General features: G+C 41.9%; 1 long non-coding RNA gene across 1 annotated transcript; it reads right to left on the bottom strand.

The window, feature by feature from the left end:
• Positions 1–39107: 39107 nt before the first annotated feature.
• LOC137045843 (uncharacterized) lies at positions 39108–65316 on the bottom strand. The gene is made up of 3 exons (XR_010898861.1): positions 65002–65316; positions 40020–40323; positions 39108–39849 (listed from the first exon to the last, which is right to left on the bottom strand). It is a non-coding gene; the product is annotated as an uncharacterized lncRNA (long non-coding RNA).
• Between the last annotated feature and the right edge of the window lie 6773 nt (positions 65317–72089).

The following is a 72089-nucleotide window of genomic DNA, read 5'->3' as shown; positions in this document are numbered from 1 at the left end:
ACTATAGCCCTAGTCATCAAATAGACGGCTAATGAATGACTAATATATACATTTAATAGACAATAAAATGGCTAAAGGATTCTTTTCACTCAAATATAACAGTAAAATAACAATCAATCAAAACACATTAAATATAAAAGTTTTATTTAGAAAGAATATTAACAACAGAGACAACTTAAGATAATACAAAAAGATTAAAACATAAAAATGACCAAATAAAATGTTAAAAATAAAATTAAAAATAAAATTAGGATAAGAAATATGGAATATTAACAACGTAATATAATAAAATAAAATATAACAAACTCTGTTGCTGCTGGGAAGTCAGTCATCCTGGCATCTGCCAAATAAGAAACAAAACATTGCACAAGAAAAGCTATGTTGACATCATAATTGTTTACTTTATTTACAGTAATTGTGATGAAGTCATTCTCTTTAGCTTGGATGCGCTCTAGAGCTGGGCTATAAAAGGTTAAGATACATGTGTGACATGTTTAAAGAGAGAGTCATCATTTACTCACCCTCAAGTTGTTCCATACCTGTATGGGATTCTTTCTTCTGTTGAACACACACAAAAATATATATTTTGAAGAATGTTGGTAACCAGACATTTGATGGTAGCCACTGACTTTCATTGTAGGAAAATGAATACAATGGAAGTCAATGGGGCCCATAAAGCTTTTGATTACCCAGGTTCTTCAAAATATCTTCATTTGTGTTCAACAGACAAAAAGAAACAACTTGAAGGCGAGTAAATGACAGAATTTAAATTTTTGGGTTTAAAAGATGTTTTAGCCATTATGTTGCATTAGAACAATGAGGCACATGATTGGAAAAGCATTGAATGGTTTAAGGCCAAAGTGAATTTCTGATCTTCTGCTGCATTATGAAACATCCTCTCAGGTCATCTGGGTCAGGTCTGCTTTCTGTCCCCCGAGTCAAAACTAAACATGGAGAAGCAGAATTCAGTTTTTATACATAACATATCTTGAACAAACTCAAAGAAAACCTGCAGTCCTGTGGCAACTCTTCATTTATTTTAAATCATTTCAAAAAGACTCATATTTTCATATAATGATCCAAAGAGTAAAAGGATATTTGTGGCTTTCATGACAAATTATTATAGGTTGCACATGTTTCTTGTTTATCCCCTTGAAGGTGTACATGTAGCATGCTAACCACATGGCTTTATTCTACAATGTTACTTAGCTAAAATCTCACCGTTCATACACGATAACAAATAATGTATATAATGAGCATATGTCAAAATGAAAACACAGATACTTACAAGGCCAAATAATGTCCTTTAACGTTTGCTGTTGCCCGTTGTTGTTCTCCGTTCTCGTCCTCCTCTTGTGTAAAAAAACAATCCACTCCAACCGACAGAAATGTGTTTCGCGATATCTGCCGTTGCCAGTAGTACAGGCTACAGTTGCCATCTAGCGGTTGAGAGTTGTATTTTTTTTTTTTTCATTTTTTTTTTTTTTTTTTTTCAAATATATCTAGCTTACGATTTTCTTTGACTGTCTTACATTTTAAGTGAATGTTATGCGGGACAGCAAAGCTAAATCTAATTCAAATGTTTACAAATGGGTGGGCTAAAAGCAGACTACACACAGCCCGTCCAATTCAGAGCTAAACCGTGGCTATAGATAGACCATGACATGAAATGACACATCTTGCAGATATTATTGACAATGCGAACATGATGTAATATTAACCATATCATATGCTACATTGCCAAAAACTACAATTAATCAGTTTAGTCTTTTGACTAAAAGTGGGCTACGAATAGCCGGTCTGTATAGGAGCTAAACCGTGGCTACGCACAGCCATGAATATATCTCGTTAAAGAAATGACACCAAACATCTTGTAATCACTGTTAACTTTGCTTACATGATGGAATATCATACATCTCACAAGTTATTTGGACAAAAATTACATGTAACCAAATTCAAGATTCTTTTGGCTAAAAGTGGGCTACTCATAGCCGGACTATATCAGGTCTATAGTAAACCTAGACGGTAAAATGACGGCTATTGCTTGCTGGGAAGACTAACCTCTATACTGGGCTTTCTTTCGATTTTCTTCCTTTCTTCCTCTCTTTTTCCGTCCCTGTGCATCCGCGGGTTTAGACGCCTCATTTTTGATGACCGCGTAAGATGAGCACTTGCCTGACCTAACGCCTGAACTAATAATCAATAATCACCATCAATTCAATCTAATAATCAGGTTGATAAGTAATTAAAAGTCTGGCTGAGGGGGCGCCCTATGATGATCATGTTTAATAAACATTATGTTGTATTTCGCTTGTTCCTATGCTTAATGGGAAGTAATGGGCGGCACTAGAGCGCGCTCGCGCCCCTAACACAGATGTCGCCCTAGGCAACCGCCTAGCTCGCCTATAGCAAACGCCGGCCCTGACCCAGATGATCCACATCCAGCCTCGGTCAGTACTAGCACAGACCCAGATGATCCACATCCGGCCTCGGTCAGTACTAGCACAGACCCAGATGATCCACATCCAGCCTCGGCCAGTACTAGCACAGACCCAGATGATCCACATCCAGCCTCGGTCAGTACTAGCCCAGACCCAGATGATCCACATCCAGCCTCAGCCAGCACTAGCCCAGACCCAGATGATCCACATCCAGCCTCAGCCAGTACTAGCACAGACCCAGATGATCCACATCCAGCCTCGGCCAGTCCTAGCACAGACCCAGATGATCCACATCCAGCCTCGGCCAGTACTAGCACAGACCCAGATGATCCACATCCAGCCTCGGCCAGTACTAGCACAGACCCAGATGATCCACATCCAGCCTCAGCCAGTACTAGCCCAGACCCAGATGATCCACATCCAGCCTCAGCCAGCACTAGCCCAGACCCAGATGATCCACATCCAGCCTCAGCCAGTACTAGCACAGACCCAGATGATCCACATCCAGCCTCGGCCAGTACTAGCACAGACCCAGATGATCCACATCCAGCCTCGGCCAGTGCTAGCACAGACCCAGATGATCCACATCCAGCCTCGGTCAGTGCTAGCACAGACCCAGATGATCCACATCCAGCCTCGGCCAGTGCTAGCACAGACCCAGATGATCCACATCCAGCCTCGGCCAGTGCTAGCACAGACCCAGATGATCCACATCCAGCCTCGGCCAGTGCTAGCACAGACCCAGATGATCCACATCCAGCCTCGGTCAGTGCTAGCACAGACCCAGATGATCCACATCCAGCCTCGGCCAGTACTAGCACAGACCCAGATGATCCACATCCAGCCTCGGCCAGTGCTAGCACAGACCCAGATGATCCACATCCAGCCTCAGCCAGCACTAGCACAGACCCAGATGATCCACATCCAGCCTCAGCCAGCACTAGCACAGACCCAGATGATCCACATCCAGCCTCAGCCAGTACTAGCACAGACCCAGATGATCCACATCCAGCCTCAGCCAGTACTAGCACAGACCCAGATGATCCACATCCAGCCTCAGCCAGCACTAGCAGACCCAGATGATCCACATCCAGCCTCAGCCAGCACTAGCACAGACCCAGATGATCCACATCCAGCCTCAGCCAGTACTAGTCTAGCACAGACCCAGATGATCCACATCCAGCCTCAGCCAGCACTAGCAGACCCAGATGATCCACATCCAGCCTCAGCCAGCACTAGCACAGACCCAGATGATCCACATCCAGCCTCAGCCAGCACTAGCAGACCCAGATGATCTACATCCAGCCTCAGCCAGCACTAGCACAGACCCAGATGATCCACATCCAGCTTCAGCCAGTACTAGCACAGACCCAGATGATCCACATCCAGCCTCAGCCAGCACTAGCACAGACCCAAATGATCCACATCCAGCCTCAGCCAGCACTAGCACAGACCCAGATGATCCACATCCAGCCTCAGCCAGCACTAGCACAGACCCAGATGATCCACATCCAGCCTCAGCCAGCACTAGCACAGACCCAGATGATCCACATCCAGCTTCAGCCAGTACTAGCACAGACCCAGATGATCCACATCCAGCCTCAGCCAGCACTAGCACAGACCCAGATGATCCACATCCAGCCTCAGCCAGCACTAGCACAGACCCAGATGATCCACATCCAGCCTCAGCCAGTACTAGCACAGACCCAGATGATCCACATCCAGCTTCAGCCAGTACTAGCACAGACCCAGATGATCCACATCCAGCCTCAGCCAGCACTAGCACAGACCCAGATGATCCACATCCAGCCTCAGCCAGCACTAGCACAGACCCAGATGATCCACATCCAGCCTCAGCCAGCACTAGCACAGACCCAGATGATCCACATCCAGCTTCAGCCAGCACTAGCACAGACCCAGATGATCCACATCCAGCCTCAGCCAGTTCTAGCACAGACCCAGATGATCCACATCCAGCTTCAGCCAGCACTAGCACAGACCCAGATGATCCACATCCAGCCTCGGCCAGCACTAGCACAGACCCAGATGATCCACATCCAGCCTCAGCCAGCACTAGCAGACCCAGATGATCCACATCCAGCCTCAGCCAGTACTCGCACAGACCCAGATGATCCACATCCAGCTTCAGCCAGTACTAGCACAGACCCAGATGATCCACATCCAGCCTCAGCCAGCACTAGCACAGACCCAGATGATCCACATCCAGCCTCAGCCAGCACTAGCACAGACCCAAATGATCCACATCCACATTTTAAACTTTAGCCACTGTATTCTTTTAAACAGATTATACACAGGCAGGATTTATGATAAATGAGCACATGAGAGAACATAACGGAGCAGCACAGACTGCAGAATAATTCAACACAGGACAAGAGAGAGAAAGAAGAATGACATTAATATCTGCAAACCAAACTGAGAGTATTAACCTCTTAAACTCCGTGACCCTGTACAGGGTATATTTAATATTTAATATTTAATATTTAAATAACCAGAAACGCGAGGATTCAGACTTTTTTACGTTGTTGTTTTTATTATATTCAATGTGAACAGCGGTTGATGAGTGTATCTCTGCCTCTGGTACATTAGTCGCGTTGAGGCTCGCGCCGCCCGTCTCTTTGTGAGAGACATTCGTGGAGAAATCAAATCAATTGAGCAGCGATATAAACTCACAGAAGAAAAATACTGGGGGAAAACTGAGCTTTTTGTAGATGTTGATATTTATGATTTATGATATTGTTAATAACACACGTCGACTTTGCAATCGTGAATTGTGTAGCATGAATGGTGTAGCCTAGTTCAATAAACAAGTAGCCTAATTAATATTAAGTTACTTAAAATTTAGATCCAAACAACCTTTTTTGTTCCGTTTCACGACGAAAATAGTTCCAAAAGAAAGCAACACTCAGTGCGGTGTTTTGTTACTGAATGATTCAGTGTTTTGAATGAATCATTTGAATAAACGACTCGATGACTCGCTCATGAAGACGATCCCTTGCTGACCCTATTGGCGGATATGTTTAAAAGTATGATTGCATGTTTTATTGAGAACATCAATCTTATAACATTATTTATTGCAAACAGTGTTGGGTGTTACTGTAGTTTAATTACTTTTCCCTTGAAAAAGTAAAGTAAGGGATTACTCTTATATGTTCCGTAATTTAATTAGTTAGGCTACTTTTGATGTAATTGAACTAAATACTAAATATAATTATACATAATTCAATAGTGGACTTAATATCAACATTAAAAGTCTAACTTTAAAATGCATGTTTTTATGTATCCTTCTCAGATTTGTAATACTTTGGTCAGTTAATAAGAGTAATTTATGTAGTTTTATATTATGTATTTAAATGAATTAAAATAGCCCTTTCATGTCTAATCTTGAATTGCTTAACTCGAGGTTGATATAGGATTTAGAAAGTAATTAAAAAGTAATTAAATACTTTTTGGAGAGTAATTATTTGTACAGTAATCTAATTACATTATTGAAGATGTAATTAGTAACTAGTAATTATTTACTTTTTTACAGTAACTTACCCAACACTGATTGCAGCTGTATTTTTTGCAGAGGTCAGGAGAGAGTGGCCAGACGAGTTTGAGCTGATGAAAAAGGCAACAGTAACTCAAATAACCACTTGTTACAAAAAGGGTTGCAGAAGAGCGTCTCTGAACGTACAACAGGTCGTACCTTAAAGCAGATGGGCTACAGCAGCAAAAGAACACACCGCATGCTGCTCCTGGCAGCTAACAGAAAACCAGGCTACAATTGCCATGGTCTCCCTAAATTTGGAAAATAGAAAATTGGAAAACTTTGGCCTGGTCTGAAGAGCCTTTATTTCTGCTGCAACATTCAGATGGTAGGGTCAAAATTTGGCATAAACTACATGAAACTTTAAATTATTTCATTTGATTGGTAACAGCCTATAGTGTGTTTACTATTATAACTGAATTTATTAATCAAATGTAAGAATTTAACAGGAAAGATGATGCATACATTTGATAAGATTTAAAAAATGGCCTTTATAAAATTAAATAACCCCCTGGGGTGAATATCACAAATATGCAGATTTATGTCGGCCGATGTAAAAGTTGACAGAACACTGATGAGAATATTACTACACAATCAATATATGTAGACCACCAATTTAACTTAATTTGATTAAATTAATGTTTAAGTTGATATTTACAAGAAATATTGTCACTGTTACTAACTTTTAATTGCTGTAAAAAGCACCTTATGTGTTTAAAGTGTTTGCAAACCATATGTTATTGCACTTTTGTTCATTTAGCAGCACTTTTGTATTCATTGTTGAATTTTGTGCATACTGCGATTAATCGCTATTAAACATTTTAATCGTTGCCCAGCACTAGTATTTACACTAAATTACTCTGGTGTCATTTCCGCCTGGATTTGGCCGACCCAAACTGAAAAGCCTCCCATACACACATACAGTGGTCTAGGTTCAAAATGTTGGTGTCATTTTACAGGAAACCCTTTAAAGTGACATAAAACACTGATAAAAGTCATAAACATGTAAGTATGTGTTGTCTAAGCTGTAATAACCCCCCAAAAAATGAGGCGCCTTTTGATTTTTTTATATAAATTCATTTGTGAAAGTGTGTAACTCAGGCCCTGTGTGCTCTAGGACCCTGCAGACACTTTGGGCTGCTTCCAGCATGTATAATTAGGGGCCAAGCACCGAAGGTGCGAAGGCACCTTTTGAAATCGTTAGTATTCCTATTATTATTCTGCTTCTTCTTCCGCCATGGGAGTCTATGGCAGCCCATAGAACCGTATGGTAAAAAGTTGTGAAATTTGGTACACTGATAGAAGTCTTTACTAATAGTAAAGCTAAACCTCTAAACCTTTCCCTCTAGCGTCACCAATTGTTCAAAGTTTCACTCATGTTTATGCTAATAACTTTTGAACCATACGGGATAGAAACAAAATTCTATGCTCAAGCCGATTCGAATGCACCCTTTTCCGTCATTTTCCGTTATGTAAATTTTCCCGCCATTTTTAATTAACCTGTTAAGCTGACTTCCAAATTTTGAAAAAATCCCAAGAAATGTATACTCAGACTAAAACAAATACAGTTTGTGAATCCTTTGCACTAAAAGCATAATTATGGTCTCATTTGAAAGCAGACACCTAGCAGTTTACTGTAAAGTCAAAATGATAATATTTTTTATAATCAAAAAAAGCTATAATAAGCTTCAAAGTTTTGTAAAGTTATTAGAAATTTATTTGTATGAAATATCTTTATGAAAATAAAATTGAAGTGGGCCTTGGAGAAATCTAGAAATGCACTACAGCTAAAGCCACAAGTCTGACCATGTTATATTTCAGATCTGAAGATGATCAGTCTAAAACTCTGAATTTTATTAAACGTTTTACAAGATCGTTTCATGTGATTTTATTTTGAGATATCGCTGAAATATCAACTGATGTTTATGGCCATGTCTTCTCAGCTTTCATTCTCTATTTTGCCTCTATTGTTTAGAGGTGCAAACTGCCCCATTCAGTTTGTCTCCCCGGCACGCATTCACACTTCTGCGGACTGGTTATGGCTCTAATTATTATTCTTTTGTCTGCATTATAATTACTAACGATTCTCTATTCAAACTGTTCTATTCAAACCTCATTTCTAAATCAAACCTCTCACTTTACCCTCACTGAGACTCTATTGAATGCATTTCGTCCAAATAAGCATTTCAGTAGTTTTACATTTAGAAAATGTTCATAAAAATTAAGTATTTACTCAGTGGCAGGTGCATCTAGGGCAAGCTAGCATGTTAGCTTAGCACACCAGCAAAACAACAATTTATACGATTAAAATCATGTTTTATTCAAAACTTGCTTCATATCACTTTATAATTTATAAGTCGAGTGTTTTATATAACAATATGTGATCTCATATAGCTTCGGGTCAAAAAATCTGACAGAAAATATACAATGCTAAAAGCTATGTGGAATAGCATTGCATTATAAATATCATCTATTATGAAACCACCCAACATGGCATAAAGAACACAGACCAACCATATATTGCCGCGATTGTGTGTTTATTGTCTTAAAACGTGTCTATCTGCATAAAATAGTGATCTAACGATCGCTAGAAAGCTGTTTTGGTCATGTCAGATACTTCCTGAATGTCACATGGTGTGTCTGTTCTTCATGTGTTCCATAAGGGGTGAATTTTCAGTAGTACAGCTTTCCAGCGCCCTCCGGCTGCCAGAATGAATTGAAAACACAGCATATCACAGTCTACTGCGCTCATAATCACACATCCGCGGATTTTGGATAAAGATTGAATAAATAATACTTCTCTGTATAGAAATTTGACTCAAACATGTGAGAATCTATCAATATTTCTCCACATCTGCACACATTTGAAGTAAAAGCCCTGAGGGAAGTTGTTTTGTCGAGTGTCTTCATGACGACCAGAGAAGAGTTTTTTATGAATGGGAGCAAATGACGCGCATATTACAATCAAAAGGTAGCGACGCCCAAGATCATATTCATAACTCCTGGCACATATTAACACATTACGGTCACTATAAGACTTTGAGAATAAAACAGAGGTAAAAAAATTAAACTTTAGTCTTAGATCTTTTTAATGATGTATAGTTTGTCAAGGTAACACGTCCGCTAGCGTGAGCGAGAATAACCCGCACGCCGACAACAAAGACGAGAGAGAGAGACAAACACAATCACACTTAGTTCACTTCAGAATGAAAAGATCCTGATCATTTCCTCAGCCCATCTCATCCCAGATGGTCATGTCTTTCTTTCTTCAGTGGAAGAATCCTGGAATATTTTCCTCAGAAATCCACTGAAGAAAGAAAGACATGAACATCTGGGATGAGATGGGGTGAGGAAATGATCAGGAAATGTTCATTCTGAAGTGAACTAATCCTTTAAATAACTTCCTACATGATTCCTGTACGCTCAACAGCGCCACCCACAGGAATGAAGAGGAAACTAAAGAAACACTGACAACTGGCACAACTCTCAACAACTTCAAATGTTATTTAGTTGGAAATCCCTTGCATGCAAACTCAGCAGCGAGTCCGCTCTCACTTTCTTTAAAACTACGAACAGGAAATAATGTTCTTACCAGAGACATTTCTGGATTCATCTGATGATGATGATGATCTGATGATGAAGATGAAGATCTGATGATGAAGATGATCTGATGATGATGATGATGATGAAGATCTGATGATGTTTCATAATCTCCATAATCTCATATCTGAAGATTATTCATAAATCCTGGATTAGTGATGAATGCTTTACGAGAGTCTCTCATAATACATGTCACTTATTAAAAGCTGAAAGATGTAAAATACTCAAATGATTTCTGTCCAGAGTTTGTGTTAGAAATGCAGTTCAATTAAAGCCCCAGTTTGACATTGAGCTTCAGTGTGAATAATATTTGACTCCTGATCTAAATCATCTGCTGTGAGAATGAAGGAAATCACCTGATCATGATCTGAGGATGATGATGATGATGATGATGATGATGATGATGATGATGATGATGATGATGATGATGAAGATCTTTTATCAGATGGTTTAGACCAGGGCTGTCCTACACTGGTCCTGGAGAGCTTCCGTCCTGCAGATTTGATCTCCAGCCTGAATCAAACACATCTGAAGCAGCTAATCATGATCATCAGGTGCTAGATAATTACAGACAGGTGTGTTGGAGCAGTGCTGGAACTGAAATCTGCATGATGGTAGCTCTCCAGGAGCAGGGTTGGACACCCCTGGTTTAGACCAGTGGTTCTCAAACCTGTCCTGGGGACCCCCAACCAGTACACATTTTGCATGTCTCCCTCATCAAACACACCTGATTCAAATCATCAGCTCATTAGTAGAGACTCTAAGATTTGAATTGGGTGTCTGATGAGGGAGACATGCAAAATGTGCAGTGGTGAGGGGTCCCCAGGACAGGTTTGAGAACCACTGGTTTAGACTAAAGTCAAGCAGCATTTCTCTGTTCAGAAAGTGTTTCATAGCTCAATCTACAGGTTTGTTTCTCATCATGATGATCTCCAGCAGCTGCACAGTTCATTTCTCTCATTAAACACCAGATTCACATCAGCAGCTCATCAGAGCCTTCAACACCTGAAGAAGAAGAAGAAGAAGGAGAAGGAGAAGGAGAAGAGCAGAGGACTTCTACCCGGCAGTCAAAGCGGCATTACGTCCTGAAAGTGCGGACTCAGAGGAAGACCGTGAGGGTTTAGGGTGCCATTTGGGACAGGGCATTGGAGCTAAACTCTGCAGGGCTGTGGCTCTCCAGGAACTGAGTTTGACACCTCGGCTTAAGGGTCAAAGCTGAGATGTAGCCTACATAAAAACTCATCAGGTACCGAGCAGCAACACCCGAGACCAACAGCAGAGGTCGTCATATTCCTCACTGAACACAATATGTTCTTCATAAAACAATATAAACGCAGCCGTATTGTTTCCTGAGGTTGGATGATAAACTGAGATCTGATCAACTCCATCAGATCCGCTCATTGGTGACTTTAACAGACCGACTGAAGCTCAGAACAACACCTGATCAATACTCAATATATACTGGTTAAACTCATCATAGTGGCCATTATTGATTCAGAAGTCGCTGCTATAAGTTCAGAGAATCTCATTATTATTTGTGAGTTGAGAACAGAATGACATTCAGTGAATGAACCTGAAAGAATGGCGCTTGTGTAAAACAGAAATAAGGCTTTGTTAATCAAATCTGTATCAGTGTGTGTTTGATATTGATCCTCACACACAGAATATGAAGAGCAGGTTTGATCTTTGTCCACTCGATTGTGGTGTTCATTGAATAAACTCTATTATGAACTGGTGTAGCCTCTTTATTTCTCCCACACTGAACCTCAACACACACTTCGCTCCTTCTGTTTCTTTCTCATCTGCCCATTGTGTGTTTGGTGTGATACTGCCATCTAGAGGACAATAATAGGAACTGTGCCTTCATTCTTCAACAGTTACTGCACTTTCTCAAAGAAGGCAAACTGAAAAGATAAATCATTTCCAGATGAATATAAAGCTCATTCTGACTGAATTATGACACATTTATTCTGTTGGAGAGGAAACACTAAAGATGCTGCGATCAGGATCTTCACAGACGATCATCTTCAGTGATTTCTGACCATCCTGATCTGAGACGTCAAACGTGTTCCTCTGAAGGAGACGCCACAGGAAACAATGATTATTAACTAGAGCTCGATAAAGAGAGACACTGGAGGAAATGAGCTCACAAAGGTAACACACACACACACACACACACTAAATTGTATGTGTTGTATTTCCAATAATGTGCTAGTCAGAGTCTGCTTCTCCAGGATGGACTTTTATTGGCCTGTTTCCTTCAGTTTTTACTCCAGTGCTCTTACAGTAAACGCTTCAAAGACAAAAAACACTCGATATACACAAAGAACAAAATGACAAATAATGATCGGTGCAAAAGATGCAAACATCTGATTGTGTTTCAGGATAAACTCCACAAGCACATTGTGCTACAGAAGCTTTTAAAGTGCTTCATTAATACAGTTATTATTATTACTACAAGAACCTGACATGAGGAGTTATCATATTAACATGGAAAAGACACAACACTGGAATAACTGGAGGAAAATGCATGATTTCATTTCAAGTTTAAGATTGCAAAACTATAAATTATGATATAATTTACACTCGTATACACATGTACAGTATTCCCGCTCTTTCCTCAAGGCCTGACTCAGTTTACTCCTCCGCTGGTTTATTCTCTGAGGAAGGATCCGGATCCGTTATGAGGAAGACTGAAGGTCTGCTGATCTTATTTCGTCCGGATCCGTTATGAGGAAGACTGAAGGTCTGCTGATCTTATTTCATCCGGATCCGTTATGAGGAAGACTGAAGGTCTGCTGATCTTATTTCATCCGGATCCGTTATGAGGAAGACTGAAGGTCTGTTGATCTTATTTCATCCGGATCCGTCATGAGGAAGACTGAAGGTCTGCTGATCTTATTTCATCCGGATCCATTATGAGGAAGACTGAAGGTCTGCTGATCTTATTTCGTCCGGATCCGTCATGAGGAAGACTGAAGGTCTGCTGATCTTATTTCATCCGGATCCGTTATGAGGAAGACTGAAGGTCTGCTGATCTTATTTCATCCGGATCCGTTATGAGGAAGACTGAAGGTCTGTTGATCTTATTTCATCCGGATCCGTTATGAGGAAGACTGAAGGTCTGCTGATCTTATTTCATCCGAATCCGTTATGAGGAAGACTGAAGGTCTGCTGATCTTATTTCATCCGGATCCGTTATGAGGAAGACTGAAGGTCTGTTGATCTTATTTCATCCGGATCCGTCATGAGGAAGACTGAAGGTCTGCTGATCTTATTTCATCCGGATCCATTATGAGGAAGACTGAAGGTCTGCTGATCTTATTTCGTCCGGATCCGTCATGAGGAAGACTGAAGGTCTGCTGATCTTATTTCATCCGGATCCGTTATGAGGAAGACTGAAGGTCTGCTGATCTTATTTCATCCGGATCCATTATGAGGAAGACTGAAGGTCTGCTGATCTTATTTCGTCCGGATCCGTCATGAGGAAGACTGAAGGTCTGCTGATCTTATTTCATCCGGATCCGTTATGAGGAAGACTGAAGGTCTGCTGATCTTATTTCATCCGGATCCGTCCGTTATGAGGAAGACTGAAGGTCTGCTGATCTTATTTCGTCCGGATCCGTCATGAGGAAGACTGAAGGTCTGCTGATCTTATTTCATCCGGATCCGTTATGAGGAAGACTGAAGGTCTGCTGATCTTATTTCGTCCGGATCCGTTATGAGGAAGACTGAAGGTCTGCTGATCTTATTTCGTCCGGATCCGTCATGAGGAAGACTGAAGGTCTGCTGATCTTATTTCATCCGGATCCATTATGAGGAAGACTGAAGGTCTGCTGATCTTATTTCGTCCGGATCCGTCATGAGGAAGACTGAAGGTCTGCTGATCTTATTTCATCCGGATCCGTCATGAGGAAGACTGAAGGTCTGCTGATCTTATTTCATCCGGATCCATTATGAGGAAGACTGAAGGTCTGCTGATCTTATTTCGTCCGGATCCGTCATGAGGAAGACTGAAGGTCTGCTGATCTTATTTCATCCGGATCCGTTATGAGGAAGACTGAAGGTCTGCTGATCTTATTTCATCCGGATCCATTATGAGGAAGACTGAAGGTCTGCTGATCTTATTTCATCCGGATCCGTTATGAGGAAGACTGAAGGTCTGCTGATCTTATTTCATCCGGATCCATTATGAGGAAGACTGAAGGTCTGTTGATCTTATTTCATCCGGATCCGTTATGAGGAAGACTGAAGGTCTGCTGATCTTATTTCATCCGGATCCGTTATGAGGAAGACTGAAGGTCTGCTGATCTTATTTCATCCGGATCCGTTATGAGGAAGACTGAAGGTCTGCTGATCTTATTTCATCCGAATCCGTTATGAGGAAGACTGAAGGTCTGTTGATCTTATTTCATCCGGATCCGTCATGAGGAAGACTGAAGGTCTGCTGATCTTATTTCATCCGGATCCGTTATGAGGAAGACTGAAGGTCTGCTGATCTTATTTCATCCGGATCCGTTATGAGGAAGACTGAAGGTCTGCTGATCTTATTTCATCCGGATCCGTTATGAGGAAGACTGAAGGTCTGCTGATCTTATTTCATCCGGATCCGTTATGAGGAAGACTGAAGGTCTGCTGATCTTATTTCATCCGGATCCGTTATGAGGAAGACTGAAGGTCTGCTGATCTTATTTCATCCGGATCCGTTATGAGGAAGACTGAAGGTCTGCTGATCTTATTTCATCCGGATCCGTTATGAGGAAGACTGAAGGTCTGCTGATCTTATTTCATCCGGATCCATTATGAGGAAGACTGAAGGTCTGCTGATCTTATTTCGTCCGGATCCGTCATGAGGAAGACTGAAGGTCTGCTGATCTTATTTCATCCGGATCCGTTATGAGGAAGACTGAAGGTCTGCTGATCTTATTTCATCCGAATCCGTTATGAGGAAGACTGAAGGTCTGTTGATCTTATTTCATCCGGATCCGTCATGAGGAAGACTGAAGGTCTGCTGATCTTATTTCGTCCGGATCCGTCATGAGGAAGACTGAAGGTCTGCTGATCTTATTTCGTCCGGATCCGTCATGAGGAAGACTGAAGGTCTGCTGATCTTATTTCATCCGGATCCGTTATGAGGAAGACTGAAGGTCTGCTGATCTTATTTCGTCCGGATCCGTTATGAGGAAGACTGAAGGTCTGCTGATCTTATTTCATCCGGATCCGTTATGAGGAAGACTGAAGGTCTGCTGATCTTATTTCATCCGGATCCGTTATGAGGAAGACTGAAGGTCTGCTGATCTTATTTCGTCCGGATCCGTTATGAGGAAGACTGAAGGTCTGTTGATCTTATTTCATCCGGATCCGTTATGAGGAAGACTGAAGGTCTGCTGATCTTATTTCATCCGGATCCGTTATGAGGAAGACTGAAGGTCTGCTGATCTTATTTCGTCCGGATCCGTTATGAGGAAGACTGAAGGTCTGCTGATCTTATTTCATCCGGATCCGTTATGAGGAAGACTGAAGGTCTGCTGATCTTATTTCATCCGGATCCGTTATGAGGAAGACTGAAGGTCTGTTGATCTTATTTCGTCCGGATCCGTTATGAGGAAGACTGAAGGTCTGTTGATCTTATTTCATCCGGATCCGTTATGAGGAAGACTGAAGGTCTGCTGATCTTATTTCGTCCGGATCCGTTATGAATGAAGCGTCCGTCAGGATCTGGAGAGTCCAGAACACACTTTAATGTGCTGTGCTTTATAAAGACAGTCCTCATCAACACACACTGACATTAATATATGAACACGATCATCTCAGAAATGATCTTACCTTCAGGCGTCCTCATGTCATTTCTTCAGATGTTCCTGATCTCAGCTCATGTTTGATCCTCTCTGATGCTTCAGATGGACACTTTACAGGTGTGTGTGGATCCTCAGAGACTGGGAATGAACAAGCAGACGGCTGAGTATAGTCAGGTTAAGTAAGTTGCTAACACACACTAGTCGACTTTAATAGTCTGCCATGAGCTTAAGCTTGATGTCGAGGAGTCACTGATCATTCATGGCCACCAGAGGGCGCAGCAGGATAAATAAATGCAGAGCATACTCTGAGACGGAGAGATAGGTGGAAGATATGGTATTGTTTAAGATTTAAACAAGAATGAGGTTTTTTACGTCTGTACCTTACTTCTCTCACCCAAGGGTGTAGGTTTGGTCTCAGCTGTGGTGGGGATATTCCAGCAGGTTTGGCCAGATTATATAGTCTATTATTTATGTTACTGAGTATGGAAACGCACCATAGTTTATTAATAAGTCTATTCATTTATGAGGCTCTTCAGTTCAAATGATCCAGTACCAAAATAATACAAAATACTCTTTAATTGCCAAGTTCACAAATTATGTTCAAAACTCATTTGGAAAAACACACACACACACAAAATGACTTATTTTCAATATAAAGTGATTGTGGACTGGATATTGTTTTAGTATTGGGCATGTCAAAGATTAGTAACAGCTTTAGCTTTGATGCATTGTTAGTTTTTGTTCAGGATCAGATTTTTTTCTCGCTCATTCACTGTTCGTGGCTGATTTTGCCCCATTGACTTCCATTATAATCACATTTTCTGACTGGAAAGCGATGACACCATATACTCAAGCATTCCTGATTTATGATGACATTGAACAATTACAAACATTAAGAATAATTCCTCAGCTCTGTAGGTCCACGAGTGAATGGTGTCCAGAACTCAAGCGATGACATAAGTCCATTAGACTTTATTACTAGTTTTAGGATTCCTTTTAAATACCACACCTAGACTAACAACTAGTTTATTCATCACCAATTTACACAAAATGCACCAAGTTCAGCATTTGTACTCAAACTGGCACTCCAAACAAGTGGAGATGGAGTCCATTTACCATAAGAGCTGTTTGTAGTGTGAAGATGTGTTTTTCCAACATGCAACACCAGACGGAAAAATATTTAAAAATTAATAAATAAAAAAAGTAACATAACATTTAACATTATCAATGTTGTTCTTGTATCGGGTTTTATTTTTAATGTCAATATTTCATCTCTAGCCATCAGAAGTGTGCCTGATTTTTCAGTTTATCCCCCATCTATGTCCCTGAATAGAGCGAACCAATGCCGGGCTTGTAGGCAGCATCTCCTTCTTCAAGAACAACTTCAAGCTTTAGCAACGCTCCTGATAACTGAAAAGATAGCAACAGTAGCACAGGCCGTTAAAAAAGTGAAACAGCACATTATATAACATTATTCAACTACTAAAGATGAAGATGATGGAGGGTCATCATCTCTTAACAGCTCATCCCTAAAGAAAAAGATAAGTGGATTCAAGTTGTAATATTATACACATTTTAAATCATTATTAAAATTGATTATGCATACCTTGCTAAAATTTTATCTAGTAAAAATGAAGTAATTTAATATTAGCTGAGCAATATTATAGTTACATAATTAGAAACCCAGCACAGTGTATTTTTGCATTGCCACAGGTTTCAGGGAGAAGTGAAGGGAGAAGTTTCTTCTTCTGAAATTGGATTAGAATAATAATTTTTTTAAAAAGATACAATTTTCCATTACTTTTTAATTATTTATTTATTTATTTATTAGCAGTACAATATCAAAATTAACTGATTACAAAGATGCATTAAATGTATCACAAACGAACTTCACAGCCGACAGGGCTTCTAGAGGAAAAAGCTAACGGTAGCGGTAACAATCATCATCACTGTGGTGAAGAGATGAGAGATTTCAGCAAGACTCTGGGGGATGTTATGATTGTGAGTTATAGGTCTGATGAAAAGAGTGAAAGTGAAAACAAACTACAGTCAGTTTCTGTGTGTATGATCAAAACTGCAACATTACCAGTCACACTCTAGACAGCGAAAAAAAAAAAAAGAAGCATATTCCACATTGACAGTAAAGACTAATGTTTGTGCGGTTTGAACTGAAAGCATGATCAGACCAGCTCTGAGATTTGTGACAAATAATGGAAATGTGTAATTAATTAACAAATACTGGCAAAATATACATCTTTCCAAACATTACTGTGGCCAAATCAAACACAGAACAATGTTTAGTGTGCCTGTATTACACTGACCACTTCAACGCCAACACACACCAAGACTAAAGTGCATGTTTGAGTGTGTGTGTGCATTTGATATAACCGTCCTAAAGTCCTGGAGTGATGATCTGACCTCAGACTGCAGATCTACAGAGATCGCCACTGACTGAAGTTTTGTGTGATGGTAGGTTTAGTGTAAGGGGAGAGAATATACATAGAAACAATCATGCCTATGTATACCCAGAGAGATAGTGAACCAGGCATGAGTCTGTATGTGTGAGTGAACATGCAGAATAGAGTATAAGGGATGGATAAGACAGATGGACTCAGATACAGTATTTTACATTACAGTATGTTTGCTATGTGATACTGTAAACAGATTTCCATGGTAGAGGCTGCCACATTACTGTAACTCACACTTATAAAGCTCAACTACAGTAGATTCAGTCATATGGCACAGTGAGAACATTTACTCTATTGGCAGCAAACTCTGTTCTATAGCCCAGGACCTCATGGCTGTGTCATAACTTTATCCCACCTTTTGATAACACACTGAATAGATACTATCACAAATATTATGGATTCAGTTGCATAAGTTAGGTAATGTAAGCACATTTTCTTATGTGGCATCTGTAGCCTGCGTTACTGTAGATAATTCAGCAACAAGGGTGATTTGAAACATGTATCTTGCATTGTATGCTGTTGAATGTGCTGATTGTTAAATGTACATTGATCATACCATTGTGTTTCGGTGATTAAACCAAATGTTATTACATATTACAATAATCTTGTGTTAGAAACAATGATAATGTGAACTGAAAATATGTGCAACTGAAAGTCAGCATAAGATCAGGTTTTAAAAGAATGACTAGCTGTGTAACAAATGTGACCAGTTTGGATTTTTGAGAGAGTTTTGAAAATGTACACCTTACTTGTGAAAATAGTACCAATAAAAATAACTAATGTTTTTGGATTTAATTTGTGAGAGAACTAAGAGAACTAGCACAGAAGACAAAGTCGCATGTTAATACTTTTATTTCAAAATGTATAATATTTACATAGTGCATTAGTGCCCACCTCCTTTTTCAAAAATGCTGGTTTCTGGAAGTGTTTTTTCCACTCATTAAAAAATAAATAATAACTAACCATTATAAGACATGAAGCAGGCTAACAGCTACGACGTGAATCACAATACAAATGACAAAATGTATTTGAAAGACAAAAAGACACACACACACACACACACATATATATATATATATTATGCACATAAACATTACGATTGTTATTTGCATTGCTTCAGGGAGAGAGCAGATCTAAAGAGCTATTTTGTTGCATTGAATTTCTAATTTTCTGCATATTTTACTGTTGTAATGTAAACTGATTGCTTCGGCAGGAGCAAATACCACAGCAGACCTATCTTTAAAGGCTTAAAATATATTATGTATATATTATATTATATATATGTTGCACTCTGTTGTACATAAAAAATATCCTATTTTTATAGATAGATAGCTACATATTCATTAAAACCTCTAGGTTACTGGAGTAAAATTATTTAGTTTAAATAAAGTATGGGCATTTAAAAATGGTCATAAATGGAGTAAACAGAATATTCTTCAATGTTATTTATTTATTTTAATTAATACTTTCAATAATACTTTGCTACAGCTGCACGTGCTCAGGTGGCATAATGATATATTGCTGAGTTACGAACTTTAACTTTGAAATGATTAACTGTTGACCCCGCCTCTTGCTGCTTCATTCTCTTATACTTAATTCCTTCATCAATAATCGCGCTGGGAAAAAGTAAACGAATGATTTGCTTGCCGAGTTATCCATCACGTGTTCGTATACGGCGTGTACAACTGTTTGCTTTGCCTATTGCTAGACGTGATTGGCAAACGGTTTGCCAGAATATACCCTGACCTATAAGGTCTGTGTGCTCAAGAGTTGCTCTCTCGCTATGTTTCTCCTGTTTATGTAATTTTCTTAATATTTCCTCCTTTATCAATTTGTTTGTGACAGAGAATATTTGTCTTTTTCCCCTATAGACATTGGTTTTCTTTTGTTAAATAACTCTTTTCTTGTTTTATAAATAAATTGGTTCATTGTTAAAACCGTTTGTTGTTTTTTCTCTTTTATGTTGCGGCATAGGAGCCAGCCGTAACAGTAAGTTAATCTTGCTTTCTGGAATACACCCCAGATCAATTCATGAGCATGAGTTATTACAACGCATTACATAACTCACCCCTGTGGTGAAAATCAAGTCAACTCCATTGCTGAGTATTTTCTCCTTAAAACTGCACGCACGCACGCATGCATGCATGATATAGATATATACACAGTACAGTAACTCACTGAATCTAACTCTGACAGTAATCACTGATTTAATCAGATCAGATGCGTTCAGAAAGTATACATGATGTATATTTACATCAGGATGGCGCCGCGGAGGTGTAACCAACCCCCAAATACTACGAAAGGTTAATTCACAGGTTCTCTACTGGACCATGAATTTACTGTGGGCTCAATAACCAAAAAAACACTCAAGTACTCAAGAGAGAAAATATAACAATTTTATTCATGGACAATGGTATTAAAACTCAGGGGGCGCCAACATGATCAAGATAGGTACAATTCACTGGAAATGTGTTCATTGATAATACTAATACTCAGCAAGGTTAACTATAAGAAGAATACAACATCAACAAGCAGGAACATATTTAACTCGGGGTCTCAACAGTTATTATAAAAAGCACACCCATTCAATTAATTCCTATGATCACAATACATGCATGATCTCATTACACCGCAAAACCTCACAGTATAGCATAAATAATCAATTCATTAAATAACACCAATAAATACACACCAAATATCACTCAGACCATCGATACCATATCGGGCCAAATATATAGCCTTCGTCAAGCTGTATAACCTACAGGAGCGTTATGGGAGATAATAACCTGCCCTCACACCCCCTGCACACACACACGCTCACTTTACAGACAAAAAGCGCCGGGGGACCAATATTGGCTCACACATGAAATAAGTCTCCCCGGCGATACAACCACCATATATATCTCAATACATAAAACACATCAAACACTAATACAGCGGTGAAAATAAAAGTGTACAGCTGGCTCCCTTACCCGCTACCGGACGTGGGATACAGCGTTCGGGGAAATTAACCGCGGCCGCCCAACTTAGTAGGGGAAAACCTCAATACTATAAACCCTCCCAGCTATTCGCACGCAACAGAAACAGCCCACGTCCCGGCACGGGAGCCTCGGCAATGAACTCAGCAGCACTCACAGAAAAAGCCCTGGCAAACAACCTTTATAGTCTCTAATTACTAATTTGACACAGCCCAGCAAACATTTGGACGTTTAATGACCGTTGAAAAGACGTCCATCCGACACGTGCCGTCACGGTTGAAAAATAGTTCCAAAATGAAAGTTGAACCGACGTCTTTGACGTCATCTGGCCGTGAACTGCACGTCTCTTCTGCGCGTCCCTGGACGTCTAAATGCGACGTCTTCTGGCTGTTTAAATGTGTTGCTACATAATTTACGTGTATTTATAAGCCTGCATATATAAAATAATTACACACCCATTGTGTAACATCGTGAAAGGCAATCAGTTATGGCGTGAGGTTTAACACATCTTGACAAAGGTTCAAAAAAGGTCCAAAATAGGTCCAGTCAGACCTGAACCTCCATACAACGTTTTAATCACGTGCATCACAAACAAGAACACATTGAGGACATAAGCAAAAAAAACAGCATGTTCTGATTTACCACAACATTTTATTGTTTTGAACAGCCACAACTTTTCCTCTTTATTTATTTTTCATCATTGTTTAACATCTGTTAACTAAACTAAAATACCAAATTCAAAATACTGAATTATTAGTCTTTAAGATAACATTTTACAATAAGGTTCAAAGTTAACATTAACTAATAATGAACTGCACTTATAAAGCATTTATTTATTTTTGTTAATTTCAACATTTACTAATGCATTATTAAAATCTTGTTAACATTAGTTAATGCAGTCAGGAGTAGCCTATAGCAGATCAGTTCCTGCAACAACACATCCCATCTGCACCAGGAGCTGTGACAGCTGGTAAAGGTCAGAGGTGACAGGTTAACACTTTGAGGTTCCAATGACTTTCTTATTAAATAGAAACATGTTTTTAATGTTAGATAACTAATAACTAGCTAGCTAGTAACTAGTTAGCTTCATTATAACTAGGTTGCTAGTAACTAGTTAGCTTCATCATAACTTTTAATTTTTATTGAAGCAAGCACATAGACTACTAGTCCAGGCGTTTAAGGAAAAAAAGGTGAACAAACTGCAACAGAATCAAACTCAACTGATTTTGTATCCTCAATATGTCCTGAGTAAGAAAGAGAAAAAAAAGCCCAGAAGAATCCTATTAGGGGAAATTTCAGAAAAAGACCCAAATATAACATATTCATACGCCTGTTCATTATTTTTCTCACATGAATAGGGTAAAACGTTTAACCTTTAGATATCACCATGAAAATTATTGAATTGATTACTTATATCAAGACAAACAAAAAATGTACTACAAGTTTTTTTTTGTTGTTGTTAAAATGGACAAACGGTGCATAATCTAATTACAGATGCGCTAATTTGAATAAATACCACAACAGATCTAAACATTGCGTACAGCGTTTTTAAAACATTCAGAGATTCAGTCGGTCATGGAGGGGTCTTGAATCAGCCTGAAGGGGTTAATATTTGCTATAACAACTGCCTCGCTATACATTATCCCTTACTTGAGATTAATGACTTGAATTAAATAGCCTACATGGCTGTGTAATTCCTACAACAATCCATGTATCCATATCTTAAAGGGGGGGTGAAATGCTGTTTCATGCATACTGATCTTTTTACACTGTTAAAGACTTGGAATCCCATACTAAACATAGACAAAGTTTCAAAAGTTAAGGTGGACGTTTGATGGAGTATTTCTTTGTCAAAAATACTACTTCCGGTTAGTCATAAGTGAACTAGCGTATGGGACGCTCAAAGGGTTCGGTTAGGTACTAGTAGAAATGGTGGTAAGAGTTTCCGGTGAGAGAAACGGAAGTGAGAGAGACAGTTTCCCAGATGAAGGGTTTTATTCCGATTTATTCTGCATGTATGAGGTATTACAGGCATTCATCTATACGGTATGTGGTCTACAATGAACAAAGAAACCAAAATGCAATATAAGTTTCTAATATAAACAGTATTACAGATAACATAAAACGAATATACTAGTCAAAATGTGAGTAACAGTAAGTCAGGCTATTAAATGTTAAAGTTTGAACAATATAGAATGTAAAACAAAACTTACTTCTTAATCATTCACTCACAGAACCACAAACATGCAGCAGTCCATTTTGTGCAAGGGAAACAAACTCAGTCTCTCCACCTCTGTATATATACTGCCTGTGGAGACTTGTCCAGACATGTTCTGGGTTCAAGCTTAATAACGTATATACATAGATACCTACAGGGGGCGTTGTTGGGCTTTCGGACAATAAGTTTCGGCAAGTTTTTTGAGATCATGCGTCCACTTGACGTTAAAAGGTCGGAATTTCCTTGTATGGGCCGTACGGGCAATTCTACCGGAAGAGCGTGAGAGAGAGAGAGAGAGAGAGAGAGAGAGAGAGAGAGAGAGAGAGAGAGAGAGAGAGAGAGAGAGAGAGAGGGAGAGAGCGAAAGCAACAGGCTACGCCCATCAAAGCGCTGGCTCGTAGGCTGCGCTGCACAGGTGATGTGACTTCAAGAAATTAACAATGTCACCAAAAAAGTGCGTTTTTGGTTGCCAGACCAAGACAGTCCTGTACAGATTCCCCAAAAACCCCGCGGTAAGGCAACAGTGGATGGAATTTGCTTTTCCGGATCAGCAACTGAGTTGCGCGAATGTTTATATCTGTTTGCTGCATTTCGGTGCCGACTGTTTCATAAACAAGGCCCAGCTCGACGCCGGATTATCCGATCGCCTAATGCTGAAGGATGGAGCAGTCCCAACGATAAAGGTCCCAACGTTAGAACCGCAGGCGGTGAGTAAGACTGCTTCAAATGTCTGTGTTTTTGCCTATGCTCATCAAGTAGCCCAAACATGATCACGTATAGTTAATTGATCAATGGAGCATGCGATGTGTAGTGCGTGTACATTTGTTTAGCTGGCCACTATATGTGTAACTTTATGTTTGTGTATTGTAAAAGCACTCCAAACAACAATACACAAAGAGTGGGGAAATATGTTGAACTAAATAAGCGCGCTTCTTCATTCAAATGCGCTACTATTCCGTGTCTTTCTATGTAAACACTAACTTAGCCTGCCGTGCAAAACCAGTCCGCTTACTGTCTACACAAACCACGCGTAAACACACACACACACACGTGCACAACTGCACTTCCCACATGTACACCTTCAAAGACAAAAATACGACGATATAATTCAAGTATAAATATGTAAATAACACAAGCCGCTAAGCATATTATATAGTTAGTGTATAACTTGTCCCACATAGAGACGTCCTGCTCTAGTCGTTTTTGCTGCTGCTCCTGTTCAACTGCAGCCTCTGGGTCTGATTCCGGATCATAGATGTATGGCTGTATCTGATTAAAAGCCATATTTTTATTTTGAATAAAGTTTTTTTCCCGCTGTTAGGGATGACACAGCTCTTCCCTTTTCACACCATTCTTTGTAAACCCTAGAAATGGTTGTGTGTGTAAATCCCAGTAACTGAGCAGATTGTGAAATACTCAGACCGGCCCGTCTGGCACCAACAACCATGCCACGCTCAAAACGGCTTAAATCACCTTTCTTTCCCATTCTGACATTCAGTTTGGAGTTCAGGAGATTGTCTTGACCAGGACCACACCCCTAAATGCACTGAAGAACTGCCATGTGATTGGCTGATTAGATAATTGCATTAATGAGAAATTGAACAGGTGTTCCTAATAATCCTTTAGGGTAGTGTATATAATTAAAATAACAATAACCAAAGATAAGAACAAAAGTAAACTAAAACAGTTATAAAAGAATAAAAAAATGATGCATAGATAGGGTGCAATCAGTCGGACATACAGTGCTCAGAGCTCATTCAGTAAATGCACAGCTAAACAGAAGTGTTTTGAGTCTGGATTTGAATGTGGCGACTGTTGGAGCACATCTGATCTGTTCAGGAAGCTGGTTCAGCTGCGGCTGGCATAATAGCTAAAAGCAGACTCTCCTTGCTTTGAGTGAACTCTTGGTATTTCTAACTGACTTGATCCTGCTGATCTGAGTGATCTGTTGGGTTTGTATTTAATCAGCATATCTGCGATGTATTGAGGTCCTAGCTCATTGAGTGATTTATAAACAAGTAATAGTACTTTAAAATCATCCTAGATGTAACTGGAAGCCAGTGTAAAGACCTGAGGACTGGTGTGATATGGTCATATTTTCTGCTTCTGCTCAGCGTTCTGTATGAGCTGCAGCTGTCTAATGGTCTTTTTGGGAAGGCCGGTGAGAAGGCCATTACAATAGTCCACCCTACTGGTGATGAAAGCGTGAACCAGTTTCTCTAAGTCTTGCCTGGAGACAAAACATCTAATCCTTGCAATATTTTTCAGATGATAGTATGCTGATTTAGTTATTGCTTTGACATGACTACTGAAACTCAGGTCGGACTCCAAAATCACTCCAAGATTCCTGACTTGATTTTTTGTTATCAGGCCTTTAGCCTCAAGATATGCGTTCACCTTGAGAATTTCATCTTTGTTTCCAAATGTAGTGATTTCAGTTTTGTCTTTGTTTAACTGAAGATAGTTTTGGCACATCCAGTTGTTAACTTTATCAATGCATTTGCACAGGGAGTCAATGGGGCTGTAGTCATTAGGTGACAGTGCTAAGTAGAGCTGGGTGTCGTCAGCATAGCTGTGGTAAGCAATATTGTTCTTTTTCATTATTTGGCTCAGTGGCAGCATATACAGGTTAAACAGGAGAGGTGCTAGAATGGACCCTTGTGGGACTCTGCATGTCATGGATGTCCACTCAGACTTATGGTCTCCTATACTCACATAATAACCTCTCCCTTCTAAGTATGATCTGAACCATCTGAGGACCATCCCAGAAAGCCCAACCCAGTTTTCCAGCCTGTCTAGAAGTATGGTGTGGTCAACAGTGTCGAATGCAGCACTGAGATCGAGTAGAACCAGAATTGATGTTTTGCCTGTATCAGTATTTAAGCGAATATCATTTATAATCTTTATGAGCGCTGTCTCTGTGCTGTGATGCGGACGGCAACCAGATTGAAAATTGTCAAAGAATCCGTTTGAGTTTAAGAATTTGTTCAGCTGACTGAAAACAACTTTTTCAATAATCTTGCCTATGAAGGGGAGATTTGAGATTGGTCTGTAGTTGCTCAGTATGGAGTTATCCAGATTTCTCTTTTTCAGAAGAGGCTTAACTATTGCAGTTTTAAGGGCGGTTGGAAAAGTCCCATAGAGAAGTGAGGAGTTTACCACTTCTAGGAGATCTGCTTCCAAACAGTTAAACACACTTTTGAAAAAAGAAGTGGGGAGTGTGTCTAGGGCACAGATTGATTTTTTTTTAAGGTGCTGTACCATTTCTTCTAAAATTGTACGGTCAATTGCTTTGAAATTAGACATAGTAACTTTCTGATGTTGTGGTCTGATCTGACTGACCCCAGAGCAACTAGAGGATGTGCTAATAAGATTATGCACTGTTTGTCCATGTTAACAAACAATTAAAATGGTGATATCTAAAGGTTAAACGTTTTACCCTATTCATGTGAGAAAAATAATGAACAGGCGTATGAATATGATATATTTGGGTCTTTTTCTGAAATTTCCCCTAATAGGATTCTTCTGGGCTTTTTTTTTTCTTTCTTACTCAGGACATATTGAGGCATTTTTACCCCCAGTTGTCATAGTATGGGGAAATATTTTGTTTGTTTTTTAAACCTGAAACCAATTTTATTGGATTCCCCGACCCCAAAAATGTACAGTTTGACACCAAATTTGTCATTATAGCGATAACAGAAGCAAAGATTCTGAAACATTGTCGGCCATTTTTGAAAAAACCTGTTTTTTTTTGATAAAAATTGTGATCTCACTTGTGTCTTAGGATAAATTTATTTGTATGACCCTAAGGTACTTCCCTACCAAAGGGGACCTTTGCATCATGACTTGAAGTCAAAGGCCTATTTTTTTGGCTTAACCTCCCTACTATTAGGAGCAGTGCAAGATGTGACCGCGCAAAACAATGCTGTCTGCAAACCACGTTCATGTATCAAACTTTTTCTTAGCACTTCAGCAGCAGCCGCCTCTAGTCCGTTTTGCTGCTAATAGTGAAGAGCAAGGCCCAATAACGCTACCAAGCTCCAGTCATGAGCCCAACACACCCGAATGGGCAGGTAGGGTTGTCATTCATAAGTAATAGGAAGAGCCCTGCTCAATGAAACATGCCCTGAGATAATAATGATACCTGATGATTCAGCAATACCTTAATGAAACTGAGTGACTTGATTTGAAAACTTTGTAAAAAGGGGATATTTGTGGTGAGAAACAAATTTCATTTAGTGTCAGAAAGCGAGCGAGGACCCAGTTGTGAAGAGATTAGCTCTTTCTGTGAAACACATGTAAACTGTTTTTGTACTATAGTGAGTGAATAAGCAAACATTATCACTGAATTTTTTTCTTACTTAGTATCTTACTTGTTTCCAGTTCAAATATCTAAATATTCTTAATTCAAGATACATTTACTAGACAAGTGAAATGACATAAGAAATTGACTTGTTTTCTGAAGAAGAAGAAAAAAAAACCTAAAAATCTTTTCTTCATTTCAATGTTTGGATATTTATGAATACTAATTCTTTAAAAAAGAGATTCTGATACTGTCCTGTTATTTGCTGTTCTAATAAATCTTCACTGTGAAGCAAAACTTAAGCTACTGTTTTTGCACTGATTTGAAAATTATATTTTTCAAAAATACAAAGAATTATAAGGCTCTAGAGAATAGTGTACCTTATGCAGACTTGTATTCTGAGGTTGGAATCACATTATTTTAATATAGTCTGTCGTGAACTAAAGTGGGCCGGTCTAAGGCATTAAACTCCAGGGCTGAAAATGAGTCTCAATCCGGCCCTGAGAAAGACCCTTAACTAGGTGTGTCTGTGAGAAAGACCCTTAACTAGATGTGTGTCTGTGAGAAAGAGCCTTAACTAGGTGTGTGTCTGTGAGAAAGACCCTTAACTAGGTGTGTGTCTGTGAGAAAGACCCTTAACTAGGTGTGTGACTGTCTGTGAGAAAGACCCTTAACTAGGTGTGTGTATGTGAGAAAGACCCTTAACTAGGTGTGTGTCTGTGAGAAAGACCCTTAACTAGGTGTGTGACTGTCTGTGAGAAAGACCCTTAACTAGGTGTGTGACTGTCTGTGAGAAGGACCCTTAACTAGGTGTGTGTCTGTGAGAAGGACCCTTAACTAGGTGTGTGTCTGTGAGAAAGACCCTTAACTAGGTGTGTGTCTGTGAGAAAGACCCTTAACTAGGTGTGTGTATGTGAGAAAGACCCTTAACTAGGTGTGTGTCTGTGAGAAGGACCCTTAACTAGATGTGTGTCTGTGAGAAAGACCCTTAACTAGATGTGTGTCTGTGAGAAAGAGCCTTAACTAGGTGTGTGTCTGTGAGAAAGACCCTTAACTAGGTGTGTGTCTGTGAGAAAGACCCTTAACTAGGTGTGTGTCTGTGAGAAAGACCCTTAACTAGGTGTGTGACTGTCTGTGAGAAAGACCCTTAACTAGGACCCTTAACTAGGTGTGTGTCTGTGAGAAGGACCCTTAACTAGGTGTGTGTCTGTGAGAAAGACCCTTAACTAGGTGTGTGACTGTCTGTGAGAAAGACCCTTAACTAGGTGTGTGACTGTCTGTGAGAAAGGCCCTTAACTAGGTGTGTGTCTGTGAGAAGGACCCTTAACTAGGTGTGTGTCTGTGAGAAGGACCCTTAACTAGGTGTGTGTCTGTGAGAAGGACCCTTAACTAGGTGTGTGTCTGTGAGAAAGGCCCTTAACTAGGTGTGTGTCTGTGAGAAGGACCCTTAACTAGGTGTGTGTCTGTGAGAAGGACCCTTAACTAGGTGTGTGTCTGTGAGAAGGACCCTTAACTAGGTGTGTGTCTGTGAGAAGGACCCTTAACTAGGTCCTTAATACTCTTTCGATAGTATCAATAGTATCAATCAATCAATCAATCAACTTTATTTATATAGCGCTTTTACAATCACGATTGTGTCAAAGCAGCTTCACAGTGTCAAACAGGATAATATTGCGTTTTTTAATAAGTGGTTTAATTATAGCCAACTTAAAAGTTTTCGGTACATATCCTAATGTCAAAGATGAATTAATGATATTAAGCAGAGGATCTATGACCTCTGGAAGTATCTCTTTTAATAGCCTAGTCGGTATAGGGTCAAGCATACATGTTGTTGATTTTGATGATTTTACAAGTTTAGCCAGTTCTTCTCCTCCTATAGCAGTGAATGAGTGTAATTTTTCCTCAGTGACCCTGCAGTGCTCTGTCTGAACTGATACTGTAATAGACGGCTGCATGGTTATAATTTTATTCCTAATATTATCAATCTTACTAGTAAAGAAGTTCATAAAGTCATTACTGCTGTGTTGTTTACAAACATCAGAAGCTGAAGCTTTATTTTTTGATAATTTAGCCACTGTATCGAATAAATACTTAGGGTTGTGTTTGTTTTCTTCTAAAAGAGTTGAGAAATAAGCAGATCTAGCAGTTTTTATGGCCTTTCTGTATGCAATCATGCTCTCTTTCCACAAATTGCGAAAAACCTCCAGTTTTGTTTTCTTCCAGCTGCACTCCATTTTTCTGGCTGCTGTTTTAAGGGCCCGAGTGTGCTCGTTGTACCACGGCGTTGGATTATTTGCTTTAATCTTCTTTAAGCACCGGGGAGCAACTATGTCTAAAGTGCTAGTAAAGAGAGAGTCAATAGTTTCTGTTGCAGCATCAAGTTCATCTTGGCTATCTGTAATGCTGAGGAGATGGAACTGATGAGGAAGATTATGTACAAAGCAATCTTTAGTCGCAGCTGTTATCGTCCTGCCATATTTGAAGCGAGGGGATGGCTTTGCAGCCTTAGGTAAATTAAGTATACATGCTATTAGGTAATGATCTGAGATGTCATCGCTCTGCTGCAGAATTTTAACAGTATCAACATTTATTCCATGTGACATTATTAGATCTAAAGTATGATTAAGGCGATGAGTGGGTCCCGATACGTGTTGTCTAACTCCAATAGAGTTTAGAATGTCTCTAAATGCCAATCCCAATGCGTCTTTTTCATTGTCTACGTGGATATTAAAATCCCCAACAATTAGTACTTTATCTACAGCTAATACTAACTCCGATACAAAACCAGCAAATTCTTTGATAAAGTCTGTATTGTGCCCTGGTGGCCTGTAGACAGTAGCCAACACAAATGTCAGACGGGATTTATCATTTACACTACACAGCGTTACAAAAAGCACCAAAACTTCAAAGGAATTATATTTGAAACTAGACTTCTGAGTAATACTGAAAATATTATTATAAATTACAGCAACACCTCCCCCTTTACCTTTCAGACGTGGCTCATGTTTGTAACAATAATCTCGGGGGGTGCACTCATTTAAAGTAATGTAATCGTCAGGTTTTAGCCAGGTTTCTGTCAAGCACAGCACATCTAAGTTATGATCTATAATCATATCATTGACAACAAACGTTTTTGGCGAAAGGGATCGAATATTCAGCAACCCGAGCTTTATCAATTGTTCATCCGTATTATATCTGTTGTTTATTTGTTGGACATCAATTAAATTTTTACTGTTGAATGGTTTTGATGGTTTTTTGTATTTACTAATTTTGGGAACAGACACAGTCTCTGTGTGATAATATCTAGGTGAAAGAGTCTCTATGTGCTGGGATTTAGCTGACTTTGGTGACGTGAGACAGCTAGCAGACGGTTGGTTTAGCCAGTTTGTCTGCTTCCTGACCTGGGCCCCAGTGAGTCAAGGTTTCTACGCAAGATTGATAAATGAGGGCCACTGCCCCTAAACCTACCCATCTCACACACACACACACACACACACACACACACACACACACACACACACACACACACACACACACACACACACACAGCCCCTAAACCTACCCATCAATCAATCAATCAACTTTATTTATATAGCGCTTTTACAATCACGATTGTGTCAAAGCAGCTTCACAGTGTCAAACAAGATACTACTGCGACACAATTAGATTTGGCTGTACAGTCGTACTGGAGTAAACAGTAATGTTATCAGCTTATTTTAATTTATCATAAAGAGACAATGCTGGCAGATCAGTATTATAGTTTATAGAATTAAATAAGACCTAATTCATACATTTTATTTGTATAATAAGTTGAATAACTTTAATCATATTTTTAGTGTCCCCAACTGAGCAAGCCAAGCCAAAGGCGACAGTGGCAAGGAACCAAAACTCCATCGGGGCGTGATGGAGAAAAATAAACCTTGGGAGAAACCAGACTCAGTTCTCCTCTGGCCTATTAACACACCGTGTAAGATTATTATTCTGGCAACCTTACAGGTCAGAAATCATATTCGATTGGAATATTCAAAATTTCAGGGTATCACGGAAGAGACAGATTTATTTGGAAATAAATGATGGGATGGAGCGTCGATTACACAAGAGTATGAATACATGAAAGATCGGAATTATTGCGCCGAAGACGGGTTTTGAGCATGTCGTGCCAGTGAGGCAAAATCAGAGGAGACACCAATTGACACGGCTCAGCAGACACTCCAGGATGAGCTGGTCATGTCCAGGCAGGTCCACCATCCGATCCGGACAGGGCCCAGATCCGGGATAAACCTCGGGAGAAACAGAGAGACAACATTAGCGTAGATGCCACTCTTTTTATGATGTAACGAGTACATCAGGTGTTATGGGAAGTGTTCCCAGTTCCGGCTGACCTAGTTAATGCAGCCTAACAATCAGTCAACTGATTTGAATAATGAAAGTTAAAAATGTTCTGTGTGTATGCCATAGTAAAGAGATGTGTTTTTAGTCTAGATTTAAACTGACAGAGTGTGTCTGCTTCCCGAACAATGCTAGGAAGACTATTCCACAGTTTAGGAGCTAAATAGGAAAAGGATCGACCGCCTGCAGTTGATTTAGATATTCTAGGTATGATCAACTGGCCAGAGTTTTGAGACCGCAATAGACGTGATGGAGTATAATGCGTTAAGAGCTCGCTTAAGTACTGGGGAGCTAAACTATTTAGTGCTTTGAGTAATAAGCAAGATTTTAAAATGTCTGCGATGTTTAATAGGGAGCCAGTGCAATGTTGACAGAACTGGACTAATATGATCATACTTCCTGGTTCTAGTAAGAACTCTAGCTGCTGCGTTTTGGACCAGCTGGAGTTTGTTTATTAAGCGAGCAGGGCAACCACCCAGTAGAGCATTACAATAATCTAGCCTTGAGCTCATGAACGCATCGACTAACTGTTCAGCACTTTGCACCAAAAATATGGACCCAAATTACGAGTAGGCCTACTGTTAATAGTGTGGAGGTTGAGAAGCGCACTCCAGCAGTTTAAAGCTGTTTGGATGATAAATTACCATCACAATGCATTATTTTACAGCACGTTTCGAAACAATTAGCATTTAATTTCGTATCACGGCACATGTATTGGGGTGTACAATAGTGATGATGATGTGATGTGGAGCACCATTCATTCACATTAATAATTACATGACAATTTGTAAGATTCTTCTGCTTCTTCTTCTTCTTCTTCTTCTTCTTCTTATTATTATTATTATTATTATTATTATTATTATTATTATTATTATTATTAATGACGCTTGTTATTTAGAAGAAGAATGTCGTTTTTATTGATTTTATTATTATTTAAAAGAAGAAGGTCAGTTTTATTATTCTGTCAGTCTGAATTATTTTAGTCCCAGTCCGTGCTCAGCTGCCGGGCCAGACGGGTCTGAACCGTCAGATAAAGCGCACAGGCTCGCGACTGGAGGAATACATATGCCTACAAATCAAACGCTTTGGTAAAGTCACACAAATGAAACATTGACGTTCATGTTGCACAAAAATAAACACTGAATGGTGTTGTTGTGGTTTTTAACAGTGGGTCATATAGCATATCTTGTCAGTGCGTTTTGTGGTGTTATTGTTTTTCTGCGCATTTTCACACTAACTCAAACGTGTGTACACCACCTCCTGAGCTGGCGTAGGATTTGAGCGTGTGTGTGTGTTTGTGTGTGTACGTACACCACCTCCTGAGCTGGCGTAGGACACACACTGCCCCTAAACCTACCCATCACACACACACTGCCCCTAAACTTTCCACTAAAATTGGAAATACGTGACTCTACATTTTTGCAACACCCTAATTATGTACCTCCAGGTACGTTAACCTCCACTTTTTGGGTGAAACGTCCACTGGAGGCGCTAAGTGGTGATATTTTTAAATATAAAATATAAAACCATCATCTCCGCGTGTATGTCTACGCCGTGTGATTCCGCCAATCTGATCTCACAGAATTAATATTTATAGCCTAATTTTATATTTTGGAGCAACTAACTCCACTCCTACCCTAAACCTACCAACTCTCAACAATATAAAACACGTAACAGGCCAATAAATGTACAGTCACAGTTATTTATTGCAAAAACTGACCAAAAAACAGTATAGAAGTATTAACTCATGTTGCATTCCAAGTCTTCTGAAGTCAGACGATATCTTCATGTGAAGAACAGAGTTGATCTTGAAGGGGCGGTGAAATGCTGTTTCCTGCATACTGAGCTTTCCACTGTTAAAGACTTGGATTCCCATCCTAAACATAGACAATGTTTCAAAAACTAATGTTGGACGTTTGATGGAGTATTTCTGTGTTAAAAATACTCCTTCCGGTTTCTCACAAGTTTCGGAGAGTTTTTTTCGAGTATGGGTCGGCTTGACGTTAATAGAGCGGAAGGTCCTTGTATGGGCCGTACGGGCTCTTCTCCCGGTAGGGTGCGCGCGCGTGACTAGAGCGAGGGAGGAAATGCACGCCCATACACACTCTCAGCTGCAGATCCAGTCGTCCGTGAACACTTCTGTCGTTATAGTCCGCGCCGCGCTCCACTTTATTCCTATGGGTGACGTCGAGCGACTTCAACGCTTCAGCACAGCATTCTGGGAAGGCAGCGCTGCATTTGAACCGATTTGAACGCAGAAATGACGGGAAGCTTCACAACATCGCTTCAGTCGCGTCGCAAAGTGGATCTCCACGGTCACTGCTGTCAGGACTTCACCAAATCATACCAAAGAAGTGTGTTTCTGACGGAGCGGTCCCAGCGATAAAGGTTCGGTCCTGCGTTGGAAGCAGCCGGTGAGTTAAACTGCTTCAGATGTCTGTGCTGTCGGCTATCGTCTGACGGGCAAAACCGTTTTTCTTGCTAGTGCTAAGGTTTAGTTGCATACAATAGTCCATAAACCGAATCATGTCCTCATAAACTGCGAGTAAACACACACAAATGTTGACAGGCCACTAAATACAGTCCATACCACAGAGACGGACGTCCTGCTGCTGCTGTTTCTCCTGTTCAGTTTATTTCAGCCTCCGAACGATTCTGGATCATTATCTGTAATAGTTGAATCTGATTGATAGCCATGGTTTATTAGAGTAACATTTTCTTCATGGGCTTTTCTTCTAAACTTATGCCTCATCCCCCTTAAAAAATATGTGATTAACCTTTAAAACATATGAAACTGGCGGCAGGCTTCGTCCCGTTTTTTAGTCTGTCTCTCAAATCCGCAGCGGCTCTGAGCAGAGCGCAGCACACGTCAGAAGCAGAGGTGTGTGTGTGTGTAAATCTGAGCGTCATTGGTCTGTCACCGCTGGTCAATGTCAAAATATTTGATAAAACCAATCAAATCAGAGTAGGCGGGCTTTATGGTCACAGAAACTGCTGAGGCTGAGCGCAAATTTTAGCAGCGCAACTCGACGTCAAGGTAAGATATATGCTGCTAAACTAAACATTCATGTTTGACAGCTGCTGCTTTAAGTCAGAGATGTTAATCAAAAGAAAAAAATATGTAGGCAAATGAATAAACTTGTTGTGTCTAATTTTTAGACATTTTTAACTGGAAATATGTGATTCATAATGTAGGCCTAAACGAACAAGAAATATATGAACAAAGCCATTTTCATCAGATTAGGCATATTGTTATCTCATTTTTCGGCTCTCAGAACATCTTGAAATGCACATATGTAGATCATAGAAATCTAAATTTTCTCGGGGGAGCATGCCCCGAACCCCCCTAACATTTGGGATCTATAAACCTGCCTACATTATTGGGTATGATTAATGCATGTACAGTATGGCCATACAGTAAGGTATTAATATTTGCTTCATAAGTAATGATAAACAGCCAATATCTTATGGGTATGTAAGCTATAGATAATTGCGCAATTTGGACCCTAAACTAAATAGTGTTAGCATTTTTTCTACAGGCCTACCCTCACTGGGGGCTGAGCCGCCCTAAAATGAAAATCCTAGAAACGCCCCTTATTGCACTAAAATTAATTCAGCGTTTTGAGACTGTATGAAACTTGTTTTGATCGATACTGAGAGGATTCTCATTCACGGTAAATTAATTGGTTATTATTTTCAATAGAAATGCACGTGATTGGCTACAACACTCAACACTTTAAAATCATATGTTGTACTCGTGACCCAAATGAAGATTCTCTTCTTTATCTCTCCTCAGAATAAAATGCTAGTGTAGTAAGTTCGTAAATGTAAGGAAGGAAGAGGACACGGGGGTCGGCTGGACTGTTGATGCTCTCTTTATTTCTCTTTCAAAAACAGTGTCACACTCAGCGTGTGTTTCTCTCAAAACTCATAGACAATCACTTCCGGTTCACAGCGCTTCCGTCTTCCGGGTAAACTCTCCGCTCAGGGTGTCGCACCAACAGTCCGCCTCTCTCTCTCCCTGGTCTCCGGTTCCGCTGGTGTTTTATCCCGTCTCCGCGCTCATTACTGGAACAAGATACAGGTGTTATTAATCTGCGTCCAACCCACTCACTTACCGCTCGTCCCGCGGCTCTCTCTCCCGCTGCAGACCTCGCTGAACCACGCCCCCCTTGCCACATACCCCCACCCACCGACTCAGGCCGGGGAGCCGAATAATTTGGTATAAACCGTCTATAATATCCCGCCAGCCCCAAGAACTGCCTTACCTCCTTTTTGGTCTTGGGTCTCGGACAGGTTGCAATCGCGGCAGTCTTATCAATTTGGGGACGCACCTGTCCATGACCCAAGTGGAAGCCCAGATACCTTACTTCCACCCGCCCAATCGCACACTTCTTCGGATTGGCCGTGAGCCCCGCTCCTCTCAGTGACCTCAGGACCGCCCTAACATGCTGCATATGCCGCTGCCAATCGTGACTGTAAATCACGATATCATCCAGGTAGGCAGCAGCATATGCGGCATGGGGACGCAAAATCCTATCCATGAGGCGCTGGAAGGTAGCGGGTGCCCCGAACAAACCGAAAGGAAGCGTGACAAATTGGTGCAATCCAAACGGCGTGGTGAAAGCTGTTTTTCTTTGGACAATGGAGACAAGGGGATCTGCCAATAGCCCTTTGTTAAGTCCAATGTCGAATAAAATCGAGCCGTGCCCAGCCGATCAAGCAACTCCGTCAACCCGCGGCATTGGATAAGCGTCGAATTTCGACACTGCGTTCACCTTGCGATAGTCCACACAGAACCTGACCGAGCCGTCGGTTTTAGGAACCAAAACTATCGGGCTCGCCCAGTCACTGTTGGACTCCTCTATTACTCCCATATCGAGCATTGCCCCTAATTCCTCCTGAACCACCTTTTTCTTGTGCTCAGGCAATCGATACGGCCGGCTGCGAACTACCACGCCCGGCTCAGTCTCGATATGGTGCTGAATTAAGTCGGTACGTCCCGGTAGGGGCGAGAACACGTCGGCGAACTCCGCCTGTAATTTTGATAAATCAGTGAGTTGGGACGGTGAGAGGTGATCTCCCCCAGGGGCCAGCGCGACTGATTGCGCTTTAATGCTCGCCTCTGGCCCGAGATCATCCTCTCCCCCGATCACCGTTGCCAACAACACCGATTCTACCTCATTCCACTTTTTAAGTAGATTGAGGTGGTATATTTGACGCGCCCCGTTCCTATCGGATCGTATCACTTCATAATCGAGATCCCCGACCTGTCGTGCGACCTCAAACGGCCCCTGCCACTTTGACATTAATTTCGAGCTCGACGTAGGGAGTAATACGAGCACTTTCTCTCCCGGAGTTAATTTACGTAGTTTCATACCCCTGTTATATGACCGGCTCTGGCGGTCCTGGGCTTGTAACAAATTCTCCCTGGATAGCCACCCCGGTACATCGCAATTCTCTCGAAGGGGACCTGCATTAATGGAAGGGGGCGCAAAGGCGCTTTTGGGGCGGCCAGTGGATTCACCAACTGACATTCCGGACAAGACGCGCACCACCTGCGCACATTGTCATGAATGCCTGGCCAAAAAAATCGGGTCATGAGGCGATTCAGCGTGGCCGCCTGTCCCAGGTGACCCGCCATCGGATTAGAGTGAGCCGCCTGGAAAAGCATTTCCCGGCGGCTCTTTGGTACTAACAACTGGGTTGTATCTACCTTTGTCTGAGTGTCTTGGGTCACTCGATACAACCGATCCTTTATTATGGCAAAATAAGGATAAGAGACAGGCAAGGCAGGTTGGAGAGACTGGCCGTCGATAGATCGGACCTGTTGGAAGGCGTTTTTAAGGGTCTCATCCTGTGACTGCTCCAGAGGGAAGTCATCGCGGTCCGAGAGAATCAGTCTCTCGATCCCGCTCAGTTCCTCTGAAGCTGTCCCCAAGGGTCCCGTCTCAGTCTCCCCAAGCTGTACTCGCGCCGCCCCCCTCCTCGCCTTTTTCTCCCAAGCAGCATCCGCACATAACGACCCCAATAAAGCCGGAAAGGCGGGCCAATTCGTCCCCAGAATTAGCGGATGCCGGAGGTGTGGACTAACCGCGACCTCTACCTTATGCTTTTTCCCCCGAAACTGTATCGTGACTGGGACAACCGGATATTCCACCACATCCCGTGCACACACCGCACCTTAACCATGCGGCTTGTATCCAATGCCCCAGGCTGCATCAGGCTTTGATGGATCGAGGTTTGGTTACATCCTGAATCCACCAAGGCCTGATATGTACCCCCCTTGATACTCACAGGAATTTGGTACTCTCCTGCTTGATCGGGGGTGGTCCGCTGGACGTCTGGGACCCGGATCATTGTCCCGATGTCCATCATAGGACATCGGTCCACAAAATGATCCGGATCGCCGCACCGCCAGCAGGCCAGCCCAGGCCTACCCGCCGCCCCTGCGGTTGGAGAATGAGTGCAGGGAGGGCGTGGAACCAGAGCCATTGTCACCACCCGCCCCCAGCAGCCCCGCCCCCAGCAGCCCCGCCCCCCCTGGGCGGAGCCCGCGAACTCCCGTACGGTCCAGGGCCCATCCCACCCCGGCCTCTGGGGGGAATGCGAGGAGGGCCCGGAGGGCGGGACCTAGGGAAAGGGACAGGGCGAGAGGGAGAGACAGAGGGGGGAGAGAGAGAGTGAGAAGTTAGAAGGGGCTCGCCGACCCCCGGGCACGCCACCAGGTGGTCCTCATAGATATGTTTATATATACATAAACGTACCTAGAGGTACATATTTCGGGTGTTGCAAAAATGTAGGCAGTCACGATTTTCCAATGAGCCTGGGTTGAATAAATCATGATTAAAATTAATTTTGGCCAGACAGAACTTTAATAACATAATTAAACATGAATCCACAGTACACAACTTTCAACATAATATAAAAAATACAATTACAAAGTAATATGAAAATAGTAGCAAAGATTCATTACATTTAGCACAGTACACACAGTGTGTACTTGTTTTTGTGCCATATGAGGACCCAAATGTGTATAATGCCATGGGTATGACACAGGTATTACAGGAGAGGGTGAAATATGAGGACATTACCCATGGCCCCACTTTACAAAAGGCTTATAAATCACACAGGAGGAGTTTTTATGAGAAAGTAAAAATGCAGAATGTGTGTGTGTATGTGTGTGTGTGTGTGTGTGTGTGTGTGTGTGTGTGTGTGTGTGTGTGTGTGTGTGTGTGAGAGAGAGAGAGTGTCAGCACAACATGGGGTTTCTGTCTACAGAATGTTCCCCAATGGCAGATCTGCTACCCTTCCTTAAATACTCCGACTACAACGCTGGTACATTCCTTTGTTCTGGTCTATCAACTCAAATGTTTAATTTGAATAAACTCAACATTTTAAAGCAACCAGGTTACTACCAACAATATTTTTTACATTGTACTTCAGAAAGGCTTGTCGGAATCGTCACTATGTCCATATTTTTTTATACTCTATGGCTCTAATACGAGTCAATTCCGAGTCCAAATGCACACAAGTCCATGACAAGACTGAGACCATTAAAATATGGGGACCGAGTCTTGAGTACAAATCAAAAATTTACAACACAACACCTGGTTTAGGAGAGGTTTGAGATATCTTTGAAGAGATCTGAGAAAGAGAAGCCCAGAGTTCTCAAACGCTTCAGTCTCTCTCATCATCATACACTGACTGCAGTGAAACTGAGACCAATTTACCAATCACACTTAGATTCACAAAAGACATCATCTGTAGTATTTCTGCATTCTGTGACTTCAGTCGGGAGGAGGAGAAGGTTTGGGCAGTCACACTCTTTCTGTGAGATCTTTGACCTTTTCCTCCATTAACCCCTGATGGACCGTATGAACAGAACTTCAGCAATAATAAGAGCCAGCTGGGAAACTTCCGGTGAAATGTCACGTGTGTGTGTCGGTCTCTTATCCTGAGGAAGATTTAGACTAATCAGGAGTGTAATACTTAGTTTATAATCAGAATCTGGACATCACTGATTATGATGATGATGATGATGGTGATAATGAAGATGATGATGATGATGATGATGGTGATGATGATGATGGATCACACAACACTAGAAATCAGAAATATAGTGAATTAATGGGATTATGTTCTTGATCACACATCTGTGAAGAGCTTCAATAGTCTATAGAGCAGAAAGTCTGAAGTCAATCTGATGAATCTGAACAGGAAATCTAGAGAGACTAAAATGAAGAAGGATTGAACGAATGATCAAACACTCACTGTTTGGACTTAGTTTCTCCATACTGTCACATCTCTGAAGTGTCAGCCGTCTTTCCTCTTCTGATCCTCTGGTGTGTGTCTCCATTCTTCTCTCTCTTCTCTCTCCTCTTCTCTCTCCTCTCCTCTCTCCTCTTTCCTCTTCTGATCCTCTGGTGTGTGTGTCCATTCTTCTCTCTCCTCTTTCCTCTTCTGATCCTCTGGTGTGTGTGTCCATTCTTCTCTCTGTCTTCTTGTTTTTTGCTGCTCTGTGATTTCTGAGGCAGTTTTCTGTGTGTGTGGTTTTCTCTACACACTCCATTTGAATCTGTTCAATCACACACACACACACACACACACACACACACACACACACACACACACACACACACACACACACACACACACACACACACACACACACACACACACACACACACACACACACACAGCGTTTAGTTAAAGTGATATAACATCAGATCACGAGACATCAGGGGACTATTCCAGAAAGCAGGTTGTGTGACATACGGCGTATGTTTAAGTTTAAGTTCGCGGATAACCTCAATTACCATTTTACTTCAACTGTCAGGTCCAAAACCACCGGTAACCTCCAGTGTGTGTAAGTAACCAGCAACTCTCTGAACATAACCTGCTCCAGAGCGGCTCAGGGTCCACAACAGTATATATTAATTCTAAAGCACTATTATAACAAGGTCATGTTTAAATGTTAATGCAGAATATATTTATGATGTATTTTACTGTGATCTCACACATGGATCTGCATTCCCCTAATTAGCATCAACCGTTATATATAACCCTTATTCTGTTGAGCAGGTCTGTGTTAACTGTGAACATACTCTGAGTTGGCTGAACTTACTCGCAGTCATGTGTTTGTGGAACCAGCCTTAGCACACCTCGAGTAAGCAACGTTTGGGTTAATCTACCGCGACGGTAAGTGTAAGTGACGGTAAGTGTTACGCCTGCCTGTTGCCCTCTGCTGGCTCGGCTAGACAGTGCAGATGTTAGTCGGGCGACCGGTGTATTCTATCAGTAATCAACCCTCTATTATAGCGTTTGGGATATAAGGTCTGTGTGCTCAAGAGTTGTTCTCTCTCTCTCTCTCTCTCTCTCTCTCTGTTTGCGCATGTGCGAGTGAGTGGAAGTGGAGTGAGTAGGAGCGTATGGTGAGTCTGAGTGATTCGTGCCCGCTGTGGTTTCCTTTTCAAACTTTTTTTCTATGTTGTATGTTTATTGATTTCTTGTCTAAACTTTTGTGCGTTGCGACTGGGTGTTTCAAAGCTTGGTAAAGGCTGTTGCGCGCGTTGTACGCCGCCGGTGTTTGTTAAACATCATGGCGGCGCATGCAGGTGTTCTAGATTGCCTCACGCGTCGGCATGGAATTAAAATAGTGTCTGTAGGCAGTGTAGAGGAATGTAGTTTAGCGGTTGGCAATGTGATTGGACATAAATCCATTTTAGCTGCCCCAAAATGAACAATGCAGTGGTACTTTTTATAAGTTCGGTCGAAAAGGCAAATGAAGTAGTGGAAAGGGGCATTGAATTAAAGGGTACGTTTGTGCCGGTACTTCCCCTTTCTACACCAGCTAAGAAGGTCACATTGTCAAATGTTCCACCTTTTATTAAAGATGAGGTGCTAGTAAAAGAGCTTTCACGCTTTGGCAAAGTTGTCTCACCAGTTAAAAAGATCGCAATCGGTAGTAAATCGGAACTGTTGAAACATGTCGTTTCTTTTAGGAGATTTATGTAGCAGGTTTATTTGTATACTTATGAATTCCACCCAAAAATATTTCTTTTTGTATTACTGGCAGTTTCGTTGTGGGTTCATTCTGCTTGCGCGTCGGGTTAGTGCAGTGTGTGCGAGTGACGTCATCAGATTGCGCAAGGCTTACCTCAGTCAGAGCAATGCTGGATTTGACTGAGATGCTAACCTGATGTCACGCAACACTCATTGCCATATTGTTTATGACCGCAGATAATAAACAGCATTGTGACAGCCCGTGCCTCGGTGTCTACTTGAGAACAACCCAGAACACAACGCAGAAAGACAAGACGGGTTACATTGGTGCCGTGACCTTTTGGATTCTTCGAGTATCGACGCCACCTCGATCGCCGTGGGGACTGCATTGTTTCACCCAAGTATTGCACAATGGACTCAGTGAATACACCAGTGGGTACGGGGTTTTTTGATCAGGATGTGTATGATACTGTGGGGTTTGGGCGGGGGAGGTTATTCAAGGATGAGGTTCAGTCGCCTGATGTGGGAGGGTTGAGAACGCCCATGGCGTGTTCCAGTCGTGTCCAGTTTCCCCGCAGTCTTTCCCCAAGTGAGCAGCGTACCACGTCAGCCTCTAGTGATGATGTAAGAGCCCTCATTACAGAGTTAGCCAGCCAAATTGGCCAGTCTATCGCAGACCAGCTGCAACGTAATAGCGATGTAACAGCACACGACACATCTGTAAAAAGGGGGGGTTCACAGCCGGAACCGCAACCGACAGAGTTTAATTTGTCCGGTGTTAAGCTAGTAATGCAATCTGATGCTAAGGAGCCGCCTATTTATAGGGGTGATAGCAGTGATAAGTGCTCTGTGCGGGAGTGGGTGGAAATGGTAGGGGCATATTTTCGTAAGAGTAATGTTCCAGTACACCAGCAGCCTCAGGAGATATTAGCTAAACTAAGGGGAAAGGCTAGAGATGTAGTGCGGGTTACTCTACGACATAACTCTACTGACCCGACTCCCGACTTTGTCTATGACATAATGAAACAACACTTTAGTGAGTTGACCTACTCATCCATGCCAATGGCTGACTTTTACAACACCAGGCCATTACGAGACGAAGGGGTGATGGACTACTGGATCAGGTTAAATAACGCCATTGATATCGCTGACGAGTGCTTAAAGAGACAGAGACGAAGTGCTGAAGATTCCGGACGGGAGGTATGCATGATGTTCATCAAGTTTTGCCCAGACCCGATACTCTCTAACAGACTTAGCTTCAAGGCGGCTGAGGAGTGGACCACAAGCGAGGTTCAGGAACGTATTGACGCCTACCAGAGGGAACTCAGGATGCGCACGCTGGCCAGTTCGCATGCTCCACTGAGACACATAGTCACGCACACCCAGTCAGCTATGTCACGAGAGCCAGAGCTGTCTCAACCAGCGCCAACAGAGCCCCAGTTTCAGCTGCCTTCTTCTCAGGGGTTCGTTCTGCCTCAAGCCACTATGTTTGTTAACGCATCAGTTCAGACACCAACATCACAGCTCTCACCTTTAGCAGAGCAGTTTGTGCCCAATTCCCCAGCCATTCATTTGCCTCAACCATCCCATGCACAGTCTGTTCCACAACATGCACAGTCACCAGCATGCTTTCAGGCTCCCCAGTCCAGTCACACCACTCCAGCCACTGCCGCAGCTGTTGGTGTGAATAGCATGAATGCACTGATCAATCTCCTAGATCACTTGGTGGTGCGTCAGAACGTCCAAGCCCCTGCACAAGAGCCATCATATGGTCCAATGACCTTTCAGAGGAGGAGCTGTAGAGTCTGTGACGATGTCAGACATTCCACGCTCGCACACTGCAGGAGAGAAAACCTGTGTCTCGCGTGTTTTGCTCCTGGTCACTGGAAGAAGGACTGTGACAAGTATGGACGGAAGCGGGTGGGCCAGGCTGATGCCAGACGAGGGCCGCCGGCGGGAAACTAGGGAGCCCACACGGAGAGGGGCAGTGTGGGGGATCAACACGAAACCCTCATTGGAGACGAGGACTTGGAGTTACTTTACGTTAATGCCTGTTCGGCCGTACCAGAAGGTCTTCAGGTCGTGGTTCAAGGGTCTGGAGAGGTGCCAGCTTTCAGTGATTTATTCTACGTTCAGGTTGTGGTTGATGACAAGGTAGAGCTGAAGGGCATGATTGACTCAGGATCCATGGCTTGTACGATGAGTGAGGGGGCTGAAGCATTACTCAAGGTGGCAGGAGTCCTTATTAAAGAGCCTGAATCAGCCGAGAGAATTGTGCTTGTGGGTTGTGGCGGAAAACAGACACGTCCCAGAGGTGTTTATGACTTGACGCTGTCTGTGTATGGAGTGAAGTGCGTTGTTCCTGTTTTGCTTGTGCCAGGCCAGCATGATGAACTCATCATCGGTTCAAACGTCCTCAAACACCTCGCACGTACCATGAAGAGCGATGAAAACTACTGGAGGCTTATATCAGCTGGAGGCAAGAAAGTACCGTCAGACTGTGACCAGTTCCTTGATATGCTGTCCTGCACCACAAGATGGAAGAGCGAGGATGTCCCAGACAAGATCGGCCCTTTGAAGCTGTCTCATGCTGTCAAACTGGAACCGCAGCACGAACACCTAGTGTGGGGTAGGCTGTCCAGCAAGGTGCCGATGTCTCCAGGCAGCACAGTCATTGTGGAACCATGCGGTTCCAGGTCAGATCCACGGGATGTCCTTGTGGGTCGTGTCATCACTGCAATGTGGGCTGACAGGTGGGTGCCCTTGAAGATGACAAATCTTTCGCCGAAGCCAATCACATTGAGACGTAATGCCATCATCGCTGATGTTTTCCCGTGTCTTGCTGTGGAGGACTTCAACGTTCAGCAAGGTCTGTGTGAGATGGAGGGCTTGAAGCCAGAGAGTGTTATAGTTTCGGCTGTCACAGATGCTGACCTCAAAGCACGCCTGTCCAACCTGGGGTTGAGCGATTTGGACATTGATTCATGCGAGGCCAGCTTTTGGGCAAAGAAACGTCTTGTCGAACTGGTTCAAGAGTATGAAGACATCTTCTCCAGACACTCACTTGATTGTGGCGAGGCGAGAGAGTTTGTGCACAGCATTCGCCTGACAGACGATCGCCCATTTCGCATGCCATATAGGAGAGTTCCTCCTGCACATTACCAACAGCTACGACGCGTGCTTTCAGACATGGAGGAGAGGGGGATCATCCGCAAGTCCATCAGTGAATATGCATCCCCTCTCGTCATGGTGTGGAAGAAAGATGGTGGGCTCAGAATCTGCACAGACTTCAGGTGGCTGAATGCACGGACTTTAAAAGATGCCCACCCACTGCCTCATCAGGCCGACTGTCTAGCAGCACTGGGAGGTAATGCTGTCTTCAGTACAATGGATTTGACTTCGGGCTTCTATAATGTTCCGATGTGTGAAGACCACAAAAAGTATACAGCCTTCACGACACCTGTTGGGTTGTATGAGTATAACAGGATGCCACAAGGGCTTTGTAACAGCCCAGCATCGTTCATGCGTATGATGCTGAGCATCTTCGGCAGCCTTAACTTCACCAGCCTGCTCTGCTACCTAGACGACCTACTTGTCTTTGCGCCCACTGAAGAGGAAGCACTAAACAGGCTCCAAGTGGTCTTCGGTAAGCTCAGAGACAACAACCTCAAGCTGAGCCCCAAGAAATGCCACCTTCTGATGAGGTCAGTAAGGTTCCTTGGTCACGTCATTGACCAAAGTGGGGTTGCGGTGGATCCCAATAAAGTTGATGTCATCTGTAAGATGCCAAAGGAGGCTCTGATGGAGGAGGATGGTCGTACCCCTTCTGTAAAGAGGCTGAAGTCATTTCTTGGCATGGTGTTCTTCTATCAGTCTTTCATCCCTGGCTGCTCAGCCATTGCCAAGCCCCTGTTTGCTTTGACGGCAGGCCAGAAGAGGAGAGGCCGGACTGGTCGGAGTGGTGGAGGTGCGGGTATGTACAGGAAACTGACTGCAGCGGATTGGACTCCTGAGTGCGAAAAGGCTTTCCGGAAGCTCAAGACAGATCTGCTTAACTGTGCTGTATTGGCCCATCCTGATTTCTCAAGACCATTCATCCTGTCCGTTGATGCATCCCTGGACGGGCTTGGTGCTGTGTTGTCACAATTGCCAGCAGGGGAGGACAAGGCTCGCCCCATTGCTTTTGCCAGTAAGACCCTCAGCAAGTCACAGCAAAGATATCCCGCTCATCGTCTTGAGTTTATGGCACTGAAGTGGAGCGTCTCTGAGAAGTTCAGTCACTGGCTGAAAGGGCATGACTTTACTGTGTGGACGGACAACAACCCGTTAACCCACATCATGACCAAGCCCAAACTTGATGCGTATGAACAGAGGTGGGTAGCTAAACTGTCTTCATACAACGTCGACCTGAAATACATCCCAGGCCCAAAAAATATTGTAGCAGACGCACTCAGTCGAGATCCCTTTACCACTTCAGTTAGCAGGCGTCTGATCCAAGAGCCATATGGTAGACTAGTGCAAGAGGCTGAAGGTGCGGAGGCTGAGGAGGTGCAACAGACATTCAGACTGGGCGTCCAACACCTTCAAGCGGTTCAACAGCACGAGCCAACACATTACACAACAGGCTCCTACAGTGCAGCTGAAGTCAAAGCTGCTCTAGCCGCTCACAGCTCCTGGAGGAGTGGTGTGGAGAACAGGGCTCTTTGTCTTGGCCAACATGTCCAACAGCTGCAACCCGCAGGCCAGTGTACTTTGCCCTCACTCACTCTGTGCGAATTGGAAGATAAGCAGCTTCAGGATCCCACAATATCTTCTGTACTCCCGTTTGTGGTCCGCAGACGTCGCCCATCCAGACGAGAAAAGCACAATATGGGCCCCAGTTCATTGGCATTACTGAAACATTGGGAGAGGCTAGTCATCCGGAATGGTGTCTTGTACCGAGAAACGAAGGACCCTGTGAGTAGGATGAAAAGATTCCAGTTGCTACTGCCAGCCGGTTTGAGGGGTGAGGCCTTGAAGGGAGTTCATGACTTGGCAGGACATCAGGGACAGGCGAGGACGCTCCATCTGGCAAGACAGCGCTTCTTCTGGCCCAGTATGGAGAGGGACACAAGAGAGCATGTGCGATGCTGTGAGAGGTGTGTACTTGCAAAATCTCCAGAGCCCTCAGCACGAGCCCCCTTGAAAAGTATTAAAACTTCCGCTGCCATGGAACTGGTCTGTATTGATTTTTGGTCAGCAGAGGATAAGAACAAGAATTCTGTTGATGTGCTGGTTGCGACTGACCACTTCACGAAAATGGCTTTTGCCTTTCCATGCAGGAACCAGACTGCCAAGCAAGTGGCCAGGAAGTTATGGGATTGTGTCTTTTGTGTCTACGGGTTCCCTGAGCGCATCCACTCTGACCAGGGCCCTAATTTTGAGAGTGAGCTAGTGTCTGAGTTGCTGCAGCTGTCGGGGGTGGCAAAGTCTCATACAACGGCTTATCACCCAATGGGCAATGGGGGCACAGAGCGCTTTAACCGTACACTGGGCAAAATGATACGGAGTCTTCCTCTGAGAGCCAAGCGAGAATGGCCACAGCAGATCCAGACGCTGACGTTTGCATATAACGCAACTGCTCATGAAACAACCGGCTATGCACCCTTCCACTTGATGTTCGGCCGCGTTCCGAGGCTGCCAGTTGATGTTGTCTTTCAGTCTGTTCTGCACGACTTCACTGTGACACACTTCAGCAGCTACTCAAGGACCCTGCTATCTTACCTGTCTGAGGCAGCCAACATCGCCCAGCAGCATGCCACTAAAGAGCAGGAACAGCAGGCTCATCAGTACAATAAAAAGGTCAGAGGGATTTCCTTACATGTTGGAGCCCGAGTGCTGCTCGCGAACAAGAGAGAGAAAGGTAAAAAGAAGTTAGCTGACAAGTGGGAACCTGCAGTGTATACGGTAGTGGAGCGGAACCCCAAGACTCACATCTACAAGATCAGCGATGCCTCTGGCCAGAGCAAGGTTGTGCACAGGAACCTTTTGCTTGATGTGAGTTTCCTTCCTATCCAAGACACCCTGGAGAAGCGGTCTCTGGTCAGCTCGTTGGAAGTTGAAGATTCAAGTGGCTGTGGAGATGCGGATAACCTGAGCAATCTGGAACAAGAGTCTTCACTGGCACGGACATCCTCGTGGGTTCTGTCAGACCCAGATCGATCTGCTGAGGCTTCAGCAGCCGAAGAAGCTTCTATTCCAGACCTTGAGGATGAGTCTAACGCTCATGAAGTTATGGCCAGTCCACCTGAAACGACTCTGTCTGGTCCAGACCCTGTTCAGTCAAATAAACCTACTGACGTTGATACAAGTCTGACTGACTCTACTCCCACTCAAGCCTGCTCATCTGCTGACTCAACTGTGACTCAGACTGCTGTAGTTAGTAACAGAGTTCAAGGCAGGGTTGTCACTAGAACTGGGAGAGTGGTTAGGTCTGTCAATAGGCTTATTGAGAGTATGGTTCAGAGACCTGTTATATGGGGCCTCTCTTTGCCTCAGAAAGTTTGATTTAGAGTGCACATTAAGTTTTTTCTCTTTTCAACTAGTTTCTTTTTGTTGTTGTTTTTTCCATCCTTGAATGTAAAACCGTACTGTGGGGTTTTTCAAGCCAGGGGACCAGATGTTTAGGGGTGTAGGCTGCACCTTTATGTTCCTGAGAGGATGAGGGCCTGATCAACCTTTTTTTTTTCTCTTGATCTGTTTTACGGATAGTTTTTTACTGAACTTTGGGATTCGATCTCATTGTTATTTGGTCCGGGTACGAGTGTATTTACATTGATGCATCTTTGGTACTAATAATAGAATTCAAGGGTGGTTTTATTTTGGTGGAATTCAGGGGGGGTGAATGTAGCAGGTTTATTTGTATACTTATGAATTCCACCCAAAAATATTTCTTTTTGTATTACTGGCAGTTTCGTTGTGGGTTCATTCTGCTTGCGCGTGGGGTTAGTGCAGTGTGTGCGAGTGACGTCATCAGATTGCGCAAGGCTTACCTCAGTCAGAGCAATGCTGGATTTGACTGAGATGCTAACCTGATGTCACGCAACACTCATTGCCATATTGTTTATGACCGCAGATAATAAACAGCATTGTGACAGCCCGTGCCTCGGTGTCTACTTGAGAACAACCCAGAACACAACGCAGAAAGACAAGACGGGTTACATTTATCTACATGATTTTAAAAAATGGGAATGAACTTGATCTGAATTTTAAATTCCGAATAGATGACTTTGATTATACAGTGTTTGTGTCGACAGACATGAGGTGTTTTGGTTGTGGAAAGACCGGTCATCAGATTCGTGCTTGTCCCAACAACAGTGCGAATGTTAGTAAACCCGGGCCGTCGGGTGCACAGCCTGAAGCTGCTGATTCGGTTGATGCCGTCGATCTAAATCCAACTGATGTAACGTTAGGTGTTCATCAAGAAGAGTCTGTTGAGACTAGAGATGGAGAAATTGTTGTTGAAGAGCACGGAATTAAGCGATTAAGCTCCGAGATATCTGAGTCTAATGTGAATGAAAAAGGTGAAAAGTCCGAGTTAGGCTCAGTAAATCAGATTCCTGCTGTTGATCCTGCTTCTGAAAATATAATTAAAGAAGGTAGTGAGTTGTTGATGGAAGTAGATCAAGAGATATTTAAAACACCTCTGAAGAGAAAGAAAAAAGAAGAATGCACTGTAAATAAACAAGCTAGGAAAACAAGAGAACAGGCTAGTGAAAATGAGGCTGAAAGTGAGAGTGATTCCTCTGATTCAAGTGTTTCAGGTTGTTCGCAGAGCGAGTGGCCATGTCATAACTGTACCACCGAAAAAATTAAGGCTTTTTTGAAAGTAACAAAAAGTTTAAGAGGTGTACAAATTGCTGATTATTTTCCAAATCTTAAAAGATTTGTTGAAATTACTAAGAGTTCAATGTACGGAGGTGTTTTCTTGGATAAAGAAGTGTATCGTCTTAAGAAAATTGTAACCAAAGTTCAAAGTCAATTAAGCAACAGTGATAATGAAGTTTAATTCAGCAACTGAAGGGGCCTGTCTCTTACTCAGCCTTTTATGGTTAATCTTATCCATCACAATGGGTGATATCCACATTGCCTCTTTAAATGTGAATGGGGCCAGAGAGGTGAGGAAAAGATTGGAAATATATGAGTTAATGAGACAGAAAAAAATTGATGTTTTATTTATACAAGAGACCCACAGTGACGAAAAGAATGCTGTAGAATGGCTTAAAGAATGGAATGGTTTGCCCTTTTTAAGCCATAACACTTCCCTTAGTGGTGGAGTTGGTATTTTGTTTGATAAAAAGTTTGTTCCCGTTTCTTTTAAAATGGAAGAAATTATAAAAGGAAGGATCTTAAAAGTGATTGTGAACTTTGAAAAATATGCATTGATTTTTATTTGTATTTATGCCCCAACCCAACCAACACAAAGAATGGTTTTTTTAGACACTCTTTGTAATACGTTGGAGGAGTATAAAGAGGAAGAATACTTGTTTTTAGGAGGTGATTTTAATTGTGCGGAAAGCAGTCTAGACAGAAATCATATTGAGCCGCATATGCCATCACGCAGAAGGCTTATTCAAATGATTGAAATGCATGATTTGTGTGATGTGTGGAGACATTTCAACAAAGATATTAGGCAATATACATGGGTACATGCACGGGATAACTTGCTATCACTAGCAAGATTAGACAAGCTTTATGTTTTTAAACACCATATGAGTATTTTTAAAAGATGTTCTATCTCTCCGGTTGGTTTTTCAGACCATAGTTTAATAGGATACATATTATCCATTAATTCTGTTAAACCAAATAGCGCCTATTGGCATTTTAATTCTACCTTGTTAGATGATACCCAGTTCAAAGAGATTTTGGCCTGTTTTTGGAGTAAATTTAAAAAGGAAAAGAAGGATTTTAAGTCCTTAAAGAATTGGTGGGACTTTGGAAAAATTCAAATAAAACAATTGTGTCAACAATATACCCTTAATGTCACTAAAGAATTGGCTAAATCTGTTCAGATTTTAGAAGATGAAATCATGAGACTTCAATTTTTAACACAAACTGGAAATCAAGACCTTATTGCTGATTTTAAAATGAAAAAATCTGCTTTATCTGATCTGTTGGGTTTAAAAGCACAAGGAGCATTAATAAGATCACGTTTTCAAAATTCCAATGAGATGGATGCTCCATCCAAATTCTTTTTTGGGTTCGAAAAAAAATGGGCAGCGACGTGTCATTAATGTGCTACAGTCTGAAAGAGGAGTTTTACTTTCAGATCCATTTGACATACGTAAGAGAGCGGTAGAATTTTATGAAAAATTGTACACAAAGGAGTCTAAAGAAGATGAATTTGTTGAGCAATGTTTTTTTGAAGATTTACCTCAGGTTTCTGAAAAATCAAATGACGAGCTTGATAAGCCCATAACATTGGAAGAGTTGTATAGAAATCTTCAAAACATGGAAAGTGGTAGAGTCCCCGGAATAGATGGACTTCCAGTTGAATTTTATATGTCTTATTGGAATATAATAGGAGAGGATTTATTGGAAGTTCTGAATAGCAGTTTAACTGAAGGATGTCTGCCTTTAAGTTGTCGAAGAGGAGTTCTTACTCTTTTACCAAAAAAAGGTGATTTAACTAGTATAAAAAGTTGGAGACCTGTGTCTTTGTTATGTTGTGACTATAAAATACTTTCTAAAGTATTAGCCACAAGACTAGGAAAGGTTTTAGAAGAGGTTATAAACCCAGATCAGTCATATTGCATACCTGGCAGATCCATATTTGAAAATATTTCTCTAATCAGAGACATTTTTGAAGTAGTTAAAATTTTTGGTTTGAATGCAGGCTTGATTTCCATCGATCAGGAGAAAGCTTTTGATCGTGTTGAACATGATTACCTATGGAAAGTTTTTAAAGCTTTTGGTTTTAGTTCAGTATTTGGTGATAAAATTAAAACTTTGTATAATGACATTGAGGGTGTGTTGAAGTTTAATGGTGGCTTATGCGCTCCTTTTAAGGTTAATAGAGGGATCCGACAAGGTTGTTCTTTGTCCGGGTTGCTGTACGCATTGGCAATAGAACCTTTTTTACATAAATTGAGGAAAGAATTAGTGGGTTTGAAAATTCCACAATGTGATACTGCAATTAAGTTATCTGCTTATGCGGATGACATTGTTGTAATGATTGAAGGGCAAAACGATATACAAAGTGCAATAAGAGTATCCAATGATTTTGACTTGATTTCTTCTGCAAAAATCAATTGGATAAAAAGTGATGCAGTTTTGCTTGGAAAGTGGAAAGAGAAAACACCAGACTTGCCAGGTGGATTAATATGGAAAAATAATGGTTTTAAATATCTGGGAGTGTACTTGGGGGATGAGGATACCATGCAGAAGAATTGGGAAGGAGTAATCGAAAGGATAAAAGGCCGATTAGACAGTTGGAAGTGGCTCAAATCATCCATGTCTTATAGAGGAAGGACAATCATAATAAACAACTTGGTTGCTTCCTTTTTGTGGCATCGGTTGGCCTGTGTAGATCCACCAACCTATTTGTTGGCTAAGATACAATCAATCTTGATCGATTTCTTTTGGGACAAACTTCATTGGGTGATACATAATATTTTGTATTTACCCAAAGAGGAAGGTGGACAAGGATTGGTTCATCTGCAAAGCAGAACTGCTGTTTTTCGAATGCATTTTTTGCAGAGATTTCTAAAGGGTTCAGGAAATGTGAGCTGGAGAACAGTGACCAGTGTTATACTGAAATCTGTTCAAGAGATGAACTTGGACAAATCCTTGTTTTTGATGGACCCAAATAATATTGATATTACAGGTTTACCTGCTTTCTATAGAAATCTGTTTAAAGTTTGGAGTTGTTTTAAGGTGAAAAAGTCTGAAACCACTAACTCCTTATTTTGGTTGTTGGAAGAGCCACTGATAAATGGAGCAAGACTGGATGTAATAAGCACCAGCAGCACACTCACTGAACTGTTTATTCGAGCTGGTATCACAAACTTAAGAAAGCTTGTATGTTCAGCGGGGGCTGGATTGGAAAATGTGGAGGAAATGACTGCTTGTGTGAAGATCAAATCTGTTCGAACAATGACTCTAATATTACAGAGGATGCGATCGGCTCTTACATCAGAGGAAACTAGGATGCTCAAAGACTACGGTGAAGGACTTACTCTTTCTGATGACATGGACCCCTTCCCAAAATTGTTCTTATCCCCCAATCTAGAGGATCACTCTGGTATTCTTCTGGAATTAAAGAGTATGTATTTGGATTTTAATGATGTTAATGGAAAACAGTTGTATAAGGTGTGTGTAAAGTTTTTTAACAAAAAAGGGTTACATCAGAAAGTTGACACACCTTGGCGGGATGCTTTGGGACTAAATGAAAATGTCAGGCCTCACTGGAGAGCGATATATAAGCCACCATTAACTAAGAAAACAGCTGACATTCATTGGAGGGTTTTACATGGAATAATCGCAGTCAATGCTTTTGTTTCTCTTTTAAATCCTGACACGAGTCAAGATTGCCCTTTTTGTACTGAAAAAGAGAATGAAGTCAAGCGCAAGTTCTGCCAGGAAGACTCAATCGTTACGTCACTAATTACCTTCTCATCTATCCAATCACATCCTTTACCGGAGCATATAAAGGTTGTACTTACTCATGTTTGAGTTCGCAGATACTACCGCTTCAGCATGGTGCGCACATGCTGACGCCGACAGTTAGTTGACGGTCTCGTCTTGTCATGGGTGATCAATGGGTCTTATATAAAGTAACAACTCGCAATACAGTAGCGGTTAAGTCCTCGTCAGCAATCATTTCCTTGGGCTGTCGCGGCAATAGACGCTCGTTCCTTCTAAGGAGAGCAACTTGCGTTCTGATTCAGACAATCACATTCACGGAAGTCTATCTGTGCATGTTATCTAAATATACCTCTGCGCTCTTCATCACCATTCTGGCGTCCTACATCAGCATTCATCGCTGGGATATGGTTATGTATTTTCAAAGACGATCTGGTGTAGTATCGCTCTCTTTCTCATTGTTGCAAGCATGCATTTCAGACGCACACGCATAGGACGCAGCACCTGCTCGCACAAACGCGATCAGTCCTGTTGTGGCTTGTTGTGTGTAAACTGACCATTTAATGCCTCGAAAACACTACGCACAGTCTATCATTAATAATCGTTTAGCTGAACAGAACAGATGGCACTGTATAATATCCCCTATCAGTCTCCCCACGAATGCGTGGTAATCTCACGGGGTTTAAAGTAACATGCACCTATTTTATCCGGGCTTCAGGACGAACTGAAGCAAGCCGAATCACGGATCGGCTCAGCATTACGAGATTGCTGAGGTAAATTAACACATTAATGTGCTCTGAGTAGTTCTTAAAAGTACAGCACCGACATCACTACATGGCTATTCCATCTAACGTTACTTCGGTTCTTGCAAGCAGTAAGTGGCATACAACACACAATTTAAACTGATAAAATACTGTCAGGTAATTTGGGCTGTCATCCTGTAGTTCATGCAGACATGTTTCGCTCAAATTTTCAAGGGTGTTGAAGAAAATGTCTTGCATCATTTACACTGCTTTCTTCTTATGAGGAAGAAACATAGCGAATGTGCTCCTCGAAGATGCTCTTTATTGCTTTATAAACGTACGCATTAACCTCTTATGGTCCGCCAGGATGTGGTCGTGCTGAAGCTCTCTTTGCTTGTATTAGCTCAAAATTACTATCAGATGTAAGTAATTACCTTGACAAACCATACATCACTACAAAGATCTAAGAATAAAGTTTATTTTAATTTCATCTCGGTTTTATTCTCAACTTATAGCGTTAACATGTGCCAGGAGTTATGACTGCGACGATCGGCGTCTGTGACTTATAATGCGCGTCATGGTCGTCATGAGGATCCCGACTAGTAGTACTTTATTGTTCAGCCTAAGCTGAAAATTGATCTTTGGTCTCGCCACACAAACACAGAACAATTTACAGTACACAACATCCAATAAATACATCTAACAATACAATACATCCACAATGGCAAAATTAAAATATTCACATTTCTTACCTCTTATTCAAAAGACTTATAGCGTTGGTACAAAAACATCCCTCAGGGCTTCTAGTTCAAATGCGTGCAGATGTGGAGAAATATCACTAGATTCTCTTATGTCTGAGTCAATTTTTACAGAGGAGTTATATTTATTCAATCTTATCCAAAATCTGTGCTTCCATCATTGAGTGATGTTGTACTATGCTTTTTAGATCATACTGGCAGCTGGAGGGTGCTGGCAAGCTGTACTACTGAACATTTAGTCATATATGACATATGAAGAACAGACAAACATGCGACATTCCAGGAACTCCCTGGCATAAACAAACCTTGCAGAGATCGCTATGCAGATAGACACGTTCGAAGACAACAAACTCACAATCGCGACAATATATGGTTGGTCTGTTTTCTTTATGCCATGTTGGGTGTTTCAGTAATATATTATTTATAATGCAATGATATTCAAATAGCTTTCATCAGCTACATCAGTACATTTCTGTCAGACGCACTAGGACACAGTGCTTCAATTATAATAAAACGCATATGTGTATTCTCGCTTGCATTTACAGCGCAAAAGTCGGTTAAGGTTCACATCAAAACAAGGTTCAACTGGTTATTAGATAGCAACACTAATTTTCTTCTGTACACAAATTAACCGTCTTTAATATGATAGCATCCCGTATATCAGTTAAACCACAGCGCAGAATCAGAATTATCATATCTTTATGAATTTAGTAAGTGAGTGGAGGGTGCTCCCTTTATAAAATGCACGAACTGTCAATGCTTAATTGCAGCTAAAATCCTTCTCCAATGTAAAATGGTTGTCTAATCTGACCACACCGCGGTTCGAATCTATTCTACATCGGTTGAACGTGTTCCCTCGCAGGCAAAATTAGCAGTTAGTGAATTATCAAAAAACTATTAAAGACATGTCAGCCAAGGAAAAACTTTTCAGGATTGCAATATTTTGTCTCAATTGCACAGTACGAACCTGGATTTGGGTTTCTATGGCCCTGTCCCAAACGGCACACTCACGTGTACTTTTAGTCTTGTGGCCCTACAATGGCCATCTCGTGCGCGTGTCCGTTGGGTCCGCGGTGCCGTAGCGTGTTCCATTCGTCATTTAAGCTTAAAAGAAGGGTGCTCGTGAGCGCCCCCTTTGCGTCTGCTATACGGCCTGGATGCGCCCTTCAGCTGAGCCCGCAAATTTGCGAGCTATGCAGAGGATTTCTACCCGGCAGTCAAAGCGACATTACGCAGCGAAAGTGCGGACTCAGAGGAAGACCGCGAGGGTTTAGGGTGCCATTCGGGATAGGGCCAAAGATGATTATTGTATTGATCGTTCTCATAGGTTTTACAGGGTCCAGCAGCTAGCTATGGCCATTAGCTAGTAAAGTGCCATCATATAATTATGTACTTATTTTCTGCAAGGGCATATCTTGAGGTCCTCAATAGTTTGTATATTTTGATCTAATTCTTTCACTCATCGGTCATGCTGTTCAGGTTTCTCTCTTGTGGGTTCCCTCAACAGGTTCTGATGGCTACTTTATCAAGCTGTAAGTGGAAGTCACACCAATGGTTGCAACTCCTCCAACTGCAGATACAAAGAACTATGGTTCTCCAACTCGTATATGATTAGGACATTCTCTCGGATGAGGTCGCTACAAATGCAGCTCAAACATGCAGAGTCTGCTTCCTCTATCATGGTGTTGTGTACATCGACGCCATCAGCATTATAGTACAAGCAAGTTCTGATGCAAATTGCTCAAACAATCCAACGTCAAGTAATACTTATCATGCAATCACAGGTGGTGGTATGCTTCTCAAATTACTACTGCCCACTGATCCTGTTTTCATTAGTATCTATAAGCTTCATGAACTTCTCTGTGGTCTAACATGGTCTCTGTGCAGGTGGCCTATCATAGCCTTCATCTCTACTTTGCCTTTTCACCATGAGACTATGGTTGTTTTAGTTGTCTGGCTTGTTCCTGTAAAGGTATTCTCCAAGCCCTTGGAGTTCCCTGCGCAAGAGGGCCCTCTGACTTGCGGAGCAGCGCTGCTGCCGATCGCGGCTGGCCCGCTCTGCGAAGCTGCGCAGGCAATTATCACAGCCTCTGCCAAATTGCGTGCAACATAGCGAATTATCGTGCAGCCCTACTCAAGATGGTTTCCTTCAGCACTTTAAACCTATAGTATGCTAAACCTTCAGGTAATTCTAAGATTAGCCATGTGTCGTAATGAGCATCAGATAAGTTACATTTTATTATCAAAGTCCTTTAATTAAATATTATACGGTAAGTATTCTTCCCTTACATCCATGATCTTTTATCTTAATGTTTGGCTAAGGTTTATATTTTCACAATGGCGCTCCTCTCTCTCAGGCTGGGTTTTAGACCCACACCTCTCATCTGTCCTTATAAGTTGCAGTCTTTCCTCCATACCAGACATTCTTTAGGATCGGGGCAGTCACTCCAGCAGCCGAGTGCGGCATCTCTACAGCAGCCATCAAAATCCTGGGCAGATTGTCTTCTTTTGCTTTCAAATCTGTATGAAAACTGATTCAAAAATCATCCTCGAAGCTCAGCAAGCTCTCCAATAATGGTAAATTCCTATTTAACTACTGGTGGTGGTGTTCCGAGCCGAATTGGCAGGATGTTATGTTTCAGTGGTCTTACACTATATTAAAGATGGTCTGTGGTACATATGTCCTATCAAAAGATGGTTCGTGGCCATGCGTCCTATCAGAAGTTGGCCGTTGGACATGCGTCCTATCAAAAGATGGTTGTGGCCATGCGTCCTATCAGATGTTGGCCGTTGGACATGCGTCCTATCAAAAAATGGCTGCGGCCATGTGTCCTATCAAAAGATGGCCCGTGGCCCATGTGTCCTATCAAAAGATGGCCTGTGGCCCATGTGTCCTATCAAAAGATGGCCTGTGGCCCATGTGTCCGATCAAAAGACGGCCTGTGGCCCATGTGTCCTATCAAAAGACGGCCTGTGGCCCATGTGTCCTATCAAAAGACGGCCTGTGGCCCATGTGTCCGATCAAAAGACGGCCTGTGGCCCATGTGTCTTATCAAAAGATGGCCTGTGGCCCACGTGTTCTATCAAAAGATGGCCTCCGGCCTATATTTCAGTACATCACCGTAGCTGTGAATCTGGCGCCAGGGAATACGCTTGCCGGCGGTTTCGAAACTTAACTCAAAATAGTATATGGTCTAAAATCTAATTGTTTTTCTCTTCTTTCTCTCCATTAGGAACTTCAGGAATAAGGACCCGTGAGTATACTTCATAAACCGTTCTTTGGGGGTGGGCCCCGTTCACGGTGGATCCTCCTTCCACCTATCTTTGGGGGTGAGCTGCGCCCCTGCCTCTGTAATCAGGCAGGATACGCAGATTCCGTACCCTCGGAATGCGAATTACAAATGGGGCCTACGCCAAAGAACTTGATTGCTTGCTGAGCTCCTAAATAAATGTTATTGTTACAGCATTAATTCTTCCGAGTCTTTCTGGCAGAAATGAAGTCAAGCGCAAGTTCTGCCAGGAAGACTCAATCGTTACGTCACTAATTACCTTCTCATCTATCCAATCACATCCTTTACCGGAGCATATAAAGGTTGTACTTACTCATGTTTGAGTTCGCAGATACTACCGCTTCAGCACCACCATCCTCCCCACCACCACCAAGATGGGACCCCCCCCCACACACACACACAACCAGCCAGGCTTTCATATCATCCTCAACACCACCAGAAGGGATCTCCCATCTACCCTGAAGACTTCAGGATGTCTTTCCCTCCATCCACCCCACCACCACCAGATGGCCCCCTTTCGTTCTTCGCGGGGGGTGAGCTGCGCCCCTGCCTCTGTAATCAGGCAGGATACGCAGATTCCGTACCCTCGGAATGCGAATTACAAATGGGGCCTACGCCAAAGAACTTGATTGCTTGCTGAGCTCCTAAATAAATGTTATTGTTACAGCATTAATTCTTCCGAGTCTTTCTGGCAGAACTGTTTTTCACTGTTTTATATACTGTGGCAGGTTAAAACCATTGTTTGAATTGATGAAAGGAATATTTGATTGTTTCAATGAGGTTTTTTCTGTGCAGACTTTAATTTTTGGTTTTAAATATGTGAAAAGTAGACGTGGTGAATGTCAGTTGTTGAATTTTGTACTCGGAAAAGCGAAAATGGCAATCTACATTACTAGGAGAAATCATATAGAACAAAGGAATGATAGTGATGTGGAGAGGGTTTTTAAAGTAATGATGAAATCCAGAATTGTTGTTGATTTTCGATTTTATAAAGTCATGAATAACTTGATGAAGTTTGAATCTATATGGTGTCATAGAGAAGCCTTTTGCTCAGTTGTGAATGAAGAGTTGTGTTTTGCAGCAAGTTTATAAATAACCATTAATGAATTGTTAATGAATTTACTGTGAAAGATGTTTTAAGGTTTGGTATTTATTGTAATAAATGTAATTTTGAAAAGTCAAAAAGTCTCTCTCTCTCTCTCTCTCTCTCTCTCTCTCTCTCTCTCTCTCTCTCTCTCTCTCTCTCTCTCTCTCTCTCAATTTGTTTGTGTCAGAGAATTTTTGGATGTCTGTGACATATGAGCCAGCCGTAACATAAAAATGGGGGCTCGTCCGGGATTTTGAGCGTTTGTTTGAGGGAGTATTTGTATTGTCTCTTAAGGATTTCATGAGGATTGGCTTGCACTCCGGTTAGTAAGAGTGTTTCAGCTGTGCTGTGCCTGAGCGGAAACACTTTCAACAAGCAGGTATATCGGAGATGTAAAGCCAATGGAAATCCTGGTGAGTACTCTATTTTCTCCCTGCTTATCGTTAAAGTTGTTTATAAAGAGAGCATGTTGCGTGTTGGTATTATGTAAAACTCGGTTTTGTTTACACAATCATTGTGTTAGGGACAACCGCAGGTTATAGATGATTAGTGAATCAGGATTTTTTTTTTTTTTTTAAATAAGCGCTGTTGTAGCCTTGAGTGCGAACGATTGTTCACTATTGGTAAATTAACACTGCATCGCGGGTAATGCGGGTTGTATAAATTCCTATTATAAACCGGGATCATTTTTCCACGTTAAAGCAACCACGACCGAAGGTCAGGTACAGGCGGCCAGGCAGGCGAACCGGCGAAGGTCAGGTACAGGCGGCCAGGCAGGCGAACCGGCGAAGGTCAGGTACAGGCGGCCAGGCAGGCGAACCGGCGAAGGTCAGGTACAGGCGGCCAGGCAGGCGAACCGGCGAAGGTCAGGTGCAGGCGGCCAGGCAGGCGAACCGGTGAAGCAGGGGACAACCAGAGGCCGAAATCCTGGACCTGGAACAGAGATAATCCCCCAGGGGAACAGAAGCCGAGGCAAGCCACACCAGGAGCGCCTGAAACGATCTGACAATGGGTGCCAGTGAGAGACCAGGTTAAATAGTGTTTCTGATGAGTGCAGCAGGTGAAGGTGATGAGTCCCATAATCAGTGACCAAACCTCCAACACAACCTCACAATACATAACCTTTCCAAAAAATTAGAATTTTGGAAAGCTACCGTCACTTATTTAGGTAAGAGTCTATCTGTGCTTTCCCAGTGCCTACAAATCGTAGAGAATTGCATAGGTTTCTGGGAATGGCTGTGTATTATCGTGGGTTTTGCCCAAATTTTGCATCCATTGTGACACCCCTGACTGATCTTATCAGTAAAGTACCTTTTGAGTGGACTACCATTTCTCAGCAGGCATTTGATGGCGCCAAAGCCCTGTTGGCTAGTGCTCCTCTGCTTGTTGTACCAGACTTCTCTAAATCTTTTTGCTTGGCTGTAGATGCAAGCGATACTGACGCTGGAGCTGTTCTTTTACAGAGAAGTGAAGATGGAGTGGAATATCCAATCTGTTATGTTTCCAAAAAATTCAACGTCCATCAGAGAGTTTACTCTGTTGTGGAAAAGGAGGCGTTTGCCCTTGTTCTGGCTATTCAACATTTTTAAGTTAACTAGGGATCTTCTGCCAGTCCAATTGTGGTCTATACACACCATAATCTTTTAGTGTTTTTACACTGAATCATAACCAGAGGATAATGAGGTGGAGTCTCATTTTACAACCATTTTTCCTTGATATTAAACACATTCAGGGCAGTGAAAATGTTATTGCTGATGCCTTATCTTGAGCGTGTGTGCATATTTTGTAGTTTGCTGCCATTTTCTTTCTCTCCTCTTTCTATCCTGTTTCCTAGGCCCAGGAAGCCAGAACCAAGTGGAGTGAGGAACAACTGGTGGAGAAAACTTTTTTTTTTGGCATATAACATTTTTGTGGGGGAGGTGTTACGCCTGCCTGTTGCCCTCTGCTGGCTCGGCTAGACAGTGCAGATGTTAGTTGGGCGACTGGTGTATTCTATCAGTTATCAACCCTCTATTATGGCGTTTGGGATATAAGGTCTGTGTGCTCAAGAGTTGCTCTCTCTCGCTATGTTTCTCCTGTTTATGTAATTTTCTTAATATTTACGAGCCAGCCGTAACAGTAAGTTAACCTTGCTTTCTGAAATACACCCCAGATCAATTCATGAGCATGAGTTATAACAACGTATTAACTCATCCCTGTGGTGAAAATCAAGTGTTTAATGTTACAAGTCAACTCCATTGCTGAGTATTTTCTCCTTAAAACTGCATTAAAAATCAAATCACTGAATCTAACTCTGACAGTAATCACTGATTTAATCAGATCAGATGCGTTCAAAAAGACAGACTGTGTTCATCAAATCCAAATGTGTACTGAGAATGAAGAACACACGTCTGATTATAATTCATATTCGTTATCATTTCACTTTAAATTAAATCATCTGCCAAATTAATTCAGTTGAGGACATAATTTCACACAGACCTCACAGAATCTGCTGAATATGAGTAAAGGAATCACAGAATATCGTGTTGCTTTTATTCAGTCCACAATTTCACATGACATGTTTACACACACATCCTCAAGGCTAAAGGTCAGTGTACTTTTGCGTTCATTCGTTTTTTTATTTAATATCAAGTTGAAATATGAGAAAACAGCTCATTCATTTTTCATTTAAAAAAATAAAAATAAAAAGAATTTGGCTTGATTTTATATTTTTAGTTTCCGGGATAGAAAATGGATAAAAGGCTTGAATAATAGATTTCCACCTGTGGGCTTTCATGAAACGCCCCTTTCCTCTGATTGGTCAACCAAAGATCCACCCGTGCCGCTTCCGGTGTTTCCACAGAATAACGTTCCTCCGCTGCTGGACGGACTCTTAAAGTGTTTAATAAACTCTCTCTCATCAAACAACCGGACTAATGCCGTGACAGAGGACTAAGGGTTTTCTTCTCTATAGGCACGGATTCTACAACAAAACATGCTAGAGAAATATTAGCTGATTATTTCAGAAATATTACTGTAGGTTACCTCGCATCTGCACCCTCATTACCCCTCAGATTATCTCTTGGACACAACACTGCTTTTATTGAGTCCAACTATCAAAATCTGCGGCAAAAGCTGTGACCCACTGCAGCACGCATTCAGTTACATGTAGCAAAGCGCATCAGTATTTAAATGTGAATATGTAGTCGGCATAACTTATTTCAGAAAGTACATGAAGCTGAAATCAAATTAATACATGCTATAATAAAATAAAGCCACAGAGCTGTTGTGCAGCTGACTCTAGACAGTGCTGTTCATGAATGAATCTGATTCTTTAAACGAATCGGTTGAATGAATGACTCACTGACTGACTATTATTTAAGGGGGGGGGGGGGGGGGGTTAAACACTCAGTTTCAGTCAATCTCATGTCAATCTTGAGTACCTATAGAGTAGTATTGCATCCTTCATATCTCCCAAAAGTCTTTAGTTTTATTATATTTATAAAAGAAATATGGGCTGTTCCGAGTCTTTCCGGAAAAAACCGAGTGCCTGGAGGCGTATCGTGTGGGCGGAGCTAAAGAATGACGAGGCATATCGTGTGGGCGGAGCTAAAGAATGAAGAGCGTGCACAAAGCGGTGACGTCCTCAAGCGTGGAGAAACCCATGGCTATCGATCTCAGCTAATACAGATAATGATCCACAATCAATTCTGAGGCAGAAATAAACTGAACAGGAGCAGCAGCAGCAGCAGGACGTCCGTCTCTGTGGTATGGACTGTATTTAGTGGCCTGTCAACATTTGTGTGTGTTTACTCGCAGTTTATGAGGACATGATTCGGTTTATGGACTATTGTATGCGACTAAACCTTAGCAGTAGCAAGCAGAACGGTTTTGCACGTCAGACTAGTGTAACGTTATACAGAGAACAGCAATGGAGTCCGTTAGCGCATTTGAATGACGATCGCGATCGTGTCGTTTACTGATGTTTACTCACGCGACGATAGCCGACAGCACAGACATCTGAAGCAGTTTAACTCACCGGCTGCTTCCAAAGCAGGACCGAACCTTTATCGCTGGGACCGCTCCGTCAGAAACACACTTCTTTGGTATGATTTGGTGAAGTCCTGACAGCAGTGACCGTGGAGATCCACTTTGAGACGCGACTGACGCGATGTTGTGAAGCTTCCCGTCATTTCTGCGTTCAAATCGGTTCAAATGCAGCGCTGCCTTCCCAGAATGCTGTGCGGACACGTTGAAGTCGCTCGACGTCACCCATAGGAATAAAGTGGAGCGCGGCGCGGACTATAACGACAGAAGTGTTCACGGACGACTGGATCTGCAGCTGAGAGTGTTTATGGGCGTGCGTTTCCTCTCTCGCTCTAGTCACGCGCGCGCACCCTACCGGGAGAAGAGCCCGTACGGCCCATACAAGGACCTTCTGCTCTATTAACGTCAAGTCGACCCATACTCGAAAAAAACTCTCCGAAACTTGTGAGAAACCGGAAGGAGTATTTTTAACACAGAAATACTCCATCAAACGTCCAACATTAGTTTTTGAAACTTTGTCTATGTTTAGGATGGGAATCCAAGTCTTTAACAGTGGAAAGCTCAGTATGCAGGAAACAGCATTGGGGATGGGTCTTAATAACTCTCATAATCTAAGTATTGTTTCATTTAAAAAAAATAAAAATCATTTCAAAAGGCTAGGCCTATTAAAAATATTAACCAAAACAACAGATGCGGCGTTATAGTAAACTGTCATTGATACAAAATATTGTCATATTTTCATATCTATCATATTTAAGCTTCATCCCTTGTCCAAAACTCATAGTGCTGTCTGCACCGCGGTTCTCCAACTCTAAACCTGTCGCTGTCCAGTGGGTCACACTGCAGATGCGAGGTAACCTACATTAATATTAAATTAATATTTCTGAAATAATCCAACCCAGCTATATTTCTCTAGCACGTAGGATGTCAACCCTTATTAGTCCCTGTCCAGCGCGATCCGTCACGGCATTAGTCCGGTTGTTTGATGAGAGAGAGTTTATTAAACCCTTTAAGAATCCTTCAAAAGATCTTTGGTTGACCAATCAGCGTACGGGGCATTTCATGCAAGCCCACATGTGGAAATCAAATATTCAATCCTTTTAACCATTTTCTATCCCTGAACCTAAACATATAAAAATAAAAAAATGGACTGCATTTATATAGCGCTTTACATTTTTGCCTCACATTCACCCATTCATACACCGACGGCGATGTCAGCCATGTAAGGCGCCATCCAGCTCGTCGGGAGCAGCTGGGGTTAGGTGTCTCACTCATGGACACTTCGACACTTGGTCAGGTGGAACCGGGGATCGAACCGCCAACCTTCTGGTTTGTAGACAACCTACATGAACCACTGAGACACTGCCGCCCAGAGAGAGTATATATATATATATATATATTAATATTAATAATATTAAAATTTAATAAATTAACCATTTTCCATTTTTTCTATAGGCTGCTTGATATTAAATCGAAAAACGAATGAACTCAAAAGTACACGGACCTCAAGGCTAAATCATAATATATGTGAACGTATGACAACTATTAATGTAAATGATGCTTTGCCTATAAATTCTGCTTTTGTAAAATACAAACATCTATTTTAGAGTAAGGAGTAATGTTTGATTTCAAATTTCACTTTCACTTTCACTAAAATAGAAAGATAAATGTTTCAATAAATAGAAATCTCTTTACAGAATAATTAAAGAGAAAGTGTTTTATTACCTTGTGTTGAGAGAGACGTCCAGCGCCGCTCTGAGCGATATGAGAGATGTTGAGAGAGAGAGAGAGAGAGAGAGAGAGAGAGAGAGAGAGAGAGAGAGAGAGAGAGAGATGTTAGGAAGATATATGAGATCTTCTCCTCCTCTTATGTGTACATTTTCATCTTTCTGTCAAATGCGGTACAGCTCAGGATTGTGTTCTCATCTCCTAAATATTTCTATTCTTGTACCACAAACATGGTGGCACCGAAAATGCAGTACAGATCAGGAAGTTCAGCTCTGGTATAGCCTACGATCTTCTCCTTCCTCATCCGCTCTTTCTTTACAGGAAACGTGACACAGAACCTGAGTAAAAGCATTTGTGTTAACCAATGCTTTGAACATTAGCTACTATTTTAAAGCTACAGTTTTAACAGTGTTATAAATTAAAGAATAATGAAATGATAAATAATAGGAAACAAACTCAAAATAAATATAAATATGGATTTGTTTTATTATTTTCCTCTGCTTTGATGTTTTGTAATTCTGTGGAACGGATAGGCTGTATACGGTAGCCTATAGTTATTTTATATTCCTTATTAAAACTCTGCCAGTGTAAGGGTGGATCGCCTGCAGTGGTTTAGGCTGCAGGGTTGCGGAACGACTAAAGAAACGTTATCAGCAAGATAACACCCATCACCGACGGAAATAAGCGCAGTTACAATAGCAGAATATGTGGGAGAGCGATGCTTTAATGTGACTGAAGTATTGCAATACAATACAAAGTCAATACCAAATCAAAACTAGTTAGCACATCATTTGTATTTGTGCAGATACAACTACTACACTAATATAAATAATTCAAATAATAACAATAATAAAAACATGTAAAAAGTAGCCTATATGTATATCTAGCTACAAAATGCACATAGATTTTCAACTGGTTTAAGTTGAGTTGGTTCTTTCTAGAAGAATGTTAAAATAGTTTTTTTGACCGCATGAAACCACTGACAATCACACTGTGGAACATCCAGGGCATTAATTATTCAAGCTTTGGATGTAAAGTCAAAACCCTGGACTTTAAGAAAAGTGTTTTAGACATAGACATAATAATATTACAGGAAACGCGCAGAACTGATGAGGTCACTCTTTGTCCCCTAGGATGTCGTGAAATATCCATATCGTCCCAAAAACATGAAAATATTACACGTGGGAGAGATTCAGGGGGCATCATAATTTGGCACAAGCTTGAAATTAATAATTACATCCAAATAATCAAAAAAGAAGAATCCCACATCTGGCTAAAAATCAATAATCAACTCAGTCAAACTACAAAAGACATATTCTTATGTGCTCTTTACATTCCTCCCTCTGAATCTCCTTACTATGATGAGAACATCTTTGAGACCCTCCACAGTCAAATCAACCACTTCCAGGCCCAGGGAAGTGTGTTAATCTGTGGAGATCTCAACGCAAGGATGGGATCCCTACCCGACTCCACCCCTGACAACGGGAATAATTATATATTTGGACAGAGCTTTCAACAAAACAGTGTTGATTTCCATAGGAATAACTCTGACTCCCAGGTAAACAAGAACGGGAGAGTGCTCCTTGAGCTCTGCCGAAGCCTCGGTCTGTACCTCGTCAATGGCAGGGTGAGAGGGGATTCTCTGGGGAGATACACCTACAGTTCATTTCATGGTTGCTCAACAGTCGACTACATGATCACAGATTTAGATCTATTCTCTTTCAGAGCATTCACGGTCAAACCACTAAAACACCCCTGTCAGACCACAGCCAAATTACTGTGTATCTAAAAAGGACAGAAAATACTAACATACATCCACAACAGAATAAGCTGTATGACATTACAAAGAACTACAGATGGGTCTAAAACAGCACTGAAAAATACTTGACCGCATTCGACCACCCCCAAGTGTGCTTGCTTATGGACAACTTTAATGAAAATATTCATCCTCACAATGAAGATGGCGTAAATCTGGCTGTCAAAAACATAAATTACATATTTGATTATTTGGCAACACTATCTAATCTTAAAACCTCTAAGAAAATTCATAAGCAAAAACAAGAGAATGAAAAATGGTTTGATTCGGATTGTAAAAGAATAAAGACAAATTTAAGACAGCTGGCAAACAAAAAGCACAGACAACCAGACGATTCAGATTTACGTCTTCATTATTGTGAGGAGCTCAAAAAATATAAAAATACACTCAGAAAGAAGAAAGAACAGTACATTCAGAATCAGCTCAGAACTATTGAAGAATCTGTCCATTCCAACAGTTTCTGGGACAACTGGAATCTCCTGAATAAAAAGAATCATGATCAAACAACTATACAAGATGGAGACATCTGGAAAAATCACTTTGAAAAACTGTACAGCAAATTAAACATGACCATAGAACAAACACAGATATTCGAAAAATTAAATCATATAGAAAAAATAATTGGCAAATATCAAAATCCATTAGATTACCCAATCACAGAAAAAGAGCTGACAGATAAAATACAGGCCCTGCCCACAAAAAAGGCAAGTGGACTGGACGGCATCCTAAATGAAATACTTAAAAGCACAAATCACAAATTCAAACTAGCCATAATGAAACTGTTCAACTTGGTTCTGAGTGTTGGTAATTTCCCTGACACCTGGAATAGAGGAATCATAACGCCCATATTTAAGAGTGGAGACAAATCAGACCCGCACAATTACAGAGGCATCTGTGTGAGCAGTAACCTGGGGAAGATGTTCTGCAGCGTCATCAACACAAGACTCGTTCACTTCCTCACAGAGCACAATGCCCTCAGCAAAAGTCAGATTGGATTCTTACCAAATTATAGAACATCAGACCATATATTCACCCTGCATACCCTGATCGACAAACACATTAATCAAAACAAAACTAAAATTTTTGCTTGCTTCGTTGATTTCCAGAAGGCCTTTGGCATGAAGGTCTTCTGTCTAAACTTCTAGAATCAGGTATCGGGGGCAAAACATACAACATAATTAAAACAATGTACTCAAACAATCAATGCTCAATTAAAATTGGCAATAAACAAACGGAGTCCTTCACTCAAGGGCGAGGTGTGAGACAGGGCTGCCCACTATCACCAACCCTCTTCAATATTTACATTAATGAATTAGCGAAACTCCTCGAGCAATCCGCAGCTCCTGGTCTCACACTACATGACTCCTCTATAAAGTTCCTCCTGTACGCGGATGACCTGGTGCTGCTGTCTCCAACAGAAGAGGGTCTACAGCAGAACCTGGACATCCTGCATCAGTTCTGTCAGACCTGGGCCCTGACTATTAACATGGCTAAAACTAAAGTACTAACATTTCAGAAGAGACCCAAATGTCAGGGAAAGAAACACAATTTCACACAATTTCTCCCTTGGTATGACCAAAATTGATCATGCCACCAACTACACATACCTCGGGTTGAAATTCAATACAAACGGAAACTTCAGCTTGGTCGTGAATGAACTGAAAGAGAAAGCAAGAAGGGCTTTCTATGCCATCAAAAAATCAATCCAATTTGAAATACCAATCAGAATCTGGCTCAAAATATTCCAATCCGTCATAGAACCTATTAAAATATAGGTCTTGAAGTTTTTACAATATTGTAATCTTAAAATCACCATATGATGATCTGAAAAACCATTCAGTAATACAGAAAGCATGCTGGGAACGAGATATACACTGCCCAGTACAGTCCGCGCAACAAATGATTCATGTAGTCCCAACACAAATGCTTCAGGTTAACTTAAAGCAGCACTAGGTAACTTTTCAACCTTCATAATATATTTTTTAAGACTCTTGTGATGATAAATCGACTTACAATAGGTTGAATGACACGTCTGCCATAGCCTGATGGGGTCTGTATCATTTTTAATCGTACTTTTAAACTTCGGGTTTCGGGTAGTAACCCGAGAACAAAAACAACTACAAAATTTGACTGCTTTACGGCATATATGTCACTTCCACCAACACACACACTTACTTAAATAGGGGATAGAGGTGAAGCATTGATTGACTGATAGACAACTACTCTGTAAGTGTTTGTAACTTTTCTCATTTGATTGTTTGTTCATTTGTTGTTGGATAAGTGTGTCTGTGTAGTGCAGTGGTGTGTGTTATTAGTTTTGGTGTATTCTCGCGGTGTGTGTGGGAGTTAGCATTTGTTGAGTTAGCATTTGTTTGATCATTGCCACGTTGAGTGAGCGTTTGTTGGGGGCGTTCCCAGGTGGTTTCTATAACAATACTCAGTTGAGTATAAATAGCGTGATAGTCCGCAGCAGCGGAAGCGGCAGTATGAAGCCCTCCTTGTGCAAGACCGACGAGTGTAAAGACCTCAACTCTTCCCTGTGCAAGACCGACGAGTGTAAAGACCTCAACTCTTCCCTGTGCAAGACCGACGAGTGTAAAGACTTCAACTCTTCCCTGTGCAACTCCTCCCGAGCAAGGACCCCAGCAAGGCACTTGAGTATCATCTTCCTTTTCATTATTTGTGTTCAGTTCTTTTCTAATTCCTATCTGGCCTTTTCTCTGATCTGTATTCACCATGTGCTTTCAAATCTCAACTATTACTACTAGCACTCGTAAATCACGCTCTGTACGCACGAGACGCCGTAATCCTAATAATTTGCGCTATATCCTAACATCCTCTGCTACTTTACTCTCTATTCCAATTGGTCTCTGGAATTGCCAGTCTGCTGTAGACAAAGCAGACTTTATTTCATCTATTGGGACTCATTCTCAGCTCAGCCTTATGGCCCTAACTGAGAGCTGGATCAAACCAGAGGACACTGCCACTCCTGCAGCCCTCTCAACCAATTTAACGTTTTCACACACTCCTCGGCCTATTGGGAGGGGTGGGGGTACTGGTTTGCTTATCTCAAATGATTGGAAATTTGATCCATTACCGTCTCTATCGGCCCATGTGGTAGTGGTCTATCGTCCTCCAGGTCACCTCGGTAACTTTGTGGAGGAGTTGGATGTGTTACTTTCTAGCTTCCCTGAGGATGGCACTCCACTGATTCTGCTTGGTGACTTCAACATCCATCTTGATAAACACCTAGCTGCAGACTTCAGCACTCTACTGACTTCATTTGACCTTAATTTAGTATTTACTACGGCTACTCACAGATCAGGTAACCAAATAGACCTGGTCTACACACGCATCTGCTCCACGGACAACATTTTAGTTACTCCATTACACACCTCAGACCACTTTCTCATCACTCTTAACCTCATACTGACTCCTGATACAACACGTTCTCCTACACAGATTACCTTTCGGCGTAATCTACGCTCACTCTCTCCCTCTCGCCTATCCACTATGGTTTCATCTTCACTCCCTCCACCTGCTCAGTTCTCAGCACTGGACACTAACAGTGCTACCGACACTCTTTGCTCCACTCTAACATCCTCCTTAGACAGTTTTTGCCCCCTTTCATCCAGACCAGCCCGCCCCACCCCATCTGCCCCCTGGCTGTCTGATGTTCTCCGTGAACATCGCTCTGGACTCAGGGCGGCAGAGAGGAAATGGCAGAAATCTAAAAACTATACTGACCTTACCTTGTATCAGTCTCTTCTCTCTTCTTTCTCTACAAATGTCTCCACTGCTAAAACAACATACTACCACAACAAAATCAACAATTGCTCTGACTCTCGCAAACTCTTTAAACTATTCTCTCTCCTCTCTCCTCTCTCCTTCTTTGTCCTCCTCCTCCCCCTCCTTCATCAACTCTTACAGCTGATGACTTTGCATCATTTTTCACAAACAAAACATCTCTCATTAGCATATTATCCGACGAACAAAACTCGGGCTCGCACGTCCGAATTTAACATTTACATTTAGTCATTTAGCAGACGCTTTTATCCAAAGCGACTTACAAAAAAGGGGAGAGCAATAGAAGCAACGAAACAAACAAGGCCAACAACCTGTTAAAACTGTAAGAAATCTCAATTAATTAGCACAGTACACAATTTTTTTTTTTTTTTTTTTTTTTAATAGCCACCTACAACAAAAACTCACGTATGCAAAATACAGAACACTGGATTTTGATAGCCATGATAACAACCCATTAGGACTAAGGCTGTTGCCCCAACTGTTGTCGTTAATGCAGATTCAGTGGCCCAATGTCATTCCACCAGGTGGGAACGGTCCAGGAAAATGTCCGTGAGAGCGATTTCGTGCCTCTTTGGGATGGAACCACGAGGCGTCGCTCACTCGCAGAACGCAAGCTTCTGGAGGGTGTGTAAGTCTTAACAAGTGAGTTTAGGTATAATGGTGCAGAACCAGTGGTTGTTTTGTAGGCGATAACTAGTGCCTTGAATTTGATGCGAGCAGCCATTGGCAACCAGTGCAGTTTGATGAAGAGAGGCGTAACATTCGGCTCATTAAAGACCACTCTCGCCGCTGCATTCTGGATCAGCTGCAAGGGTTTGATAGTGCATGCTGGAAGCCCAGCCAGAAGAGCATTACAATAGTCCAGTCTGGAGAGAACAAGAGCTTGAACCAGGAGTTGTGCAGCCTGTTCTGATAGGAAGGGTCTAATCTTTCTAATGTTGTATAAAGCAAATCTGCAGGACCGGGCTGTTGCAGTAATGTGGTCAGTGAAGTTTAACTGGTCATCAATCACAACTCCAAGGTTTCTGGCTGTCCTTGATGGAGTTATGGTCGATGAACCAAGCTGAATGGAGAAATTTTGATGAAGTGCTGGGTTGGTTGAGAAAACAAGTAATTCTGTCTTTGCAAGATTGAGTTTAAGATGATGCTCCTTCATCCAGTCAGAAATATCTGTCAGACAGGCAGTGATACGAACACTGACTGTAGGATCATCTGGTTGTATAAGTAGAGTAGAGTTGAGTGTCATCAGCATAGCAGTGATAGGAGAAGCCGTGTTTCTGAATGACAGAGCCTAATGATGACATGTAGATGGAGAAGAGAAGTGGTCCAAGCACTGAGTGTAGCTAGATGATGTGACTTAGACACTTCACCTCTCCATGACACCCTGTAGGACCTACCAGAGAGGTAAGACCTGAACCACTGGAGAGCAGTTCCTGAGATCCCCGTCTTCTTAAGTGTTGAC

Source organism: Pseudorasbora parva, chromosome 18, assembly GCF_024679245.1.
Source record: "Pseudorasbora parva isolate DD20220531a chromosome 18, ASM2467924v1, whole genome shotgun sequence".
In the NCBI taxonomy this organism is placed as follows: domain Eukaryota; kingdom Metazoa; phylum Chordata; class Actinopteri; order Cypriniformes; family Gobionidae; genus Pseudorasbora; species Pseudorasbora parva.
Note: the sequence above shows the minus strand (reverse complement) of the source record. Positions and strands in the feature narration are given on the sequence as shown.